This window comes from Chaetodon trifascialis, chromosome 14, assembly GCF_039877785.1.
Source record: "Chaetodon trifascialis isolate fChaTrf1 chromosome 14, fChaTrf1.hap1, whole genome shotgun sequence".
Lineage (NCBI taxonomy): Eukaryota > Metazoa > Chordata > Actinopteri > Chaetodontiformes > Chaetodontidae > Chaetodon > Chaetodon trifascialis.
Genome location: NC_092069.1, coordinates 9,096,034 through 9,168,122, shown reverse-complemented (window position 1 = coordinate 9,168,122; position 72,089 = coordinate 9,096,034). Strand labels below are relative to the sequence as shown.

Here is a 72,089-nt window from a genome sequence, read left to right as displayed (position 1 = left end):
TTGTTCTGTGCATGTGTGCACATACACGGTGCATAATTTAGTGAGGTGTTTACTCCAAATGACAACTAACAAAAGCTGGGAATGAGGTTAGAATGATACTCATCATTCTGGAGTGGAAAAGAGAAATGGAGACAGTAAGAAAACCAGGAAAAGATGGGTGGACAGAAGCATGGTGAAAGGGAGCAAGAGGAGACACTGTTGAGACAGTGCAGAGAAAAAAAAAAAAACTAGAGAGTCATGTACTGTGTAGCGAAGGTCTGTGGGGGTGGGGGGGTCTTGTATTCATGTGGGTGTTGTGTTGGGTGTAGTTGTTTTTTCAGAGATGGCAGTCCATCAGTGTTGTACACTTTGTCCCTTTCATTCCCGCAGTCTTTCCTTACATTCATTAGTGATCCCTGTCCCTGCTCGTGGAGGCTTGTAACAGTGTGGGTGGATATTATAGAATATTCTATGAGAACATTGGCTCTCCGGTCAGAGCTGCTGAAGCTCTAACCAGACTGAAAATATAATGAGAGGAAAAACAACGCTGGAGTGGCTTTTGTGCGGGAGTATCAAAATACCAAACCCAGCTGATCCCTCACAATATTTCTGTTAACGTTAAGATTAGGCAAGTGAACGCAAACGCTGTGACTCAGGTAAGGAGGTGGGTTTAAATAGTTCAATGGTCTTTTCTCAGTCAGTGAGCAGATGATTCGATGAATCCTGCTGGAGAGACCGGTGCTTATATACTGTAGCTGATGATGAGGGTTGATTGAATAATTGAGGTCAGGTGTGCTCAGGATAGGAGAACGCCATGCCAGATCTGTCAGCCACGCCCTGCAGTTAAACACATACACACACAGGACAGACAGGTGAGAGACAGACAGGAATCAGAAGGAGAGGGACACACAGGAGCACACTAGGAAAAAAGGAGGGAGTCTAGAGTTCAACATATTTTGAATAAATGAAATGCACCATAGCTTAGTTCAGTACACTCACAGGTTTTGCTGCTACAGCCCTACTTGGTCTGGGATGACCAGTAGCTTATGGTGGCTAATGTTAGCTAACCTGGGATGAAGAAATTCCTTGAAATGACATATCTGTTTCAATTATGTTAAAAGTGTTATAGAAAAAAATTGTAGAGCAATGCAAATATATCGTGAAAAACAAAACAAAACAGTAACATTAAAACTGGTTAAGAAGCAGTTTAAAAACAAAACAGAGAACACCTTTAAAATAGCAGTTAATATAATAATAATAATTATAATAATAATAATAATAAGAATAAGAATAATATCCGTTAACTGTTCTTGAGGCAATATCTTGAAAATAAAACTTTTACCATGTGCAAACGAGTCACCGGAAGGAGAATGTTTGAAATTTTTTACACTCAGACTTTTCCATACTTTTTCATGCGGCAGTTGTACTGTATTTTCTCAGCTTTAAGAACTGCTGGTCCCTCCTCTCTCTGTCATGCTAGGCAGAAGTGTATTAATACCACCCTCATGCCACGGCTGGCTCCTATTCTGCTCCAGAGCTGGCTGCTATTTGTCATGCAGGGTGAAAGACAGAAAGGAAAATAAAGTATGGAGGAGGATGACAGGTAGGAGGGAGGAAAAAGCAAATAAGGCAAACCCACTGAAACAATTCGTCTGATCTAATTTTACACCAGTGATTGGAGGAAGCACACTAACTCTGCTTTGTTTCATCTTGTTTCTCTTGTATGTGATTTTCTTTCATGCAGGTTTCTCCTTCTCTCTCATCTGCCGTGACGGTGCCTTCAATGACAAAAAGACTCCGAGTCATATTGCATGTGATGTGCATCTGCTCAAGCATGCAGAGACATGCAGTTCTGCATGTAACGTTACACTGCTCATCTTGAACATCTTGAAGAACATATCAGAACAACACTGGGAGATTATTTGATTGTCAGTGTGTTGCAAAAACGACAGGAGAGAGAGAGAGAGAGAGAGAGAGAGAGAGAGAGAGAGAGAGTGAGTGAGTTTCATAAACAAATATTCCATGGGGTTCTGTTTTCCCATCAGCACTTACACATCAAACTGGAATCAGTGTTAAAAAATGCAGGTCAAATGACTAGTGAGTGAAAACTGCTCCCAATATACACACTCTGGGGGAGATTTAGCTAAAAGGGAGTAAGGGAGTGTGTGAAAATTAATTTTGCTGAATGGACAGTAGTCTGACTCTTTCGGAGGGGTGGAGAGCGTTTCTACTGCAGGTGTATGATTCATTTCAGTGAATAGTGAGTAATTGTGACAACAATAGGATGAAAAAATTAAAAAGAGCATTATTATACCGTGAATGTTGAGGCTGAATGTGAATACATTTTAGGCTACACAATCTTAAACTCTCTCAGAAGACCCACTCTCTCTTTTCTGGAGTTTTTATACACACACACCCCCATCAGTTGCTCCATAGGTTTGAGAAAGCAAGCTTGTACTATGTTGGTAAGTGGAGTGACCAGAATAAGAACGCCATGCTGGTCTAACCAATGGTGACAGTTAGAATGCAGTGGTCAACCCAGAGAGTTGTAGCCACAGCAAGCAGAAAGGACTGTATAGATTCACTAAGCAGTACTGCCAACCAGACTAAAATGTGCTCTGAGTCAAATCTGTAAGAGAAGCCAAAATTTTATTCCTTACCAATGTGTTCCTTGTCAGTGCTTGTGAGTATAAACTTTGATCTACGGTAACATGCATACATGTAAGATCATAATTACAGCATATGTGAATTATATTCACATATTATATGTGAGTCATTTTTAATAGACTCCTCAGCAGAAATTTGTTTTTCATAAGTTGTCAGTGCATGCACATAAAGGATTGTTTTGGAAAACTCCAAACTGTATAAGTCAAATATCTGTGCCTTATTTGTTTGTTTGACATATAAAAGATATAACTGTCATATTATTTTCAAAGCTGCTTATTGCTTCTGTTCTGTTACTGCTCTGCGAGATCAGATATGCTGTCATATCACATAAAAGTCATAAATATTTTTGACAGGTGAAAGCAGGCTTTACTTCAGGTAAAAGGTTTCAGTAGGTGTTTAGTGTTTCCATTTGGCAGGAAAAAGCAAGAGAAAAAAAAAAAAAAAAAAAAAAAAAAAAAAAAAAATATATATATATATATATATATATATATATATATATATTATCGTCATGAAGAATTGATTAGAAACAATTGCTGAAAGCTAAATAATCAAGATCTGAATTAATTCATTCATTATGAACAATTCAGGGCTTCAAAGTGTTTTTCCCATGTCTTTTTATAGGCTTTTTTATAAGCTTCTTGTTAATGAATTCCCCATTAGAAAACCTGTGACAGGTGTTGATGATCATGATTCTGAATAAAATTAACTGGGCTTTCTTTGTGGTTACAGAGCCTTTGTTTTGGTTTTTATTTTGATATAATATAACCCGTAAAGTAGTCTATCAAAGAACACTCTCTATATGTGCACACGCATTTGTATGAAAGAGGTGTTCTCTGCGAACTCAGAGCTTTTGGGGTGTTTTGGATTTTGTTATGAAGTAGAACACATTTTAATAAAATGCTTAATGTCTTTTGTTATTTTTAGCTAATGACTCTGTGTTAAGGCACTGAAGCCTTCGTAGTCTTAACTGCCATTGTGTTTTTATAAGATCTCATAAGTCCTTATTGTCATGGTGGGCCCGGGTGGCATGCAGGCACGTTGTAGAGAGGCACAGCTTTGAGGCAGTCCAGCATAAGTTTCTTGATCAAACATCGTAGTTTCAAAATACTGAACAGCTTGTGCCTATCTGGTTGGTGGCTGATTTGACCTGACTCAGAAGTATGTGGCGATCACACTAATCCCAGGTCTGTGAAAGTTAGATGTGACAAAGACTGTAGTCTGAAGAAAGTGGCCATTCCAAAATATAGAGAAAAGAGGGCGAAATAGTCCAAATACTGCAAACATGACAGTGTCAGTTTAGCTGTGGATCCAGCAGTTCAAAGGATTGATCGATGAAGCGATCCATGTACATTGTCATGAGAGACAACTCGACTGTTTAATCCAACGTGGGATAAAGTAACACACTGAACAGTACTTTCCATCACTTTGCTTAACTAGTTTTATCAGTTTGATAGCTTCGTAGGAATCTGAGAGATTTGGAAGAATAGTATCACATCATCTGCGAAGGGGCACTTTTTTTTTGTTGTTGTTGTTGGCCAGGTCATTTGTGTGGCATCTTTGACAGATTGATCCAACGAATATTCCATTGTGATAAGTGGCTGTTGATGATGTGTGAAGTGTCTTCATCCAGGCAGCAGCTGATTCACAAAGCCTCATTTGTTGTTCTGATGTAAGTTGGAGTTTTCGGTGCACTTTTTTCAGCCATCTGAAGAGCAATGCTATTGGTTCTATAGTAAAGGATGCAATGAAAGAGGTTGAAATTTCAGCTACTTGTGGAATTCCTGAGAAAGATAATGCAAATTTCTTTGGAGTTTCTTTTGGATTTTCTCTGCCTCATAACTGGGTTAGCTGATTTTTTGGTCGGCCTGATTACTGAATTATTGTATTATTACTTGATTTGATCAATTCATGTGGGGGATTAATTTACCTTCATTTTCCAGTATATATTCTGAGGTTTTCCAGATGCCTCATGTTCCCATTATTATATGGTTAAATTTAAAGCCTAATAAGACAGATAGTGCATAAAACATCCCTGAATACAAAAGCCAATCAATGAGAAGCTGACTTGGTTGCTGGTAACTGGTTGGTTGTCATATTAGCAAATGTGAAATTGTACTGGCAAAAATAATTTGTACTGCAGCTAGCAAAAAAAAAACCCAAAACAAAACAAAACAAAACAAAACAAAACAAAACAACGCACTCACACAAGAAAGAAATGCACAAACTAAACACCCATTAATGCTCAACCATCCCCTCACCCACACACTTACACACACACGTACACACTCACACACATCACTGTCGTGTGATGAATACAAAATGACATTTCAATTGAGCTTTTCCCTGTTGTGATGTTGTGGTACTTGCATACCAAATTAGCTCTTTCATTCATTTCCCATGACTGTCTCTCTCTTCATCTATCCAAAATGAAGGAATGCAAATAAGGGAGAAAAATAAAGGGAGTAAATGCTAAATGTGGCTGTTAACATGTTATACTATATAAAGAGAGGTTGATGAGGAGGACTGTACCTGCCACTTATCTCTATGCTATATACATATACTGTATACGTGTTGTTCAGTGGCGGCTGGTGAAAAAAATTCTTGGTGGGGCTGGTGTGCCAGCAGATTTCCCTGCCTAATCTAGCATAAGCATTCAAATGAACAGCTGGAAAATGACTACAGTTCCACAATAATAATTTAAATTCACAGTTTCACAGAAAAAGTAACAATTTACAGCTATAATAGACTTTATGCTATCAAATAGATAAAATATTACGTTTTTTTATCTACCTCTTCATTGTGCCTTCCTACAGCAATGCGGTGCCTATCATCTAGCTACATTGCTAAGCTAATCTTTCCAAACACAGCTAGCTTTACGCAGTTTTCCATGTGAACTTTAGATCTCTCATGCTTCTTGATCCGTTTGGAGAGGTGCTTTAAGTCAGTTAGTCGGGTCTTTGTCCAAGTCGAATCACATATGTCACTTCTGAAGAGGATACAGGGGAAACAGAAAAGTGCAAAGGCTGCACCACAACCTGCCAGCCACGTCTTATGGTTGAACCAGCTCCGACAAAAACTCTGTTTTGTACAGTTTATCTTTCTCCTTGGTTTGCTGGGAAATGTCGATTTCAGGCTTGTTGGGTCCCAGCTCCTAGAAGTTTTTCCTCCATCGTCTGTCTCGCAAAAGGGTACATTAATAATGATTTCACCGAATTTGGTGGAAGCTGCTCTTGAACTCCAGTTGTTACCGCCATCGCCACCATCTCTCTTCCTTGTCATTGTGTTGTTTTTTTTTCCCCTGTAGGACAGAGTCTGGGAGTTGCACTATGAAAAAAAACCTATTGCTGGCTCCTCACATAGCTCTAGCAATCCTAAACCTTCACGCATTTTACATAGCACTTGGGGCTACATTTCCAGCAACCCACAGGCGTTAAATTTGGTGACATTGATAGGCCAATTATTCATAATTTTTCCCTAGCAACCATAACCGGATTGGCTATTTAGCTGCAAGTCAGGGGCGTTTTGCCTAGCGCCCCATGAGAAAATGATACGCTGTCTGTCAGTAGAAATTCACTGTTTAAGGAGTGTCAGTTGGTGGAAATGTTGTTTAAATGATTTAAATTGCATGTAAGCACACACACACACAGACACTATTAAGTAAAACTGATATTGATTAAAAAAAAAAAAATGCAAAAGATGTTTTTCCCCTCCACAGCTGGTGGGGCGGAGCCCCAGCGCCCCCTATGGGCCAGCCGCTGCTGGTGTTGTTTGTCCTTGTCATGTCGTTGACCATGTGTGCACATTTGTGAGTATATGCATGTTTGAATTTGTTCAAACAAGAAATTCGTCTTTTAATGCATTTTAGATGCACATGTAAATGTGGACTATTTTGCTTCCTCTCCATTTCCATCCATTTCAACATTTTCTCTCTCCCAAAGTTGGAAAAGACTTCCTTTTGTAACTCTGTGTGTACACGTCTGTATTGGCTATGCAAACTCTGCGTATGTGTGTGTGTTCACTCATGGCCTGCTGGAAATCAGTTCAGGCCTGGTATCAGTTCCCTCACCAATCAGTGCCCGTTCAGAGTAAAATGTCAAACCAGCCAGAGCCCGCCATTTAGAATAAAATGGCAGCCAATCACAGGCTGCATTTTGCATAAAATGGCAGCCAGATAGCTCAGTTGGACCAGAACACTCTGAATGAGAAATCAGAGAAAGACACACTTGTTTGGTTCAATCTGAAATACCACTTTTTTTTTTTTTTTGGTCAAGGTGTCATTCGATCCGTGAACCAGTCCTACTAACCATTATGCATCCAACTATATGTCGTAAATCAAAATAATAAGTTCTCCACTCCATGATGTACTAGCAGAATAGCAATTTGTTATTTACATGTATTTTACTCAGAAGTATTCTCATTAACCTGATGCTGTTTGAGATATGTAGTACATTAATAAATTGTACAAGACAAGGATCTAAATTCTTCATTGACCAGTGATAAAAATTAATTTTTTAAGCATCTCAACATCACTGCTCCGACTGGGGAATTCCACATTGAGAAACTGAGGAATTTATGTCTGGCAGTATCTTTGAAATGGGGCATTTAAGATACCCATTAAAGTCATAACCAGACTCTATTTTACAGCTTAATCTCAGGTTAATGTTGGGGCCAACAAGCACGCAGATTAGATTTATTTATGTCTTGATCCAGAAATGCTGTGCTGTCGTGCTGACATACTGTGAGGATAGTTTCCTGCCCCACAATTATTTGTAATAAGCTTGTAAAAAGGTAGAAAGGTAAAGCAAGGTCATCAAATGGTACCAATTGTAAGCCTGATGTGTCATGGCTCCAAATGCGGATGCACCCATTTTTCTTTGCTGATACTAAAACAGCAACTTAAGAGTATCTCTATTTGATTTCATACCAGAGCTCTCTTTTCCCACACAACAACCTTACAATCTGTGTATCTGTCAATAAAAATAAAATAAATAAATAAAAAAAACAAATCTGTATTCCCCAGAGTGGATGTCATTAGGATCATTTTGAATTAAGGTAACATGAAACCATGGATTGCTACAGCAGTAAAACTCAGTCTGTGGCCATCATTAATGATGAATGCAAATGACTTAACATTGAATTTTACAATGACATTTATAAAGAAAGTGCATGCAAAGCATATAGGTCATTTCTGGCTGATAAGTGATGCACTTGATAAGGTCAGTGTGTTCGTCAATACTGATCCGTGGGATTGGATTGGTCCCTGATTATAGCCTATTTATAGTTTTGTCCTTGACTGCCTACTCGTGGTACTGAGTACTGGTACTAACAGTATGGTACTCAAACACATTATATTCAGATATTCAGTATTCATAAAACCAGATCTCATATCATTAGGTCAAAATATATAATGGGAAATTTTTTATCCCAGATGTAGTTAGAACTACATGTAGAACTACCTTTGTGGTCAACAGTGTTTTAAAGGGTCCGAATCGTATCCGTAATGGCAGTCTGAACCTAAAATTTGCCACCTGGCAATGGGCATGTTTTATTAACATGTAAATGGGATGATGAGCAAAATACCCAACCCTCTTCTAAGTTCTATCTTCACACAAGAACACATATTGGTTTTAAGACTGCAGCAGCCAGTCAGTCTCACCGCTGTCCAGTTGTGTCTAAATCATTTAGCCAGCCAGTCACACCTAAACTGAGCTACTCAATTAGTGGATCAGTCAGCGGCTAAGTCAATCACTCAGCCAAAAAGTCTTGTTTCAGATAGTCAACCAACCACACAGTCAGTCAATTACACATCAAAGCACAAGGTCACCATGTGAAAGTATGTCTGTGTCTGCGAATGCATACTTTAGATAGATAGATAGATAGATAGATAGATAGATAGATAGATAGATAGATAGATAGATAGATAGATAGATAGATTAGTATTTTATGTGTGAGGAAAGACAAACTGATGAGAATGCACTAATGAGTTTTAAAATAAGCAGCCAGGTCTTGCAGGATGGTCCATGCAGTCTCTTTTCTCTTTTACACACATATACACATGCAAACACATATTACATAGTGTATCAAATTCCAATTATAAGTTGTGGCTTTACAGCTATTCAGCATGTAGAGGGCAATGCAGGATGTCCAGTCAGGCAAAATCATGGGTAATTGCATTCACCTGGTGTGCCAGGTGTAAATCGGCCCCTGATTAAATTGCTAGAATGAAATCCAGCAGGGCTCAAGTCCAGAGAAACAGGATTTAAGACCAGCGAGTTCACATTAGTTCAGGAAAGCCAATATATGTGGTCCAAATTGGTCTTTAATTAAAAATGGATTATGATCCAGGCAGTATGAGTCCCCTCTGTTGTGATGGGAATAATATAGTTTGTGTCTGTGGTTATGTTACACTGGCCATCTATGTTGAAGCCTGAACGGAATTTAAAGCACAGACACTGTTTCAGAGGCTTTTCCTCTCTCAAAATGTTCATTGTAGAGGCAAACAGATAATATGTATGTCTGCTCTGTGGTAAAATATATAGGATAAAAGTGTATGACACACAATATAAGTGGGCTAAGACAACTCTTACACATCTTATTAATGAAGAGCAGATCATGTAATCCAATAAGGGTAAAAACAAAGCCAAGATACGCTGTTTCTTTGCCTCAAAGGAGGCAGGATTTATTCTTTAGAATTTCATTTTAAAGAAGAATTTTGACGTTTGTGGTTGAATTCTGATTGATAATAATCAGAAATAATACCTAAATAATTTTAGACCATCTTAGTTTAACCTCTTTGGGCAGTTGAGTTTGTGAATGGTGCTGATTAGTCACTTTGACTGGAAAAAACAATGATTTTGCATGTGTCCGCATTTAACTACAACTTTAAGCTGACTTACAGACACTACGAAGGCAGGCTACAAGAACTCAAGGGTTTGTATGACTGATGAGGAAGAGGAATAGATGACAGCATCATCTGCATAAGAACAATTCACAATTTTCACACACACACACACACACGCACACACACACACACACACACACACACACACACACACACACACACACACACACACACACACAAAGATAAATATGTCTACTGTATATATAGCACAGCATTGAGTTCTAGTGGCAAACCGGTAGACCTTGCCAATAATGCAGTCTGTTAAATGGGATGACTTGATGAATTGTCTCATAAGTATTTTGGTATTTTTTTAATTTATTTGCAATCAGTAATGTACCACTTAGGAAGAGAAGTTTTAGTGTTGTGTTGTTTTCTGACACAGAAGCTCATTTGTGCCAAACGTAGTTAGATGAAGAACATACTTTTGGCGTGGTTAACATGATGGAGAAGCAGCCTCCAAGTTTTTGTGATCCTAGTCTCATTATATTCTGATGTCATCGTTACTTTTTATGTTTTACATGCTTTCCCACTCTACCCTGTATTACCTGCCGCTCTCCCCTCTGTGCCATCTACCTGACCAGAAATCCCATAAAGATAACAAAGAAATGAATGTTGCCCTTTATTCCGTACATCTGAACTGAAGAGGTTACCTGTGCTGCAACACAGCCAAGGTGTTTTTAAACAGAGAGAGATGGTACAAAGTGGAAAAGAGCCACTTTAAAATGCTGTAATACCAGCAAAGTGTGACCTACAAGCTGACATTCAACCAGACTGTACACACACACGCACTGCGAGCTGAAAAGAGCAATGTGAAACTGAAAGGTGGGCCAGTAATTGTTTGACCTTTATGTTGGCAGTTGGGTTGAAATGGTGGACAAAGACGAGCTCACCCTGACTGGGGGAAAGTTAAGCTTGACACTATATGCAGGCTTAGTGGCAACAACCCAAAGTCCCCTGTGTGTGTTTCTGATTTTCTGAGTGTTTGCCTGGATAAAAGTGTCAGAGGAGCTCTAGTGTTTTTCGAAGCTTATAGCTATTTACTTTTCATATATCCTGAGTTCAGTTTACCGGAAGTATTATGCAGAATGGACTTTTTCCACTGTTCTCTGATTTGAATGTGCAATATTTCTGAGTAGATCAGAGACTCAAAAGCAGACACAGACATAGGACACAAAAGTTGAAAAAAAAAAACAACCCACAGTCTTTGGCTGGTAAACCTGGTGGTCATACACAAGAGGTCGGTCTGAAACAAGCAAACAGTCCAGGCAGGGTGCAAGCAAAATATCCAAAAACCAACTGCAGATGAACGGACACATAAGGATGAACAAAGACAATTTGGCATGGGAACAGGGAAATTAGGTGGCTGATGGCTTGACTAATGGCAAAGCCAGGAGCGGGTGAGTAATTGGAAGCAGGTGTGGATGGGGATTGGAGACACTGAGGCCAGGAGCTGAAATGACAAGAGATGTTAGTCTTTCAAAATAAAACAGTCAATTCAATATGCACAGATTAGCCTGTACTGTATGTAAAGCATTTAGTCTCAAGGTCCATTGAATCACTGTTTTCAAGCCCCAGAATGACCTTTCAAGCAAACATAGAAGAGAAGAGCCCAGACAAAATGGAAAATGTAATATCTATTCAATGAGAACTGGGCAAACTCCATGTGCCACAGTCCAAAATGAACTTTCTTAATGGCAGTTATAAGCAATATAAACAATTGCTAAATGGTTTATATATCTGTTTAAACCTTCATAATGTGTTTAAAATAATTCATTGTTTTCTTATGTGCTTCTTATAAATGCCATATATTGGAGTTAAAGTAAAGCGCTACCAGAGAGATTAAAATGTTAGTTCTGGGTAAACTGCTGGAAAGCATGATACATTTAACATATTGAAACAGTGCATGGTCTGTGCACCATGTGCAAGAAAAGACTGCATATTGTATTTTGTGATTCTAGCACTATGTTTGCTGTCTGGTACTGGGATGTTGGCTGGACACAAGTAAGGTAGCCTCAAACAGTAAACTTAAATTAACCACTTGACATGTTTATTACCATCAGCTTCATCATCATCAGCACCGTGACTGCACGTGTTGATCACAGCTAGTGTCAATATTACTGAATCACACCGAATTCCTCTGTGGTAGCCAGGCAGCTAAACAGTCCACTGAAAATGTGTGTGTGGGGGAGTGTGTGGGTGTGAATAACACTGATGTTGACTTGGGGAAAAGCAGCACTTACGCTCACTTAGACACATACACAAATAGCAATAAAGAATGAAAGACACTTCAGATATTAAGGTATTAGAGTGACAATAAACCCGAAGGATAACTTTTTAGTTGTGAGTCTTTCATGCAACAGTGCTTTCATGTGTTATTAACACTTTGGGAGTGTGGAAGAAAGTATTGCATCTGCAAAACAGAAAATGACACATGGCTCAAAGCCAGTTCCCTTGGGTCTGACAAAACTGGCAATCTAACAGTGTTAGCACTTCTATTACTTTCCCACCATCTTGAAAATAAAGTCCTATATCTACTTAAAGTCAGGAACGAGGAAAACTGACCATTGTGCATTTTTCCATTTTTTGTACTCACTTTAAAGCAGTTTATACTGTACCTAAGGGACTGTAAGACAGTCCAAACCACACAGTTTAATTGCTAAATTAAATGAAAATAACCAAAAACTAAGCAAAAGGTAGAAAAGTATGAACTGACTTAATTATCACAAAAAATGGAACTTGACTTTATAATCCTCAACACAGGCATAGCTGATTTCATGTTGTATCTATAGCTAATGAACAGCACAGAGACCATAACTGACTGCATTAAGTGCTTTGGTTGTTTGACTTTAGGAGGATGGACATCTGAAAATCCTCTGTCCTTTCTGTGTATTTCAAATTGTCTTGAGCTGGAATGAAACTTGGCCTAATAGCTGGAAATGATATGCATGTGCTTCCCAAAAAATATAAGCCCAACCGGCCAGATGGTGGCGCTGTAATAAAGGCCCAAAAGTTGAAATTTGGAAAGGCCACGCCTCTCACAACATGAGTCTGATTGACTTGAAATTGGACACTCGAGTCCTGCTTAATTCAGTTCAATATAATGTGCTCTACAAGACAGCCTCTTGGACCGTAAAGTGGATTTTGATTGATGGATTTTCTGCCATTTTGATTTAAGAAAAGAAAGAAAGAAAAACAGTAATGTGCAATGAAATGTGTTGGATTTGTTCTGTATCAACCTCAAAATAGGTATAAAGCATCGGGGACTGAAATACACCTTTCTATAATTAACGAGCGAGTTGGGTGGAAAAACATGGCTGCCACCAACCAAATCACTTGCTAAACAAGCTCATAAATCTTAATTCATACAGGCTGTGTTTAGCCAACCTATAGGGGGCACCACAAATACCTTCTCATTGTCAGGTGAAAGGAAGCAGTTCGCTGTCAATACTTGAAACCACTTGAACTTTATCATTCTGTATATGTGGATCAATGCTCATTCGGCTAAAGGATGGAACAGAAATGCAAACAGCAAGATGCTACCTCAACAAACTGATGAGGGCCTGTTACTATCTGACCATCCCAAAGCTCGAAAGGACTTGTTACAGTTTAATGTTTTCTCCTGTCTTTATCCTCACGACCAAGCTTCCCTATGATGTTATATTGCTGCTATCAGCCACTTGCATTTATTACAGTGTGGTCTCCAAAGATGTGGATGGCTGGTGACATCACAAGTCAAATTAAAGTCAGACCAGGAGCCTAGTATTTGTTAGCATTTTGCGAAAAAAGGCTTTAAATATCTTAACAGCTTTTATATGCATCATCACACAGCATTTGCTTTTTTTAATTACAAAGACAAATTGCATACATGTAATCAGCAGGGCTAATGTATCATCACAATGCTTCTGGGTCTATACATAATGAGTTTATCATGATTGCCTAAGAAGAAAGCAGATTAGTGTAATTCACTTCTTAATTCCAGATTAATGGAGGTTGTGCAAGGATGCTGGGTATGATTGCTCGAACTCCAGAGGCTGAAGACCCGTGGGGAGGTGAGGATGGGATAATCAGACACTATTGTTCTCTCACTACAGTGACACACACACACACACACACACACACACACACACACGCACACACACACACACACACACACACACACACACACACAGTTTAGGTTACTAAGTGTAATCAGTTCAGCTCTGAAGCAAAAGGACCACTCAACTGATTTTTTTCTTAACAAAACTCACCACTTTCATTGTGGTCTTTATTCTTATTTGGGGGATTTTGTCTATTACTCTCATTTATCCCATGCCTGATAGCAAATGAGATAATTGCATGGCATAAGTTTTTAAGAATCACTCAAGTGCGGCCAAAACTAATGAGTTCGTCAGCATCACTATGAGAAAATCTTTTCACTGTGCAGCGAGACAACTCAAAAGACATTTTTTCAGATTTTCATAGTTTCTTGTGCTTCATTTTGTTGTTTCTGGCTTGACTTTGTTTCTATTGTGAACCGTTTCAAGAATGTCCAGAGCTTACCTACCGAATGTGACGACGTGCATGGACTCTTGTTAACTTCATTTCCCATTTTGTAGCAACTTTCCTTATTCCAGCATTCCAGTATGTTTTACTTCCTGTCATTGTTCATTTTGCGTGCCAGTTTCTCTCATCACCTGTTCTCATTTATCCAATCAGTCCTCCCAGTGCTCGCAGCCCTTGCGATCCATGACCTGTCTTCCTCCAGACTTCCAGCCTTTGTTATCTTCATTGCCTGGTGTTCTAGTTTTGATTGTTGTCTGGCAGACCTTCTGTTTGCTTGTTACCTCGAGCTGATTTTTGAACTTTTGGACTCTTTTTCTTTTTCTTTGTGTGTGTGTGTGTGTGTGTGTGTGTGTGTGTGTGTGTGTGTGTGTGTGTGATCCTCGCACCCGAGTCTCTTGAAGTTCTGGTCATTACACCAAATCCTCAGACTGCTCTCCTCTAATGAAGGATCCCCCTGCGCTCATCTTTGCATAAAAGGTAGCATTCCCTGACATCACATTTGATAAACAAGAGGACTTCATAAAAAAAACAAAATAATTTTGGTTATTTAGATATCAGCTATCCAAAACTCAGGAAATGTGGACTGCGTTAAACATTGTCTAAAAGTGATCATGTGACATCAACAGGGCCTGAATTTGTGTTACATTTTTTATATGAACCCATTCTGTGAATTTTGTGTCATCCCTCTATGGAGTCAGCATTTTAAACAAATCTTGTAACAGTGACATTATAAAGTTGACAATGTGAAGACTGCTCTTTCTTCAAAGACGTTGATTGTCACTGTGATGACATGACTATTTCTGGACATAAACCTCTCATAAAGCCCATTGGCAAAGCAGCTAAGCTAAGTGAAGTGAAAAGCCATTTCATACATTAATTATCTTTGTATCATCATATGTAAACAAGACAGGCCATATTCAAAAGTCTTCCTTGTACATGCACCGACCTCACATATCTCTGTGGGACAGATGGATGGGAGTGAGATGACAATTGGGCCGAACTCCCAAAGAGTCAAGAGCTAAGAAAGAAGAATGGAGCTGATTGTGCCATTCACTGGTTTTCAGGCCACATCAGGCACAAAGGCTGCTCAGGGTAAACTGATATTTGGTATCTGTGAAATTATGAGACCCTGCAAAAGAACATTCATGATCTGTTTCTTATCGGTGACAATATGTCATGTGGTGCCTTCTCATAACCTTGACTATCAACAGCCAAAACAATACAGCTGTGTTGCTATGGATACTCGAACAGGAACTGCAACTGCTTTGTTATTCATCGGCTGTTCTGAGAGCTTGTTGGAGGGGTGAGATAGCGTACATGGATTTCTTTTCTTTATTGGGGGGGGGGGCGTGTGCCTGTACTCATACATTTACACCTCATAAACACACACACTGACTCTGAGAGATAAGGTTTAGCACCACTGACAGAGTTGCTGTCATCCTCAATGGAAAACATTATGAAATCTGGAAAAGGGAAAGATATGAAAGGTAATTTGGACAAATTCGGCTCAATCAAAAGCATTGAAAGCTCTGTATACTTCACAGCACATAACATCGTGTGTTTTTAGCATGAATCATATAGTGGCAGTATGTCCTTTGTGTCCTAAACCTAGTAAAGCTGTGTCCTTAGCATTCTGATCATTCACTCAGTTAGTGTCAGATGCATGAGGGAAAAAACAGTGTGAATGCAGGCTAGTTTTAAGTTAGGGATAAGGTTTTTTTCTTACATTTTTACCCTGAGGATTTACCAATGATGGTTTTCATTTATCAAATGTGTGACGATTTCTCAACACTGACTTAAATATCTTTCAATCAGCACTTTAAAAGTATTCATGGTAGTTTAATGGCGTAATAAATGTGAAAATGTGAAACTTGGCCACAGCTGCGTATCACACTTCATGTAATTCTTGCTTGGCGTAGCTTCTTAACATGTAAAGCTGTGTTATTACTTTGATATGTTATCTTCTGGATTGATTTCCAAAATGAATCTCTCCACCTGAGTTCTCTGAGGACTCTCTCTGCCTTTCTAAGATTCATGAAAGCACTTTGAACCTGTGTGCAAGTGTCTTTGTAGATGTGCTTGACTACTAGAGGATACGAATGTGTGCCTTTAAGGACGTGTGTATGTTTGTGTTTGTGTGTGTGTGTGTGTGTGTGTGTGTGTGTGTGTGTGTGTGTGTGTGTGTGTGTGTGTGTATGAGCGTGTGCGTGCCTGTGTGTGTGTGTGTGTGTGTGTGTGTGCATGTGAATCTCCCAGCAGTCAGAGATAGAGCTATCTCAAAACCCAGACTCCCCTGTTACCGTGGGCTGCCGGGCATGTTGAAGTTTTTCCCCAAAAGTTTTTGTGAATCAGTCGAGCATTTGAACAACACACACACACACACACACACACACACACACACACACACACACACACACACACACACACACACACACACACACACACACTACTTCACCATGCTGTCCTCCAGGCACTGAACACTACATTCAAGGTAAACTCTAATTAAGGCTACATTCACACTGCAGGCGTTAACAATCATTTATGTTTTTTGCTGCTTGGTTTAATTTCCATTAAAAAAAGAAGTCATATATGAATGATGTGTTTTCATGTAACATTCTCTTTTCTGTACTACACATAAATACAATAATTTGAATTCCTACTACTATTTTTGCTTAACCATTAATTCACCTGGAAGTCTCATGAAATACAGAGTGTCCTTTACAATAGAGATCTTCCAACATACATGTGTTTCCATCCTGACCTTTATGTGCATTATTTGCAAATATGATTGGAAATGCCAGAGATTCAAAATAAATCAAAATATCCCAAAGTTTGTTTTGTTTTTTTACACTTGACTAAGTACATGAGAAGCAGACTTAAAATAATCACAATGTGCATGTGTGCTGCAGTAGCTCACCTGGCAGAGTGCATGCAGCACTGAGGCCTACGGTCGGGTTGGATTCCAGTCCCCCTCCCCAAGTGTTAAGGTTTTATTATTTTCAGTCATTTCTGAACTGGTTATGGGTTCCATTTTCACCACTTTTCATCTTCAACCATCTGGCAAATAGCTGATTTTGTCCAGAAAAAGAATTGCATGGGCTTTTCAACCATTTGCCAAAACAACAGTGATGGTGCCCTGATGATTGCAGATGACTTGCACAATGATTGCAGGGTAGCTTTTCCTGCACACGTTCAGAGGCATGTTGTTCCATGAACTTCTTTCAGGAATCAGAGTGTCACATATCATTCCATTGATCCTTCAGATTTGGTGCTATTAATCTTTATTCTCTTGTTTTCCTCTGGGGAAGGTCATGTAGCTTTACACATCTACGAAAGCAAAGGTGTAACTACAGTGAGTGGTCTACAGAACCAAGAATCTCCTTGTTGCAAATCAAACAGGATTTGATTTATTTGCCCTGTAGGAATTTTAAGTTCAGACGGCAAAGTAGTACAGTTGTTCCAAGCATCTTAAGTATCACTACCCCCACTTTTGAAATGGTAAACAAACACTGTTCCAGCAGCAAAAGGAAAGTTAACAAATATTCTGTTTGTGACCAAAGGGTGAAGAAATATGAATATTACAAAAACTGATGATTTGGCTTGACAGGAAAGGTCACTGGGCCTCCAAATCAATAAGCTCCTTCATTAGGACAGCCTGAAAATAAAGCAAATTTCATTCCATTTGAGGCTTTTTTTTTTTTCAATCAAACTGTGGCGATCACATAACTTATTGATCTTTGATGAAAGTAGCAAGTATTCTTTAATCATGTGAGTGCTTTTTTTATGTTGTTTTGTCACAAGAGGCAAAATAAATTTCAGTTCAAGAACTGTGTGTAATAAATCCAAACTCTGCTAAAATGACATGTTAACAAAGTTGCTCCGATGTTCGCCTTCAGCTATCCTGAATGGGTTGCTTGCTGGCATTTGTGATTTGGCTCGGATCAGATGCTGTTTTGCCCATCATGCTACCTTCCTGATATCCAGGAAGGTGGCACACAAGGTTCCGGCATCTTAATCCTGAGGGAATAAGATGCTGGAATTACACATACCATTGCAACATGTGTAATATAATAATCAGTGTCTATAGTTGGTCCTAATTTGGACCGAAGTGCTTGTCCTGAACCGTTTACTGCACTGCTCTACCCACTGAGCTTTGCAGAGCCATGACTTAATTAGTCATTTTACACAATGTAATCCATCCATTATCTATACCGCCTATCCCTTTCGGGGTTGCGGGGGGCTGGAGCCTATCCCAGCTACAATGGGCGAGAGGCGGGGTACACCCTGAACCGGTCGCCAGCCGATTGCAGGGCAACATGTAAGGACAAACAACCATTCACACTCACATTCACACCTACGGACAATTTAGAGTCATCAATTAACCTAATGAGCATGTTTTTGGTCTGTGGGAGGAAGCCGGAGTCCCCGGAGAGAACGGGAAGAACATGCAAGCTTCACACAGAAAGGCCCCGCCTGACCCGGGGATCGAACTGGCAACCTTCTTGCTGTGAGGCATGCGCACTACCTGCTGCGCCACCGTGCAGCCCCACAATGTAATCATACTTTAAAATCATTTCCATTAGAAAGACATTCAGAATGTAACAGTCATACCATATCTAAGTCTAATAAATCAAACCCTGAAAGGTGTGATGTGATGGGCCCCTACTAAGCCACTTTTTGGCTGGACTGCAGTATCGGATGTCTGCGACTGACTCACTCACTGATCAAGTTACAAGTCATGTGACTGATAATAGAATGGAGAGATAGTATGATTCAGGTGCATTAAAATGCAAAGAACGAGAGAGTAAATTTAATTAGATCCTGTGCTGCTCTTTCATCTTACTTCTCATCTTGCTCATCCTTTCAACAGAAAGCGATGATGATGGAATAGATAAACAATCTAATGCTGCTGCTAGCACTACTAGCCTAGGACATATCAGCTATTTTACAGTTGTGACTGTTTCAGAAGGGCCCTTTGACAGTGCTCCACTCCCTCAGCTCCCTCTGTGCTGAGGGTCTCGCTCAGCCCCTGAACCTAATCGTATCTATCTAACTATTGTTTGTGACAGCAATAAATTCTCCGTACAAGTAAACTAAAGATGAGATGATTACCTGTGTGCTGTGTGGTGGTGACGTGTAAATAATTGTGTTCATTACTTGTGTTTTTCTGTAGTTTTTCCTGGGACTGTTTTCTGAGGGAAAATGGGACAAGATTAATCTATTCTCAAACGCAGGAATAAAATCCAAAGATTTAGCAGGAAACCTCACGGCAAAGCCATCCAAAACACAGCACAAAGGAGGCGAGTGGTTTTGGAGCTATTCTATTCTGCAACTTATGTTTTGATATAATTAATTTTAGTAATCTAGTTCATGTCCTTTGGCTGAAACACAGAGTGGTCTCTGTCTGTATTTGGACACAACACACATTTCATTTCCTTCTTTTGGCTCCACACTGTTTAATTTGCATTTGAAATGATGAGATGACTTTGAAGTTCAAGTGTAAACTAACAGCTTAGATCATGTTCAGCAAAATTAAAAGTCTTATTAATAGCCATTGCATAAGCACAAAGCCACACTTCATGCTGACAGTCTAGGTAGATAATACGTGCACCTTCTCAAACACTGACTCCGGTAAACCAACAGTTTTGATCATACTGCTATGTAAAGACTAATATTGCAATCAATCCATACAGTTCATCTCCCATATTGCTCATATTATATCTAATCAAAGCCCACTGAGTTATGAATCAGCTGACAATGATGCATCAGTGGGTTGTGGTGGGCACTCTGATACTTGTAGAAAGAAAATGTGAATGGAAGACAAGTGTAAAGTTTAAATATAAAATACCATAAGCTTGTATTTTTGGCACCAGGTGGGAAAAAACCAATTAGCTTTGCAGTAACTCAAAAGAACGATTTTCTCCCACCATTTTCAATTCATTAATCTTTTCAATTAAAGCACGACTGACAACTATCAACTAATCCCCAAGTAACCATCATGATATCAGGAAAAGGCCAGAAAAATTTTAATTGCAGCCAACTCTAAAAGGATTAACAATTAAAACAGTTATCTGGATTATTACACTGTTAGCTTCGAACTGTGATTGCGTGTATGCTTTATCACGTGAATGGTGTCCCAGAAAGAGGAAAATACAGAAAATAGGGCAGACAGATCAATATAACATTCAAAAAACAAACAAAAATGGCTATTAGTCATGCATTTTACATGTCGGGGTCCTAGATTTAGAATTTCTAGATCAACAGCTGCCTCAGTAGACGACATTACAATGCAGCCATGTTCAATGTAAGATCACCTTTGCTCCACATGTGACCTTCAGTTTAATGCAATGTGGACACTCATGGGGGGGTTATAATAGGGTGTATGTGGGAAATCAACACATTAAAGCTGCACTAATATTCTTTTCTATAGTAACAATAGATCAAATCACCATGTGTGATGTGAAAGGGGTCAGTTGTAATGATAAACCCACAGGGAATAACTACAAACTCTGCAGTTGCATTAAACTTCCAGCACTGTGAAGCGTCTTTCTGCTGGTTGTTTTGATAGTTGGGCCTGAAACTTCTATATTTTGGTTCATTCCTACCATTCCCATTAGTTGTCAGCCACAGCAGGCAGCCGTTTCCAGTAAAGCAAAGCTAATAAACCCAGAGTACGTTACCTGCTCAGCTCGCCAAACAGTGAAGGTTAGCAGGGGGTTTGTTCCCCCAGTGATAACATGTCAGTGATGTGTTTACAGCTTGTTCCACTGGGAGTTGGTGGAAAAGAGTGCATACGTCTGAAGTAAATGCTTAGCACTTCATCATAAAATAACTCCTCGAGTGACGTTAACATGACAGATAGATGGTACTGTCTGGGTATTTTTGCTTTCAAGTTCATTTAAATTTACATGGGATATGTATGTAGTCACGCTCTCTGACCATGACAAAGTGCAGCACTGTTTTCCATTTTAAACACAAAATTCCAATACACATCACATTCTTTCACATTCAGGCCAGTTGCTCTTTGTTATTCTCCAATGAGCTCCTGCATCCTGACGGGAACACTGTGCCCCGAATAAAATGTCCACAGTAAAACACACACACAACAACCCACAACGAGAGGTATGACTAAAGTATTGCTGAGGTGGAGCACATACTTTTCCTTCAGAATCCACTTCAATTGCCTTGTCCTTTTTTTTTTTTTTTTTTTTAACAATAAAGTGTCTTTTATTAAGCGATGTGAGCTAATTTGCAGACTGTAAATCAGAAATAACATATTTTGGTTCTAAAAATGATCCATAACAGCTGAGAGAATTAGCAGTGTGTGTGTGTGTTTATACTCTCCACATTGTTTACAGTCAACAGAGGCCCTCCTAAATCAGCCTAACGAGATTTTCTCCCATTGGATACTCTCCTGTTTGATTGGAGATGGAGATAATTATCACAGCCACAGAGAAGAGATGACGAGAATACAGATTGTCGCTGGGAGAGAGGAAGGAGCGAGAAATGATTGCTATCACGAAAAGAAAGAAAATTACCATCTTAAGCAGAACTGATTGGTGTCCTGCTGAACGGAAGTCTCCACGTCAATAACCAAATCACGTGACGCTCTGACTTTAGAGTCAGTGAATGCACATCAACAGAGCAGAGCCTATTCATTCCTTACCATATGGAAATGGCTCCACAACAACAGATGCACAGAAATATGAGACTGTGTAAAATTAGATAGTTCTACTTTTCCCTTGAGTGTAAAGATGCAGGGAGATTTCCCTGCAAAAAACATTCCGCCTTTCAGGCAATTGTGATGTACTCTTTGGCTGTGATTCCCAGTTGGCTGAGTTAGGTTATACCGAGATGTGTTGGGAAAACGATTCAGATTCACCCATAGACTGCAGCGTATGCCCCCAGGATACCACTGTATTTTATCAGAAAGCTTGTCAGTGTTTTTAAAGAAACTCACTGCCAAGTCCCAAATGATGATTTGAAAAACATTTCTGATGATCGAGTACTATTAACTTGTATTAGTGTATTGTAAGAATTGCTGTCTTACTTCTACGTGTTGTGATGTGTAAGTCTGCAAGATGACATTCATTCATACATTCAAAAATGAAATATTTTCCAGTTTTTAAATCTAACTTCATTATTTCAAAATAGTTATTTAGCTTTTCTTGTGTTTGGGTGTGCCATCTTTCAAGTGGAACAGCTTCTGTCTCGGTGAGTTCCTGGGTTTGAAAAACACAGGCGTGCAGTTTGTTGAAAGTCCTCCTGAATTTCTCAGACACTCCAGACATGTAAGGAATGTCAATGTTGTTGCATTTGTTCTTCTTTTCTTCACCACCCACAGTGTTGGTGTTCTTCCTGGATCTTGGGGCTGTCAGGGTATACACAAGCTTTAAGTGTACTCCTCAGATATTTGTGCTCCTTCTCTTGGGACTGGCTACTTGTTGGTATCCTATCAGCTTGGCGGTGCAGCTTTCTGACAAGTCTTAACTTCTGCTCCAGTGTGTGGTGAGTCAAACCTATTCCAATACGGAGGCTCTTGTTCTCTTCAAAGTGTGCGGTGCAGAGTTAATGTGTTCTGTGAAGGCTTGTACTTAGGTTTTGACTTTGACCCATCCTGGCATGGTTGTCTGCTGTGTTTAGTTGCCACAGCCAAGTGCAGTGGCACTTGGTTCAGCCATCTCTGGTTAACCATGACCTGCATAACTGAGAATCTTCACAGGAAATTGTTTGTTATTGGTATGAAATCCCTTCTGTGTCAATGTAATTGAAATAATTAGTCACTTTCAGATAACAACATTGCCACACAGCCTGAGCTGTGTTTAGTGTTCATGACAGATTTTTCACATATTAACACGATAAACTAATAGAGTCATCTTCTAAGCAGCAGCTTGTAAGTGACTGTGCCTCGGGTTTCCACCTTCGGAGTGACAAAACAAGGGACACTTTGCATGGAAAGATTCCTTGTTTTGTTGAATCAACTTTGTTTGCTAGCTACAGTACCTCCAGTACATCCAATAGGCTGAGCTACTTAGCTTTAGGTTAGGTTATTACACATTTCTGTGCTGCAACAAGAACAGACAGGGATACAGTGCAATGTAATATAATGAAAGTGATGAAACTGAGCGATGACTGTAGCCCTACATTCACTTGGGCCATGTCTCAACAGGAAAATTAAAGAAGCATTTCTTTTAAGAACAAAGTACAGATGCATTGGATCAGTTGACAAATGCCTAATTGCGCATTCTTTAATTTTTCTATGGAAAGCATGAGATCCAAAACTTATGAATCCCTCCAATGAGAAAATTTGCCACAATTTTGTATATCACCTTCCATCCAGAGCTTCCATTAGTCCGGTGCATTCAGTCTGCACCGTAAAGACGCGCTCACTGTTCTCGTGGAATTCAAACATCCTCCCAAACCAGTGGGAAAAGTGTCATTGTGCACAGTGATGAAGTAATGTGAGATCTCAGTCTACGATGTCAGTTACTGTCCAATTGCCTTCTTGCCCCTCCCACCCCACCTCTTCCTCTTGGATATGATGCAACCAAAAGCTTTAAGGATGATGGTGAATCGATGGTGAAATGAACAAGCCTCCCGGGGACAGGGATGTAGCCATGAATTTGGGTTCAGACACAAGCTATCACCATGCAGGGCCTGTTAGAGCCCAGTACCTGTCTGAATATTTATGCCTGGCACAAAACCTCCCTGAGGGGGAACTGGCCTGGAAGAGAGGGCCCATACTAGAGGTCATCTGCTTGTATGCAGGTGTGTGTGTGTGTGTGAGAGAGAGAGAACGAGAGAGTGAGAGATATAGCCCTATAAGTCATGCCACATGTTAGCGCTTAATATTGATAAGGTAATGTGAAAGAGAGGAGATGTGGGCTGCATGCTGAAACACACACACAGGTACACAGGTACGCACACACACACACACACAGCTCAGAGTTTTCCTAGCAGAGGAACACCTTTTGTGGCGTTTTGAATGGACATTCCATGAATCTGCATCTGTTTCCTCATCCTAACATTAATCTCAATCTCAAAAAGATCTAAACCCTGAATTAGCTTTGCAAAGGATAAAACACACTCATACAATAACGTAAACACACACACACAGGTCTATGCGTAGGAGCAGAGAACAAGCCTAAGGCTAGCCATGTATCACCGACACACTGCTCAGTGTGACAGCAGATAATACACACATGCACACACACATACACACTGGTCCACTGCTCAACATAATGTAATGCAAGTGTACAGTGACAGACACAGGTACAGCGTAATGTGGCTTTGTGCATTTGGAGCTGAGAGGAGAGGAGATTAGACCGTGGAAAGGCCTGGTGTCCAGACAGAGAGGATGTTAGCTCAAATTTAGGAATATATGAGTATATTTTGTACCAAGATTCTTCATCCCCTGACCTGCCACTCTCCCCCAGGCGGTAACATCCAACCATGTTGACTATTACCCATCCAAACGGCTATAGTGGATCAAACCATTTCCCATAAATCATAACCTTAAAAGAGTGCACAGTGGTGCAGCGTGTGTGTGTGTGTGTGTGTGTGTGTGTGTGTGTGTGTGTGTGTGTGTGTGTGTGTGTGTTGTCCAGTTATTCTGTCCCTAGCCTCCTATTGTCCCAGTCTCTGCCTCATTGCCTTCACAACTGCTATTGATTTATGGCTGCACATTGTTTCCTACAGGCTGAATGGATACTTAAACTACATCCCTGTGTGTGTGTGCTTGTGTGTCTCTGTGTGTGTAGAATGTAGTCCGTCATAGTTATTGATTGTTTGCAAAGAAGCAGATGCAGAAAATCCCAGAAATAAAGAGAAAAACATTGAGAATTTAAAGGCAGCGAGATGAGACAGGTCTCTGCGGCAGACATAGAGAGAGAACTAGAAAGATGGACACAAGTAGAAAGATGTGATCATAACGTTTATCCGCCTCGTGGAGCACGAGGCAACCGACTCTATAGTTTGTTGTCACATTGTTGCTGATGCACTGTGTCTTCAGTGTTTCACAAAACAGTTGAAGTAAAATAAAGTCATGTTTTTATCTAAGTAAATGTTGGTTGTATTTCTGTCAAAAATTACCATAATGCAATACTGATTTCTGCTATTCATTTTCGAAGAGCGTCCACTTTTCAGATTTCTAAATGACATTTTTTTCCTCAGCAGTCTTTTCTTTCTTTCTTTTTTGCCATTCCATTTATTTTTTCATTTCCTTCAAAATATGCTGAGTTGCATACCATTTGTATGTGTCTATTCAGAAAGAATCATTTTAATATTTTAATCAATACAGATGCCCAGACAGATTTATGAGTTTAAATGCAGCAAAAATAAATCCTTGGCATGGTGTTATAGTATTGTGCTGTGATTTATTTTTCTTTAGCAACACAAATCCACATTAGGATTTTCTTAAAGGTGCTTTGATCAATATTTTTGTGCAATATTATAATATAATAATAATTTAATATAATAATTTGTCTTTCATCTCATTGTTTTGGTTTTACAGTTTGTAACTTTGCTGTTTTGATTCAGTCTCACTGCTGCCATCATCTCCAGCTGAAGTAGGCATTTTTTAAGAAGCTCTCATAAACCTCTCTACAAATAGACAACATTACCAATTAGATGGTGAACATAATGGAGCATTTAGCAGCCACAGATACTTCACTCAGGAGGCAGCGGAGACCAAAACAGGGCTGAAAGAAGAGTGAAGTGGGAGACGTATCTGGCTTTTCCTCAGCTTGGCTGACACTGACTAGATAGTGGTTTAGGTCCGTAATATAAGACCAGAGCAAGAAATGGACAGGTATATAAACATGTAACAAAGCAACAGTGTAAAATAAAGATCATCCTCAATTAAAAAATATATATATATTATTGATATTGAATGGGCACAAAATGAGCATAGAAACTGGAAGAGTCCTCTGAGCTGTCTGTTCAGTGACACTGTTTCAACCAGGATCTCACATATCCCACTCCAACCCATCGATCAGCCCTTCTGTTAACAAGCCAATTTGGACCTTTGATTAGCCTGTTAAGGAGCCAGTTAAACCCTAACTGGTCCTCCTCCGGTTTGCCTCGACGAGCGCCTCGACGCCTTTGACTCATCGACTCAGTCTCTTTATGAAAGCAGGCAGAGTTCATTAAAAGTCCAGTTAAGAGTTAATTGAAAAGTGCTGGCATCCAGATACTGTAGCTACTCCATCACGTGTGTGTGTACTTGTGTGTGTGTATGTTGAACCCTGTGTGTAAAGGCATAGAGGAGAAATGGATTGTGTGACAGAATGAGATAACAGAATTGATAATGTGAGTGGGAGAAAATTGTCAATTTGTTATCCTCTGAATCCCTCCCCCTTAATTTGTGTGTTTAGCTGTTGCTGCTAAAATAGCATGAAATTTTACATATTAGCAGTTGTCAAAAAAAGAAAAATGCATCTTCTTGCTGACTCAGTATTAGTGTGACATTCATATCTTATTATACTGTTCTCTAACAACATGTGAAGAAGAAGCAGAAGAAGAAATTCTGCATGTCTGCATACTCATTTCCTGACTGCCGGGAAATGAGAGAATTATGCATGAAAAACCACATTAACGACCAGTAAACCCCCACGACATTCTTTGATTATCCACCATTAACGGCCAGTTTACGGGGAATCTCGCCCGCTCGGAATATCGTCGGAAGGGACCATCTGTCGGCAGGGGGCGCAGTTATTGGCACCTTTGTGAAGGTATGCACGTATTTGACAATCCACCTTCTGAAAACTACACTACCATACAGTAGAACACAAAGAACAGTTGACAGAAACATTTTGAAAAAGTCTTTAATGAAACTGTGGCAAATAATACAACAAATCAACAAGGAACAGCAAACAACCAAATAAAACGAGTGACTACTGGGGACTGGGCCACACAGCTGGTGCCTGGAAAAAAGGGTTCCCTGGTAGAGTCTCTGGGTTGGGCCATACCGCTGGTCCATGGTGCAAAAGAGTCTAAGGCTTCTGGAAATGTTTCTTTGCTGCCTCTGGGTCATACTGACTTGGCGCCTGTCGTTTTGAAGGGGACTCGATGCGCAGCCTCTTGCGGTGTGTCACCACATATTTTGGGTCACTCTCCAGCCGCTCTTGAAGTGTCTGGCAGAGTTGGGAGAGCGCCTGACTGCGGAAAGATGGAGGCTTTACTATCCACCCAGCTTCCCCTTCTGCGGTGTCGTCATCCTCCTCATCGGACATCATGTCAGCAGTGACGCCCTGCCAAAAATCAATTTCCTGCTGGGTGGCTAGGACACTCCGTCTTGCTTCCAGCAGCTGTAAATACAGGTGTTAATATATATTAGTACTGCTAAGAAACAGTAACACATGATAACATATGTGACAATGTTTCTCAAAACAATGCAGCTAATAAATAAAATTCAGCCCATTTTTACATTGTTGTGAAAATAAAGCAGCATTCATGTAACTCTTACCCGCTTCCTTCTCTGTCTGCTGCGAGCCGAAACCTTCAGAGCTGCTGCCTGATCTGAAAGAGCTGGCTGGGCATACCTGAAGCTCCTCCGCACCGTCTCATAGTAGGTCTTACAGGCCGCTGGAAGAAAATATATATTCGTTTGAAATAATTAGGACAGGCTTCACAAAAGTAAAAACGACAACAACAGGAAACAACAGAAAGGGGATTAAAAAAACTTACATAAAAGGACTCCTCTGTCCACACCATCCATGTCTGAACTCCCAGTTAAAGTGGCCATCAGGTGTGACGTCACCGCTTCGTTGTGGGACGAATTCAGTCTGTAAGTAAAAAAGTACACACAGGTCATGCAACGTTTACATTTACTTACATTCTGCAGAATGTATCCTGTGTATTTTATTAACTTACCCCTGCTCAGGTTCATATCGCCTGTCGTTTTCGTCACTGTTGTGCAGACGCCGCACCTTTTCCTTTAAAATACAAAATACATGTTAAATGTAACGTGAACGGTTACCAAGCGTTCGGAACGCAGTGCAATAAGAATAAGAAGGGTTTGGCGGCCTAAAAACTGCACAATGTAGTATTAAACGCTAACGTTACTTACTGCCACCATTGGGTTATGCACCCGTCTCTTCCTCTTCTGGTCTTCTCCACAGCTGCAGTTCGGTCGGGGCTGCTGCTCCTCCAGAGCGAGCAGTCTGGCTTTTATCTCGGCCATTTCTCCCTTTAAGTCGGCCGCCACTTGCGTGATCAGCTGCGTTACCTGCTGAGACCATCCACTGAAGGCGCTCAGCAGTTTCTTCTCTAAGTCATCGTTTGTACTTTCTGGATAGCATTGCTCCGCAGCCAGGCCGTCCACTCGTCGCAGAGGAGTTAGCTTAGCGGTGCTTAGCGGGGCCCCAACCGTAACTTCTCTGATCCAAACTCCATTGATAAAATAGCGTTTTCTATGCTCGTAATAATGCGTCTTAGAGAGTTCCTGGTCACAATGTTCACAGACGCGCCGAGATCGTTCTCTCTTTGGTTTAGGGATATCCATTTTTGATGTAGCTGAGCAGAGATTTGACTGTGGTGGAAGCATCCAAATGCTTATTTACGTCCTAGAAATACCTCGCCAACGTCATTGCATCAGAGGAGGCGTCCAATCACACGCGAGGTCGCGCTCTCGGAATTTCTCGCGAGACCGAAGCATGTAAATTCAGCGGGGTTTACAAACAGTTTGACTTTCAGCTGTGGGTTCGTTCCTGCTAAGCTGTAACTCTGTTCATACAATGGCCGGACGTCGTCTTCAGTTCACCCCACAAGGCAAAATCCAGCTACTTTTAATGTTACATTCAGTGCGACATTCAGACACTCACATTAACACACACATACATACACACTGCATGCTTGCCAAAAAAAGACATATAGAAACCATTAAACTCTATCACAATGAAGAGAGTGCGGTGCTGACCACCTTGTAACACTTTTTGTCTGGTTTTAAAAGTGCTGTTAGAGCTATAGACCTGAGGCTCAGTTTAAATGTTAGCTACATTAGAATTTGATGTATTTTACTGATTGTTTAGAATTATTTACCCGCCTTAATGTTGTGTCAACCTGGATCTTCTAATATCGGAAATACAAAATTTAATGCATCATTAATGTAACGCGTTATAATCTAATGTGAACTGGTATGTCTTTGTATTTTCCCAGATGGAACCGTAGATGACCAGATCACTCAACCTTTGGGAGATTTCATTGCAATTTAAGAGCTACATTCACAGACTGAAAACTCAGAACGATAATTTAATGTCAAATTACATTAATATGTGTACATGTCATGCTTCACAGGGTGACATGATTATAATGTAATCATCATGCCTTTGCTTGTTTACCAGAGGAAACATCAGATGACCAAAGCATTGATTTTTTTCCTTGATTCTAGTGATTCAGAATCTGATGAGGATGAGGAAGCAGACATCTCTTGTTTTGTGTTGAGTACTACATAAATGCTTTGTTATCCAGTTCCTTAAATTGTAGAAGAATCACAAAGAACGTTTTACCCACAAAACTTTTTTAATGAATGAATCGACTGAGTTCATTTTCAAATGGACATGACATAGGGGCTAAATACAGTGATTTGGGTGTGACCCTGCACCATATAGTTACCTATTCATTTTCAAATGGACATCACATAGGGGCTGAGTACAGTGATTTGGATGTAAACCAGCAAAATTTTTTGGCTTTTTCATTGTCAAGTCCACTTGACTTGAATCAAACAGGAAAAAATACATACTACCAAAGGCAGTTACACACTGTATCTTCAACTCTCTTCTCTGTATAGTTTTATTGTGTATTATTCTCCTTTTAAAGTGTAACTATATTGATATTTATTTTAAAATAATGTGTTTTTGTTTTATACTGGCACAGGGTGATTATGTGGCTGAGGAGGATGAAGAGGGAGGAGTCCTTGCCGAAGAACAACCTGAAGGCCATCCTAACTGGCAAGATGGAGAAGGACATGGGAGCAGTCAGTCTTCTGAACAAGTAGACAGTTTGCTAATGAAAGTTCTGACCATGATGATTTTGTCATGGCAAGCAAGCTACAAGATTTCAGACAATGCTACCACAGCACTTCTTTTGCGCATCAAGCAGTTCATGTGGATCATAGGAAATATTCTCTGTGCTGATTCACTCACTGTCTTTGCAAGCAGAATCCCGAAGACTTTATATTCTTTGAGGAAATGGACAGACATTGTCAGAGACAATTTCTTGCAGTATGTGGTTTGTCCAAAATGTATGGCAGTATACATGATGTCTGAAACCTATGAGCTTCAACGGGATGGTACCAAGGTGTGCAAGACCTGCAGCTATGTCCCATTCTACAAGCATCCACAGAAGCGGCCTGTGCTGAGGAAGAAGTGTGGCTCTGCCTTGGTCTTGAAAGCAAAATCTTCACACAGTATGTCTCTCCAGTACGGCCTTATTGTTACAAGAGTGTTGTACAGTCTCTGGCGGCACTTGTAAGAAGACCTGGATTTGAAGGGAGATGCGAAGAGTGGAGAAAGCTATAAATACCAGAGGGTGTGTTCAGTGATGTTTATGATGGACAAGTGTGGCAGGATTATCAATATGTACATGGAGAGCCTTTTTATCAGAGCCAAATAATTTAGCCTTTATGCTAAATGTGGACTGGTTTCAACCGTTTAAAAATGCACCTTACTCAGTCGGTGCCATCTACGTGAAGACCGCTTTAAGTAAGAAAATATGATTCTGTTGGACCAATACCTGGGCCAAAGGAGCCATCACTAAACACAAATGTTTTCTTAGACCCCTTGGTGGTGAGCTTCAACAACTTTGGCATGGCATAGTTTTGGAAGACGGCTCTTTCACAGGACACCAGGTTTACAGAGCTGCTCTACTTTGTCTGTCATCAGATGTCCCAGCAACTCAAAAGTGTGGAGGCTTTGTTGGACATGCAGCATACAGAGGTAACTGAAATGTTTTTGGTCTCTTTGTCAGTGTTTGAAAATTCTATATCTCTTAATGTTATATTTTTGTTAGCACTTTAATATATATAAATATGTGATTGTAAGACACTGATTTTGGTCTATCTTACAGGATGCCACAAGTGTCTGAAAACATTCAGCAATAAACTCTGGATTTGACCGGTCTTCATGGAAGCCACGCACATCGCAGGAACACTTACGTTAAGCTGGACTTGCCAAACGGGCAAAGTCAAAAGCAGAGCAGAAACGATTGGAATATGAGCATGGAGCAAGATTGAATTACTGCCATCAGATTTGTCGTCATAGATCCAATGCACAATCTTCCTCTTGGTACAGCAAGATGTGTATTCTGACTGTGGACAGAATTGGGCATTTTAACAACAAAGAGCTTGGATGAACTTCAGACTAGGGTGGAAAATATCAAAGTACCAAACAAAGTTGGAAGAATTCCCTTACAAATTTCCTCTGGCTTTACAGGTTTTACAGCAGATCAATGGAAAAACTGGACCACCATTTACTCCAGGGGCTTATCAGCAGACGGCATTATGACATGTGGTTTGACTTTGTGCAGGCCTGTATCATACTCTGCTCCAGAGTCATATCCATCCAGAGACTGGAAGAAGCAGAAATTTGTAGAACTGTTTGGTCCACTGCACTGCACCCCTAACATGCATCTACATCTTCATTTAAAGGAGTGTGTTTTGGACAATGGACCAGTGTATTCTTTCTGGTGTTTCTCATTTGAGCAGTTCAATGGAATACTGGGAAAGTCTAATACCAACAATAGGTGAATTGAAGTTCAGATTATGAGGCAATTTCTACAGAGTCAGCATTTTAGCATGCCATGGGCATGTGGGTATGGAGCTGAATTTGTATTTTGGGAGGACAAATGGTCGGAACGTCTTCACGCGATGGCTCTACTGATGAGCTTTATGTAAAGCACAGCATTGTGGTGTCAGTAGAAAGACTTCTCTTGGAAAACTGTACTGTGGTGCCACTCCCTCCTTTCCACCAGATTATTCTGGATGAGCATGATAGACATGCAATGCTGACAATGTATCCTCAGACGTACCCAGAAAGCCGTGTCCTTGAGATTGATTGTTTTGGTATGGGGTGACAAAAGGGTGACACATCTTTATGTAACTTACTCCATAGAAGGATCTCGAGCAGAGAGATTAGCATATGTATATGCTAAGTGGTGTGCAAACACCAACAGTTTTGAAGAGCCCATCACTGACCCTCTGTCTGAACCAAGAGCAGCCATTATTAAGCAGTTCTTGCTTGTTAATGTCCTGTCAAAAGGTGCTGCATTCAAACATGTTGTTGCACAAGTTTCTTGGTTTCAGCCCCACCCAGAGCTACATTTTCATGGCAAGCCAGTAGAAGTTTGCAGGGAACATACAGATGTAGCGGCCTCGAATTTCCCCTAATCTCATGCTGGGGCCCTGGTGGGTCCATGACCGGTCCCTGCTCTGCAGTAGGCGGGTTCGTGACTGTAATGAGATCCCCCGCGATGACGTCATCGGCGCGGGGCCAACTCGTAACGCCCCTAAGCTCCATTTGCGGAAACTACCTGCACTCGCTCGATCAGTCCACCAGGAGGAGCAGTCATTATCATTGGTTACCGTGTCAGCTTTGCTGAGTCTTCTTTGTTGTTCATTAGATCTGCACATAGCCTCCACTGCTGTAAGGAAAAACTGCTTGTCTAGTAGAGCACCCTGTGCAGTTTTTTAAATATAGTTATGCTTAATCATCCACATTATTGTAGTGCTCATTCACAAACTTCTTGGATCTGCTCATCTGCCCATCCTGCCTTTTCCTCCACATCTCTCTCCACCTTTGGAGAGGCATCTCCGCGTGCCCAGTGATTTGTGCCCAGAAAATTAATCATGAATAACAGAAGTTGTGCGTCGCGTTTTTCTAGCATTCTGAACTGCTAAACAGTTAAATGTTTAATACTCTGCCTGATTTCTGAAGGAAGACACAACAAAAGTCACCATGCAGACATTTATTATACAATATTTACACAATAATTATACAAGATTAACATCGGCAAAAGTGAAGGCGTGGGGTCTCCGGGTCCAGCTTGCGGGGGCTTCTCAGTCTATAGAATCCTATTGGCTGCTTGAGTCGGAGCTTACAGTACATTAACCAATCACAGAGGTTTGTTGGGACACAGCCTTTATACAATTGGGACACACTCATCATCTATTACAAATCAACTGTAGAACACAGAGTTCAGTACAGCAGAGATGACGCGTATCAATAAAGAGATGTCGGAGCAGATTCGACTATTGCGAGAAAAGGGAAACTCAACACAGACGATTAAACAACATCCGGCAAGTCTGGGCATTGATGTTACGCTGAGAACCGTGCGCAATCACTTCAAGGAGAAGCAGCCTGGTCGCCCACGCCCGAGGAAACTGCACCCATAAGCATTTTCTTACGCACGTTATGAACTGTTGTTGTCTACATTATAAAATCAAGCATCAACAATGTGAAATGCAGTTCAGTTTTTGATTGTTTGCTTACAGTATCTTATGGTTTTATCTTTGTCCTCCACAGTGATATCATCACTGCCATTGATGAGGTGACAAAGGCGAACGATGAGATGACCTCCCGAGATTTAAAGAGGAAAATTGAGGCAGATTTTGATGTGCAACTGAGCCTGACTACGATACGCTGCGCCCGGAGACAACTTGGGTGGAAATATGGAAAAACCTGCTTCTCTCCAATGATAAAGGACCGCAACAAAGAGGCATGACTGAGGCAGGCACTGCAGTGGCTGGAGTCTGGTGAGACATGGCATGATGTGCTGTTCACGGACGAAACAACTGTTGCTCTGGAACACTATGCCAGGCGCAGTTTTAACAGAAAGGGCCACTTTGTTGCAAAGCCTATGCCCAAACATCCTTTGAAGGTTCACGTCTGGGGGATGATTTCAAGACATGGTGTAGGTCCGTTAGTCATTTTTGATGGAATCATGGACAGACACTATTTTCAGAACAATATCATCGCAGAATTTGCAGCTCCATACATCAGGGGACACTTTGGCGCCAATCACCGCTTCTTCCAGGATAATGACCCGAGGCACACCGCCTCTTCAGCATTCATTGAGTCAATGGGAATCAACTGGGTGAGAACTCCGCCAGAGTCGCCAGATTTGAATCCTATTGGGCTCGTCTGGCACACGCTGAAAGACTATATTCGCAAGGAGGCAAAGCCCGGCACAAAACAGGAGCTCCTCCAAGCCATCCATGTATTTTGGGAAACAAGGTTGGCCCAGGATACCTGCAACAGACTCATTACAGGCCTCAACAAGGTAGTGAGACTGGTGGTGAAGAACCAAGGAGGACATAGTGGAAAATGAAAAAGAAAAAAAAAAAGATAAAGGCATTTAATTGTATGCCGTTTAAATGTGATATGGTTCCATGTTGCACCTGAATAAAATGCACAAAAGAATCTTCACTGTGTGTGTGTGTTGTTTGTTATTTTTTACAGTATGTTAAAGAACACATAGCTACCAAATTTTAAATACATGTTTTAGCAGACAGGATGATAATACTTTCTCAATATTTTTATGATGAATTCATCAGTGCAATTTCTATTATCTGGTTTAAATACATAAAAATAAGTGAATAAATAAAATGCCAGTGAGGAAGATTTTACATTAAGGCGTTGTGCACGCGTGTTTGATATTAATATTGTGCCGCTGCACCTCAAATAAATGTTTTTTTGGGAAACGGAAATGTTCAACATGACCAGGCAGACAGGTTCTTACTACAACATCAACTTTCCCTCCGCAGCCAGCGAGCCTCATCCCCCGCCGGACACCTACATTCAATCATGAATAATCCTAATGGGCCAATCAGACCAATGAAAAAAAACAATGTTGTGGGGCATAAAGGGCCAATGGGTCGATGTAGATGGCCTTGTTTTTATTGGCCAATCAGTTAACACACACACATGAAAACGGCCAATAAACAGTGAAATCAGTATCATGAGTATTTCTCAGATGATGATTTCTGTATCTATCTAATCCATGGCATGCAATATTTCACCCCGATTTTGGAGAAAGTATAAATCCAATTGTTTCATTGTTTCATATTTTGAAGTATTTCCACACAAAGCTGGTGGCAGACAGCATGTTATGCACGTAAATAAATAAATATAAAGGCGACTAAATTGACATTAGACATTGAAAAGTTTGTGATCCTTCTCTAGGCTGTGATATTTTGTTGATTTTTCATAATAAATAGTAATAATAGTAATAGTAATAGTAAAAAATGCATTCTTGATGTGCTTCTGAGTACAAAGAAGATGCACATGATTTAAAACGCTTCACACTTAGACATCAGAAGCAAGCACAGTTTTGCATCACAGAAGTTTACATTTCAGCTGTCGTGGCCAAATCTCTTGTTAACTTATTAAGCTCTTCCGCACAGTGTGACATCTATTTTAATTATTAGAGAGCTGCTCTAATGGCCACTGATAGACAGTCCATCCTATTCTATAAACTGTTGGTGGTTTGTGAACTTCACTGCATTTGTGCATTGGAAGCGATTAACTCCCGGCACATTTCAGAGCTGAGTAAACCTGTAGTTTCACTGACACATCGCGCATCATCACCACGGGCGTCATGATGTTCTCCTGACTGTCACTGTCACTCTGTCAGGCATGTGTAGTGTCGAGCCTGCCGCGTTGTTGGCTGAAAAGTCATTATTTGCATTACAGTGTATCCTTTGTTCTAACTCAATGGATGGTCGCCAGCCAAACAGGCTCCCAGCCCCCACTGTCCCACAGACTAGCTATGGCCAGTAAAATAGGTGGAGGGCTGAGGGGAGCGCGTACCTCCAGCAATTAAAAATCAATTTGTGCCACAGATATTAATATTGTGTCGCTGGCTACTTTATAGACTTCACTAAATGTTTCCATTACACTTAATTACATTTATGGATAAGCCAACTTTCCCACCTCCCTCATGCATCAAAATGTATATTATCAGTCCGACCAGGAAATCTTGCGATCGCAAAAATTAGCGCATATTCAACCAATACTAATATGACTGTCTACTGGCCGCTTCCTGGTCTATTTTTGCCGAGAGCCGCGCGCCTGTTGCGGAAAACATAGGCGAGCCCTGGACTCTCCAGATGACGTGCTCTGCTCCTGCAGCTCTGTCTCTGTTCCAGCGCATGTAAAGTAAAATTAGGTCATCATTTTTGTTGATAATTATCAAAAGCAAACTCTGTGTAAACAGATGGAGCCTGTTTATTCTTGGAGTCACCGGCTGTTTTGTAAAGCTACTTCACTTTTATGACTCAGGAATGATTTTGTAACTTTTTGTTTTTTTCAAAGTTATGTTTTGGGCTTTTTGGCCTTTAGTGTATAGGACAACTGAGGAGCAGCCATAAAAGTGGTTCAGGAGAGGGAAGATGACATGCAGCAAAGGGCTGAAAGCCAAATCTCCGCCACATGATTTCGTAACTTTGAGCTGATGCTTCTCATTCTCAAGTTAAAACTTTTTTTTTTTTTAAGATGAGAACTGAATCTTTTCGACTGGTTCTGTAATGTGAAGTATGCTTATTATCATATAGGAAGTGAATATACACAACTTTTTTACATGAGTTTGTTTTTTTTGATCGCAACAATCACAAAAAAAATTCATACAGTATATTGTAAGAGAAAAACTTAGGAATTTTCTGTTTGCAAATCGAAAATATGCATTAATGCAACAGGCTGATGGAAACACACATTTAAGACTTTTTCAAGACTTTGTGCGAGAAATATTTTTCTAAGTTGATCTAAATAATCAACGTAAAACTGTGACTGCCTAACTACAAATAAGCCTCCTAAAGCAGATGAATGTAGTGGAGTAAAAATCTTTGCCCCTGAGATGTGTTCCTGTGAGGGACACGCCATCTTAGCAGTTAAGCCATCAGCAGTTAAGCCACACTAGAGAAGGGTCACTGTAGTCCTGCCACTCTGCATGCTGGCTGAAATTTAGGAAACTGAGTTTGAGGTCTTCTGTGACAGAGAAACAAACTATAACCACCAACTCTTTTTTTCATATATTTTTACTTTTAAAGGATGTTGACACTAGCCTAAAGACTGCACAGCATGACTGAAATTAATTTTTTTTTACTAAGCTATCCATTTAAGCTTTCCTTCAAGTCAGTTTTTTTTTTAGTTTCTATAAAACAAATTTAAAAAGAAAGAACAATTTGTTCATGTAACAAATTTTTGTTGCGTAGAAAGAAAAACATGCTGTGATTTTGCTAGCTATTTTGATTTTCTATTTTTGTACCTGCATATTTTATAAAACATGTAAACTTCTTTAAACTGTTTGACATCATCGAAAATTTAAAAAAAAAAAGTTAAAAAAGTTACTTTGGTGTGTTCCCTTTTTATTCCTACTTAAAGAATCATCAGAGGACTTACCCTGCTGGAATTTTGCAAGCTAACCACACAACCATTTTTCATCTGGTGTTGTGGTGTCCAAGAACTGTAGATGCTTTAATTTTCACAATTTGATTTAGCAATTTAAGTGGCAAATGAAAGGCTTTTGAGAGTCAGGACACTTATCTGGACTTGTTGGTTTCTTTGTAGATAAAAGAGCTTGGTCTGTACCAGCTCTATATGTAAAGTGTCCTGAGACAACTTCTGTTGTGATTTGGCGCTATACAAATAAAATTGAATTGAATTGAAAATTATCCTGTATGTAACCTATACAATTATTTAAATACACTTTTAAATCCTCATGAAAAAAAAAAAAATCTTTGTCTGTATTCTGTAGGCATAGAACACACACACACACACACACACACACACACACACACACACACACACACACACACACACACACACACACACACACATACAAAATCACAATTTGCACTTGTATAGCTTGCAGCATTTACATTTGCATTTTAACACCTCACAGTCACAGGGCTGAGAGGGAACTTCCACGGCAATATACAGTGACGATGATTGACGGAAATGGTACTTTTCATGCAGTGTTAGATGTTAAAAGGATGCTAAGTATAGCATTTTGACTTAAATTAATTATGATTAGATTCATTTTTAAACACTAGTGTGATTACTTTCCATCACCAAAAAGGTCTCCGCCAGCCTCATTACTGCATTTTTACAGCGTTCAGCCTAATTTGTTGTGAATCGGCTGCACTGATTCGTAGATTTTAGCAAAGCTGAAAAGAAAACTTCTAAGGTTAGGTAAATATTTCTCTGTGACGAAAAATAAGGACATGCATTTACAATTTTGAGAAACACTTGTATTTGTTGTTTGAAATAGGGTTTTATGCCAAATGAGATATTTATTTGTGGTAAATATAACAATGCACTTTATATACTTATACACTACAAATGCCACACAAATCATCTTGAAGTGCTTTTAAAAGAGGAAACCACTGATCCAGCATTGTCTGGCTCACAATGGACAGTTTCAACAAATAACTTAAAGTCAATGCAACAGAATCAAAGGTATTGTCTTTATTTATCTTCCTTAACCAAGGTGCAACTCGGCTGGCAACAGTGCAGTATGACACTCAGGTGTGTTGTGGTTGCACCGCTCAACACAGATTCTATAAAAAGCTTTGAATAAGTTTTACCCCTTTATACTCCCCTACACATATAAACAGACCCTGATGTGCCTAAAACTAACTTTTTCGATAAACTGGAGAAATATGCACAGACGATTCCATTAAGAACCAATGAAGTTCTCTTTTTTCACCTGTGTGTCTTTGGAGGAAACAGCCATAAGGAAGAATGTGTGTGTGTTGGAAATTTGGACTGAAACACAAATGATCACATACATACAGCTGTACAATGGGAAACTGCAATCCATGCGTGAGAACTGTATCCATGGCGACTTATCAAGGATGCAGTGATGTCTTGGCAGAAACAGTTGTAGTCTGGTGTTTTTGGCTGTTAAGTTGCTGCAGGTAAATGCACTTGATTATATATTATAATGAATATGATGACGGCAGCTCAGCAGACAACAACAGGGGTTTGAGAAACACTTACTTGTTGTACACGACAATGACTAATTAGAGCAATGACATACACTCACACAGAGGCATCAGAGGAAGATAGGATTGAACAGCTGGAAGGAAACAACTGGGAAGGATGCTTCCCAAATCCAAAAATGAACTAAAATCTAGAACATAAAGCTGTTCTAACCAACAGTTTTTATAGAAATAGCAGGAGGGAGTGATGAACCCACAGAGAATTATCTCCACACCTGAGATTTATAACGTCTTTCAACTTATTGTTTTGGTGGTACAGCCCATGACTTGATTGTGATTCAGTCTCTCATCCTCCTTGTTTCTATCTGCAGTATGCAGCTGCTTTCAGTACAGCAGCTCAAAATACCCACTGTAGACTACTGCCCTGCATTATATGACAGACGGACAAAGACAGCAACAAGCTGGTGAACACTGTGGAGTGGGTGGAAAGCAATGGTTGTAATGCTCTGTGTCTGCTGGAGGTGTAAAGGAGCATTTATTTGCAAGCACTTTCACCATATTAACTCTATGAGGTGTTAATAAGTCACTGGCAAACAGCTTGATACATACATACTAGTCTATCAGGCATGGAGTAACATAAGCATTTAGAGTTGTTTTTTTTTTTTTGCTTTGGTCTTCATCAACTGCATATAAATATATGTGCCTCATAGCTGCTAAATGCTCCACTGTGTTCCACTGCTAGTCGTTAACTTTGGCCCTTTTTGGAGCTGAGCAGGTATCCCACTGTGGGTTAATCAGTGCTTTTATGCTGAAAACAGCTGAGTGCTCCATTGATAAATGAGGCTGATGAGTGTAGAGGTCTGGTCTGGAAGCTATTATGTAATTGTTAATGTATAAAAAAGGTGTGATTTGCAGTGTAAACACAAAAAAACTTATTCATCTTTGTTCCCTTTATCAGGGGTAAGTAGCAAAACTGTAAGTTTGCCTCGAAAGTCATTTTCTTGTTTCTCCTTTTCCCTCAAGTTTCATTTCTTGTTCTACAGAAGCTCCATTTCTTCCTGACTGTTCCCCTTGGGCAGCGTCTGTATCATTCTCTACATGAAGCTTCGACTCAAATCTCTCGATGCAGTCACGTCCTTTGTAGCGGCCTCCATTTCCTTTTGGGAGCATGTGAAATTTTACAACATAATTTCGTCTTCCCCTTGAAATTATGAATGAAGCTGTAGGTCTGGAAACGCTCGTGTCATTGAAACGTCTCAAGTGAGCACATTGGTATGTGCACCAGAGAAAAAAAAAGTTTGGCTTGGTGAGAGGAAAATAAATCTGCAACGCCTCAGGGTAATGAAAAAAGTTTTTATTCATGATAGAATGCAAAGTCTGTTGAGCCATGGTGCCGACATGCTCACTACTCCTTCCTCCATTTATCTATATCAAACTTCCATTTTTCAACTCTCTTAATTTGAGTGAAATTGGTAGGTGGCACGGTGGTATGGTGATAACACTGTTGCCTCACAGCTAGAAGGTCCCAGGTTCGATTCCCGCTGTGAGTGCCGGGGGTGTGTCCTTCACCATGCCTTTGGTGCCTGCTGTTCGAGGAAAGGGGCCTTTCTGTGTGGAGTTTGCATGTTCTCCCCATGTTCACCTGGGGTTTCCTCCTTAAAATAACCCCCACTAAAAACATGCAGGAAGATCATCGCCTGACCAATGGTGACAGAGGAAGCTGGGTCCCTGAGCCCACCACTCCTGGTCTGCTGCGGAGGAAGGACGGAACAAGGATGGGTTAAAAGCGGAGAAGAATTTCACAAGAAGCACGGCGTGTGCTGTTTCCCTCCCTAACTATGCATGTTGTGTGTTAATGTGACTAATAAAGGTTGTATTCTTCTTCTTCTTCTATATCCACCTCTTATAAGTACTAAATGCGTCTGATCTTGCTGCAGAAAAGATCGATTTTTGCATTAGCACTCGCCTCTTGTGTTCATAGCCTTGAGGAATGTCAGACCATCCCCTGTCACAACTCCACGCTCCTGAAAAAGAAAAGACGCTCCCTGATAGATTGCTTAAAGTGAGATGAAAATGAGGAGAAATGTTGAGGTTTGAGTGCCTGCCTCTTTCAACCATTGTCTTTTCATCAAACAGCTGAAGAGTAGCACAGTACAAAGGGACTTTCCTGCTTACCCCTGCACCTTTTGAAATGGCTCCGATTTGCTCTGTCATATATGCACTTGTAGTTGTACTTGTGGTTTTATACAGACAAGACTGTTACCCATTGATTTCCTGCTTCTCTTTGACAGCTTTTCTCTGGAGTTGGATTTGAGTGCTCCGGTCTCATGTTCCAGCCTAGATGGCATTGAGATGTGGTGTGTGGATGGATGTTTGTTAATTTATGTGCCATGTAGGGTGTTTTCCTATGTGGCTGTATGTTTTGGTTTGAGTTTCTACATCTGTGTGTGTCCATGCGATCTGATAAAATACATCAGCTTTCAATTATTCAGTCTCCAGACACATGGGCATACAATTTGGGAGAAAGCAGAAAAGAGACAGAGAAAGGGAGTTTGGACAAATATCCTCGTGCCAATGTAAAATTGTAAATGTGTGAGCGCTCCGTGTCCGCCGAGTTCTCTATTATGTTATTGCTACAATAGAGTCGCTCCAAGTTCAGCCTTCTGATGACAGCCGTGATCTTGTGAATTTTAGTTCAGGGTTTTTCTTTCTTTTTCACAGATTATGAACAAAAGTGAATAAGGGAGGAAGCGAGATTGCCATGGTAACCGTCTGAATAACTTAGGCCCTTTGTGCCATATCAATGTCACACAGGCCTGTCAGCAAATATTATCAGGACACATGCACATCAAAGGCAGAGCAAACACAATTTTTCTTGTTTTTTTTTCTTCGAGATTTTGCAGCGTGAATTAAAAACAGATTCAAACAGCGATTTTATGTGTAAACATTATTTTCCAAAGTATCCACTGAATCAGAAGAGACGGTGTCAGGGTGTCGTGTTTAGATTTGGCCATTTTTTCCACCATTCTTCAATGCAGAAGAATGCAATTTTCTCAAGATGAAACGAATTGGATGGGATCATCTGTCTAAGGGTGTGTTCAAGTTGTTCAAGTTCTTAAACAGATTAGCAGCAAGGTTCAAGCCAGTGCTTCAGGTGGGTGTCTGCAGCTGGTCCAGTGTATGGCTTTGTGCTCAGTGTCGTTCTCCTTCTTGCTGGGAAAGAAATTGTTCACTTGCTCCACTTGCATCCTTGATTTGCCCAAACTATTGTTCCTTCTGTCCTTATACATAAATTGATTATCTAAAAAGTGCTTACACCGTTTAGTGAAAAGCATTTTTATTCTTCTTTTTTTTTTTTTTTAATTTTCACAGCACAAATGCTAGTGCTTGAGTCGACAAAGAGCAGACATGCAGTACAATAGCTTGGTGTCAAAGTTGACCAACAACACATATCTGTCTGCCTCTTTATTGTGCCTGCCTCACTGTGGCATTTTTCGCTTGATAAATGAGCTACTTTAATTACAACGTAAGCAAATTAAATGTGTAGGATGTGTTTCTGCTGTGAGTATCGGCCTCCAGCAGCTGTATGTTCAGGAGGGATTTGCCTGGAAGCTGATGGATGTCACTAAATGAACTAAACCTTCCCTCATGTGAAATTACATGAGCTTTAGCTCCAATAAAGGTTTGTGATGCCAACAGCTCAAGTAGCTGCTACACAGACAAACCACTGTTATTAGCTCCACCTTCTCAGCAAAGTGGTGTTTTGGTGAATTTGGGAATCTGCCAAGAGTGTTTGGGTCTGTAATTTTGTGCTCCTGCTGTTAAAGTAGGGGCCAAAATCTTGGATGTCTTGGAGTGTCTCAGTGACATTTAAGTGACCCCCTATCTTTGCTAGACTGACTCACAGCTGGGCTTGAGTAAAAGCCAAGAATGTACCCTTTAAATTGATAATGGACTAAAACATTTATAAATGTGCTGAAAGTGAGCACAAATGGAAAAAAGTCCAGTTTATTGTGTTTGCTCGGTCACTTCATGAGCTGCTTCCAGTGACAAAGCCGCCACTCAGAAATGATTCTTGTACCAATACATGAACTACAGACAACTACACTCTTCCAACATGTCAAGTAGACCTGGTGGTGCTGAAATTGTTGAAGATGTTTCATAATAAGGTCTTCTTTTAAAAGTGAATGTCTTAAGAGGATTTACTTCTGTTCAATTGTTCAATGAAGCAACTGAACTTGTGAAATGTTGCGAAGAACAAAATACAAAGCAAATGCCTTTTTATCAGCAGGGATTAAGTGATACACTTCCTGAGTGTCAGAAAAAAGTCTTAAAGAATGGATTAGGCAAGCTATTACTGTAATTTGCTGACAGCTATTTTTGACCAAACTGCATCAGTTATTTTGCATAAAGAGATGCAGTATGTATGAATGCCATCAACGCATAAAACCCCAAATCAGTTTTACCCTCCAGGATGATGAAACTGAACCATTCTTCTGTTTCCAAAAAGGTTTTCTGTTTCTATTTACCACGTAATTGCCTCACTGACACTTCCACTATGCAACCTGCAAACTTTCTTTCTGGATGATTAAAGAGTTTTTTTCTATGTACCATTTCCATATAGCCTCTCTCATTCAAGACAGATCCAAAAGTACTTCATGCTGTCCATCCCCATTATCCAATGAGCAGTGCTTGCCAGCAGTCTTTGAACTGGAGAACAATGTGAGAGCAGACGTGCTGTAAAACAGACAGCAGCTACTCCCCCCCCGTCCATCTCTAATCTGTTTGTTCTCTCGTTTCTTTGTCGGCGTGTCTAAACCTGTGCCCTTTGTAGTTGGATAACAATACACAGGCAAATATATCTTAGCGTGGTGGACATGCTTTCTGTCATCTCCAGCTCTCTTAATAAGCTGTTTAGACTGCTGTTTTTTGTGTATGGTAGTCTTTGACAGGGTACAGCCTTTGTAGTCAGATAATGTGAGCTCTTATAACACGTCGGCCTTCCAACAACATAAAAACGTTAAGTTGTTCTGATCATGAAAGGCTTTCCAATGTTATTCAGTTTGAGAAGGCTTTTATTAATAATCACACCCAGAGATTACACATTCTCACTGCTGGCAGATGAAAAAAATCAACTTCACAAGGAGGAAGACAAACTGGCATGTTTTCCCCACTGACCCCCCTCATTTGCTCTTGTGTTTCCACACCAGCTTTGAAAAGGAATGGAAAGGGCCTGGGACCCTGGAAGATGCACAGCACGCTATTAAAGATAGTGGCAAATTCTTGCCAAAACCAAAATAAACTGACAAATTATGGGTTCGAATTTTAGTTGTCGAGAACAAAGTGTATCTTAGCTGATTTGTCCGTAACCACAGACTTTAATTATGTTCGTACTCGCGGACTGGGAAAGAAGCTTCAAAGCAGAAGCAGCAGAAAATTAATCGTCAGAAATCAGAATGATTACTAAAATAGGTGCTTTAAAATACTGAAATTTATATGTCCATTTTAATGCTGAAGATGCATGCAATAAGAACATAATTGCAATATTTTAAAATGACCTATTTGGTCATTTAAGACTAAAGATATGTCTTTGTAACAGATGTTTAAATTAGGCTGTGATTGTTGGAAAGATGTCTGTGGTAACTTGACATGATTGGTATTGCTAGTGGTTACATCATTTAATTGCCCCTTGGATTGTATAACTTTACCCTATAGAGAGCCAAAGTCATGATGTCACGTGCAGGCTGGCCTCGGTCCCACTGGCTTCTGTAACTCAATGCAACCTCTCATTGAGGATTTCTTTCATCTGTCTTAAGACAAGTCACTATCACTGCAGCAGTTGCTATAAGAAACTGAAACCTTTGTGATTTAAAGAAATGTAAAGATTTACTCTTTGTGCACAGAGAAAATGACTCTTCCAATGAAAAAATGCCATGCCTGTTACGAGTGTGTAATCAAGGCCAGAACCCAAAATTGCAGAGACACAAATCAGGAATTTATTAGAAAACAAAGTACAACCAAAAAATCACCACAAGGGGAAAACTCAAAGTCAACAAACAAACAGAAAAAACTCCAAAAGGGAGTAACAAGACTTACAGATGCTTGTAACAAAAAACACACCCAAAACAAAACTGGTGGAGGTTTCACTTCTAAGGAAAACTCAAAGTATTCAAACCAACAGAAAAACTCCAAAAAGGGAGTGACAAGACTTAAATACTCTTGAAACAGAAATCACGCTCTTAACAAAACTGGCGGATAGCACAAATACTTTCTAATGCGCACTAATGAGGCAACAGACAAGAGTAAGGCTCAAGGACGAGAGGCACAAGTGTACAAGGCTGGACTGAGGCACAGGAATGAGTGTGAGTGGAGCATAAGAAGCCGGCTAATTGCCGATGAGCTGCAGGTGCGTCTCGTGTGCCTCGCCCCCGAGCCGACGGCCCCGCCTCTCCGCACCGAGCCAGCTGAAGCAAAGGGGAAAAAAGGGGTAAATGTAAATAAAGTGCCAGAACAAAACCCAAGACCATGACAATGCCAATGATACAACTTTCTTTCCCACAGCTGTAAAAGTTTGGTCAGCTCTGACCAGATTGGATCATATATTAACATCTCCATAACTGCTATCAATAAACATGTTGTGTTTGTTCCCTCGCTTACTTTGTAATCCTTTGGACATCTGGACCCCACATCTTTAGTCTCTGCAGTTATTTTGCAACAAGGTACAGTTATTATCCAAAGATGTACCCTCCCGCTTTCAGGGGATGGTGCACCCAGATGATAGTGAGACCTTGACATCGTCCCTGAGGGTTGAGGGTTCATCTCCACCGATTGGACAGAAGCCCTTGTCTCTCCTGCTTCTGATGCTGCTGCACAGACTCAGCAGCTACCAGGTCACAGACAAGCAAGCACCCTGGTACATGTCTTTTCTGCTAAGTCATTGCCCTTGTTTCTGTAACTTACACGCAGTCACTTTATGTGTCCAATTCCTTTTTTCTTCTTTCTACCTGCATTCCTCCTTAGTTTGCGACACTCTTGTCTGATCACCGAGTCAAAGATTTATTACGCTGACTATAAAAGTATATTGCTTGATGAATCATTGAAGTGCTTTTACGTAATAATTCTGCTGATGTTTTATTTATAACGCTAGTTTCCCTCACAGTTCCCTGTTGCTGATTGGCTGAAATAGTGCCGAAATAGTGTCGGTCTGAGCCACTTTTTTTGTTCCAACAACACTTTCTCCATAAATTTTCCTTCTTTAGTTTCAAATCCAAAATTCTTCCTCACATCACTTCTGACATGGTTATCTGCATTGCATTAACTTACTAATAGACCAAGAGGGCATGTAATGGGTCAGACTGACTTAAAATCTGGAGTGTGTGTGTGTGTGTGTGTGTGTGTGTGTGTGTGTGTGTGTGAGAGAGAGAGAGAGAGAGAGAGAGAGAGAGAGAGAGAGAGAGAGTGAGAGAGAGTTTGTGTGATCTGATCCTTCCTCTTTCCTCCATGTCCCAAGTCTCCAGGTCTAGAGTTACATAAAGCCTTTGGGATGGTTTTTAGCTCACGCAAACACATTTTGTATCTCAGTTTGCAACCATCCAAATGGATATGTGTTCGCAGTGAATGAAGCACACCACTGACATGATGGTTGGCAACAGCTAAGTGGTAACTATGCTAACCTCAGATTATATGATGTCAAGTTATGCAGTTGTGTGATATGGTGGAAATTAGATATACATATTTAATGCCAACTTTGCCAGCTTCTAAGTATTCAAGACTTTTAGTCCCAGGAACTACTTTTTAAAGAACTGAGGGGTTCCTTTAGCCTGTTGTTGTCTGCATTTTCACTGCACTCTTAAGACCTGCCAAGATGTAGGCTAGTAAGTCTGCTGAAATATATATAAAAAAGGTTGTTTTTATACATCATTTTTGCGTGCATCCATCCAACAACCTATTGTCTGGCCATCTGTCATATGCAGTCTTCTATAATTCCATGTTGATGGGCCAAAGCAAGATGGGTAAAATAATGCTCCTGGGATTCAATTTTGACACTGGTCCCTGCAGTGGAAACGTACTGTGTTCTTCCAAAGGTTCCTGGTCCCCGGGGAAAGCTCCAGCGGTGGAAGAGCGGTTTATGTCTCTGCGATGACTTTAACTTGTCTTTCATCAAGGCTCCCGTGACCTAACACAATGTTTGACAGGCTTGTATTATCAAAAAAAATGCATTTCATACCTCGAAATCATTCAGACTGATGTATGTTCTGTAATAAGATTTCTGTCGCATCGCTGGTTAAGCGTGGTGCAGAATGTATGAATCTGTAATGTGATGCTCACATGTCAGCTGTCAGTCATCAGTCCAATGTGTAGGCGTAGGAAGCTGTGCCTTTGACATGGAGATGTTTTGAGGAGCTTGATGAACTGACAGATGAGTAACAAACAAAGAGGCGGGCTGTATTTGTAATATGAAAACAACTTTCAAAGCAGTTTGATACAAGAACTATTGAAGGAGAAAACGTAACAGCAGAGAAACAAACGTCATGTAAAACATGTCTTTATAGATGCAGAGCATTCTGTTCACATGCACACATTCCCAACATGGGGAACATGCTACACTTTAACTCTTTTTAGTCCAACTTAACGGCGAGGCTGCTCATAAACAAGGAATCTACTTAACATGATTGCACAAATAAACATTCAGTTAATTAATTGCATAATATGATTTCTTCATGATGGTTTAGCCTTCATTTAATGAACACTGGATCAATTTTAATGGCGACATAACTTGACCATATGATTTATTTTGGTGCGAAGGCTCAGTCCATGTAGAGTTACATACAGAAACATGAGAGTGGGAGAAAGAAATCCCATTTACATTGTGGTGACCCCATTAGCCTCCACTTATAACATGAACCATGACAATTCATTCTAAAGTTAATATCATTCACTTAATGCTATCAGCATTCTTATTCAAGAACTGAAGAGCATGACCAACAGCCTGAACATTTAATCATTTGAATACGATGTAGAAAACTACAGATGATGTCATCGCCTGTTGCTGCAGTTTCTAACAGTATTTAGCGAATGATAGCTGATATGTATAAAGCCATTATTATTATGTTACATTCACAGCATTTAAATGATGCTTTTATCTGCAGCTGCTTGCCCTGAGTGCAGCTTAAACAGTAGTTACAGCTGCATTTCTGCATTTCTACAATATTTCAAACAGCTAAGTGGGGTTTTACCGTGACCATGGAATAATCATGTTCGAACAAAGCGCGAGGAAAAAGTAATTGAATCCTTGGTTAACGAAAGACACTGAGATTGTCTGTTTATAGTGAGCAAGTTGAATAAACAGAGGCCACATTAGTTTGCCAAACCACGCAGTTAGTCCTTTTTAAGTCTTTTCTCCTTTTAATCCAAATACTCTTTGAAAACATTTCTCATCAAGCAAAGCAGAAGTCTCACCTTCATGTCACCTGTCAAAGGAAGATTTCCTCTGCTGCATCTTCTTCAGCTCCCTGTGGTCTGCAAAGGCACCCACTGGTACTGGGCACCTGGCGATAAAAGCCACAGGAGTGGCCACACTCAAAAGCTAACTTCAACAAGTGACACAAAGGCGAAACGTATGCTCTGATCTATTTTTCATTTTTACAAGAGAAAAGACTTCAAGGATGAAGACCAAGTGGTGAAAAGGCACAGGTCTGTGTGGTGGGTCTGACAGGAAATACTAATATCACTCCAGCTCTGTTTCTCCTTCAGTGTCTATCTTGCTCTTTAAATCTGTCTTGAACTTTCAGCCTGCATATAGTGTTTATGTACTTTCCCATCATCACGGACTGTAGCTGTAACTAATTACTTTGATTCCTTTTCCTTCCATTCCTGGTCTGTTTGTATCTCCTCTACTTACTCATTATTGCATCTCAACTTGTTGTGTGTGTGTGTGTGTGTGTGTGTGTGTGTGTGTGTGTGTGTGTGCGTGCGTGCGTGTGCGTGTGTGCGTGTGCGTGCGTGCGTGCGTGCGTGCGTGCGTGCGTGCGTGCGTGTGTGTGTGTGTGTGTTACGACCATATCATTACTCACTTTGTGGAGACATTAATCTGTTTACACAGTCACATTGTCGGAACTTGCTTTCCTGGAATCATTAAATTCCAGGGTGAAGGTTAGGTTAAGGTTTGGGGTTAGGCAAGTACAGGTTATGATTATGGTTGGGATAAGTTTCCAGGAAATGAATGTAAGTCTATGTAATGTCCCCAAAAGTGATGAAAACCTGACCCGCGCGCGTGTGTGTGTGTGTGTCTGTGTCTGTGTGTGTGTCTGTGTGTGTGTCTGTGTGTGTGTCTGTGTGTCTGTGTAAATGCCAGCAGCATCATTCAGGCTGAAGGCCAGACTTTTACACTGACCTTTATACCCTCATCAACCCCTCTGTCTAAGTACACACACACTCTGTCACTCTCACACACACAACACACAGCCTGCCTGTGTGACAGCTGGAAAGCCTCTGTTAAACGGAACTGTTTTCACCTCCACTTAACCTGGAGGTAAATATCACACGCTCCACTTCCAGTGCTTCCAGCACTCCTTTGTTCTCTCTTTTTGTGATTTCAGTCCAATTCAGTTTAATGCAACTCTGTTCAATTCGGACGACAATATGATTGCAAATCACTGAAATATCAATTATTGTGATGGAATTCTCTCTAACTACAGAATGTTGACAACAACAAAGAAGGAAAAACAAAAGCTAAAAATGCATCTTGTCTTGATTTAATTGATTTTTTTTTTTCTTTTTAATGAGGTGCCAACATGGTTATGGTGATGGCCCTCATCCAAGTTTCAGGTTTCTATGGGTCAGCTTTCATGCTGAAATTGATAGTATCAAATGTTCTAGAAATTTATGGTGAAAAATGCACTCAACAAAAAGGTGATGGTTATGGGTTCAAATGAAAATGGACAGCATGTTGATATTAATTAAGATCGAGACTCAGTAAATGGGCAGCACGGTGGCGCAGCAGGTGGTGCGCGTGCCAAGAAGGTTGGCGGTTCGATCTCCGGGCGGGGGCCTTTCTGTGCGAAATTTGCATGTTCTTCCCGTGCATGCATGGGTTCCCTCCAGGTACTCCGGCTTCCTCCCACAGACCAAAAACATGCTCATTAGGTTAATTGGTGAGTCTAAATTGCCCCTAGGTAACCCTAGGCAACCCTGAAAAGGATAGGCGGTATAGAAAATGGATGGATGGATGGATGGATGGATGGATGGATGGATGGATGGATGGATGGATGGATGGATGGATAGATGGTGTGACTCAGTAAACTACACACAGCTCTTCAGTTAATGAACAAAAGTTACTTACTGTAAATAAAAAACAAAATCAAGGGCACCAGAGGAAAAGTCCAAATGTATGTTCATATTTTATGGAAATACAAGCTTGTCAAGATATGTCAGTCTGGATCAAGCTGGTGGACTCACCGACAGATAGACCAAAATGGCCATTCCTGGAGCCATGCTGCTAGCAGGATTAAAACAGACCAGAAAATGCTAATTGATTAAAACTGTACCATATGTTTGTTGTGTTGTGTGTATCTCTTATACAGAATATTTCAGGGATGCATTTGAGGTACCGATATCTTCAGAGAGGACAGGATTCCCATCTGAGACAAGTTTACTTTTTTTTCGATCTTTCAATGAGCTCACCTTTGTGATCACGTATTTTTATTAGGTCTTTTTATAGCCCATGAATAAATGAATGAAACAAATGAATAAATATAAGCAACAAAATAGCAGTAAAAGCTATCTCATAAATCACTAACTTACAGTTCAATTCTAGAAATGATTAAATATGAATTGGCCTCAGATTTAGAGCTGAATTTGGCCTTGAAATGCATATTTCATGACATCATCAACAAATATTTGGAGAACTATTGACATGAAACTGAGTAGTTACATCTGCACTGCTGTCTCTCAACAACTTTAATTTCCAGTTATTCTTTTCAACCTCCAGCTTCTCCTGTTCTGCCTTTAGTTTGGTGTTTTCAGTCTCCACAAGAAGGAACTCTTTCAGCAAGGACTCACAGCAGCATCAATGCCGTCCATTGCCGTAAAAATATCAATGATACTGCTGTGCTGCAGTATAGATCCATTGGCAAAGCACCTTCCTCTGTTTGCAGGTTTTTAAGAGCTGATGAATCCTCTTTGGCTTTTGATAAAAGATCTTTCCATTTACACTTAACCCCCTAAACTTTCCGCAGTCCGTCATTGGTTTCGATCCTTTTACATGTTCACATGGACGTACATCATCAGAACTGGTGCAACCTCACTGCTCACAATGTGTACAGTTGAAGAGGTCAGGAGGAAATGAAAAGATCTTTTATCAAAACCAAAAAGGATTCATCAGCTCTTAAGAACCTGCCAACGGGGGCAGGTGCTTCACCTGACGTGATGGCTGTGTGCAAAATGTTCAAATCACAGTCGGACTTGGCTACAACTGATGTAAGAGTGGCTTTTATTCACACAGCTCCTGGTGTTTTGTCTAGCGCCACCTGCAGATCGAACTTGTCACTTTTTCCTTTGAAATGTGAAATCTGTGAAAACACAGTAGATGAATTGCCTTGAAATTTGGTTTACACATTCATGTTCCCCTCAGGATGCCTTCTCCATCTCCTCAATTGTCCTCTAGCACCATCCTCAGGTCAATGCTTTAATTTGTCCAATACTGACCAATAACTGCACAACTAATGATTCCTATCGGCCTCAGTAGTAGGTCTACTTTGTGCTTAATGCTAAATAGCAAATGCTAGCATTCTAATGTGCTAACCTACAACATTTTAAACATGGACCACTACCTGCTTATCTTAAGCATGTTAGCACTATCATTATGAGCGTGTTAGCTTGCTAGCGTTAGCATTTAGCTCAAAGCACTGCTGTAAAGCCTCACAGAGCTGTTATCATGGTTGTGGCTTCTTAATCTTTATGTTACTTTCTGTTTTCTCTCTCTGGAATACTGCCACAATGTTGTGGCTTTGTTTTGCTTTTGTTTCCTGTCAATTCAGAGCCACAGCTGATCCTTCACAACTTCTTTATTTCTGGTCCTTGACAACAATCCTTTTTTCTGAACAAGAGTGAATGACCGAGAGTCCCTAATCCCTGACCTCACCCTCACTGCTGAGGCTGCTAGACAGGAAAAAAGGATTGAAAGTTGTGTATTTTGTTGGTTTGTGAAGAGCCACCACTCTCTGAACTTCAGTCACAGATGCTTTTTACTTGTGATTGCAATTGTTTTGATCTGTTTTTCATTCCATCTTATGACCTGTGACTCTGTGGTAGGCTACATATGAAAATGACAGACTGTATGGATAGTCACTCCATTCACTTTTGGTATATTTTCTTTTTTGTCTTAATGTTTTACAACTTGATTGAATATTAAATTGTTGCTTCTGACTGAACATAAATTGTGCAAATAATTAAGATTTGAAATTTCCCATCAACTCAACTCATTAACTTTGATTTCTCCCAGCATCTGTTCTATTACTGTCTGCCTCTTTTGGTAAGTAATTTTCACCTCATAAAGCTAATCTATTTGTCATTTTCAGAGTGAGACAGATGGAGAGAGAAATAAAGGGAGACACTAAAAAGTGAGGAAAAATGTGACAAATTTTTAAAAAATATTGAAAGAGCCCAGTCATCATATTGTCTGCTGTGTTAACAGTCTTGTTTTCATTATCTCTTCACTGGCTTTGTGTCAAAGGCAGTTGAGGACACTGATAATTGTTCCTACTCATTCATTAAGAACCGTCATTCTCTGCTCATCACTGTTTTCATCACCCTGTCTTAATATTTACAAATCAGAGGCTTCATTAAAGTACTTTCAGTTTCACAAGACAGGTGCTTCCAGCTATCTTTGTACTATTTTAGTCTTCCTTGGTTTCATTGGAATCCATTTTCCTCCACCATCTTTAAATCAGTTTGAACATGTGATTGAGGCTTTAACTTTGCAGAACCATAAAATTCACCAGTGGAAGTTGCCTCAGTGCATGCTTTATGATTTATGATATTAATTAGAAACAGCTACATCTGACTAAAAAGTTAAGTTACTATGAAAAATGCACCATCATCTGAACGATGAACACAAATTATGCTCAAACATTAAAAGTCTCTTAAAGCAACGTTATGGAACTACTTTCCCTTAACAGTTGAAGCCGAAGTGCCCGGAGAGAACCCACGCATGCATGGGAAGAACATGCAAACTTCACACAGAAAGGCCCTACCCAACCCGAGGATCGAACCGGCGACCTTCTTGCTGTGATGTACGTGCACTACCTGCTGCACCACCGTGCCGCCTGTGATAATTATGTTGATGCTATTTTTACAGTAAATAAGCAAACATCTACCAGCTTGTATGTATGTTGTGTCATGATGTTAAGAGTAATAAAGTACCTGGTGATGACAAAAATATTTAAAATGCAAAACAATTAATAACTGTAACAGGTGCTAAAAGTAGGCTAGCTATAAACCAAAGCGGCAGTGTATAGCAAAACTCCACATAGTAAGAATTGTATCCACAGGCTGACAGGCAAACAAGTGCTGTGTCTGGTACAGTACATGAATGAATCCCAAATGCTCTCTTTGCTCTTCTTTGCCATCAGCGTGCAGGGCTGCAGTTCAGCAGGGATGGGAAGCAAAGAGAGCAGCAAGTGTGTACAAGAGCTGGCATCAGCAGTGGCCAAGAGTACAGGTTAATTGTACTGAACGGTCTCAACGGGAAGCGTTTGCAGCTACAGTAAGCCCTGAGGAGAAAATATGTATCAGTCAGTCACCACCTGCACTGCATGAAGCTAAACCTTTTGTCACACAGTACTCAAGTGAGTTGTAACACAACATGAAGTTGTACATACGTTTCCATTTACATGACTGGCAGATAGTTTGGTAACATATAAAAGCTGAGTTGTTCATTTTTGGCGAGCACTACATGGTGAAGCCACATTATCTGCCGTGTTATCTTTCTGAAACACTGAGATTATGTATATACATACACATGAGTTACTTTCGTTGATCTGTGGCTGCAGCAAACAGTACGGCTGCTAGAGCCATTCTTTATTGTATTGGATTGAGCAAGGGTGTTTTTTTTGCTGATGAATTCAACTTTTGCTGGCTGTGTCTACCATCAGCAGCTGAACATCAGGAGTGATTTGTGTGCAGTTTAATGACATAAAAGACTTCTGAATTTACACTGTAATCATAGGCAGTGCAGCTTTAAAGCATAACTTTCTAAATGTATAAACCTTTTTTTGACTTTCTCTCACCACATGTTCATTATGCTGGAAGTTGATGCCTTATGACACGTAAGAAAACAGAAAAAACATGTCATTTCAAGCATTTGAACAATTGACTGACATTGCTTTTTTCTGCAAGGATGGTTTTGCCGAAGCACATCTGTTTTAAATAAAACAGTTGCTTTGAGAGTGAGGACAGATATCAGTGAAAAGAACTAAATGAAAATGATGAAACTCGTTGGCCGTAGCTCAGTTGGCAGAGGTGATATCATCTGCATCACAGCAGCACTTTGGTGCATGCCACCCCTCTTTCTCTTCCTCTAATATACACCAGCTTGCTGCAAGTTTCATGTGCTGCTTTGCAAGAAGGGCAAAACATCTGGTTCAATCTGTCAGGAAATTGTTACACTGGAAATCAAACAGCGAGTTTAGGGTCTGGACTCTCAGCACTATAAAAGCTCAGAGTAAATCTCACTGAAGCAGTGACCTGGACAACAATTGAGCAGTAGCTACTTTAACTTAGCTTGCCAGCACAACTGTTGACAAGGGGCTAACAAAGGGGCATGTAAAGTGTGCAATTAAGGCCATGGGCGATGATGGTGATGATGGCTTTCATGTGTGACAGAAGCTAAATCCCCCAAATAGCTGAATTTCACAGTATCTTGAAAAGATGATAAGGAACAGATTGTGTCTAAACTGCATCACCCATTCTGCTATCATCTTCTCTTCTGCTGTGTTTACGGGGATGCACTGCATCATCATCATCATTAGCATCATCTTAATTAACTCCACTGCATCAGTGGGGTTTTTTGGGGCCCTGAGACACCTAGTGGGTCCTTGATGAAAAACGCAATGAAATGAATAGCTTATTTTAATCAGCTTGGATTCACGAGAAATGATCACACTTACAGGCATCAGCATTTTAATCAGCTGTTCCACCCTCGCTGCTATTATCTAGACAGTTTACAAAATAAGAATAATAATGAATCCAATAAAAAAAGCTCATGAGGACAGAAATGGGACAATGCTTTGTTAAATGAGGAGTCTCATTTGTGTCAACAGTATTTTTGGCTCGATGACAGGAAAATGTTTGAGAAGCTCTGCAGAAAGGCACCCAAATTGAATTCGGTCATTTTAATTGTTAAATCACAGCCCCTTCACTTGCCTGTAAGAGTTCTAATTAAAAATAAATCAAAAACCCTGTTTATCTGTTTATTCTCTCTGTTGTGCTCCACTTGTCTCTCCTGCTCTCTGCTTCACTTCATCCCTGACCTGTTTTATGAAAAAGCAATAAAGGAGCACTTAGTGTACTCTCTTTTTTTCTCTCTCTCACACGCAAACACAGAGAAATGCTGCTCTAAGCTGCCTTTCTGGGTTTGTTGTACATCAAAAATCCTCCAAACATTGATTGATGATATTGAAATGGAAAGTTTCTTCAGGGTTTCTGAGAAAAATATAACAAATAGATGATACACACACAAACACTCAGACTTCAGTAAGTCATCAAGCAAGTTAGAGCGTACAATTTACAGCTATCCTCTTCATCTTTCTGCACAGCTCTGCCTTCCTGTTTAATATTTAATGGGTCAGGCCATTGTTTTCCTCCTTTCCCTTTTTTTTTTATTCTATTACTGCTTTACAGTGATTCCTTTCAGCCTTTTTATCCTCTCACAGAGTTAGGATCCTTGAGAGATTGCTGGATCTTGTTTGTGTGAATGCGTGTGCATGTGTGCATGTGTGCATGCATAAAGGGTTTATTTTTGGCTTTAGTGGCTATATCAGGGCTTCTCTGGGGCAAACTCCATACTAGTTACACACCCATTTTTCTCTAATCAGTGTTGTGGAATGTGTGGCTTAGAATATGACATTTCCATGCCGACATTTTCAGTGTTGGTTATATATGTGACATGAAGAGCAAATCAAGAAGTTGACCAATAATGCTGCAACACTTATGCCAAGATGATGCATTCATTCTTAAACTGACTTCTTTCCAAACCAGACAGGACCTATCACCATTACATTCATTTTTCTTTTGTTTTCCTGTGGCTATCAGTAATATTAATCCTGTTAACTTCCATAGCTATCATAGAAACCTTGCTTTAGATAGCTTCATTGATCAAAATGCTTTTGATGAAAACATTTTGTGAGTGTCCTAGTGGCTTCACTAACATGATGAAAGCACTTTCTTTCTCACAGAATCATTCAAAGAGGAATCTTTGAGCATGCACTGTTAATTAGTGGAATACTATATAATTTCTGCTGCTTTTAATGTTGGCTAGTGCATAACACCAAGGAAGCAATAACTTAAAAAGACTAATACTAAACACTAGTGAGGCTGTTCTTAGGTACAATGCTGCTAACTTTAGCATGCTAGAATTTTCCTAATGTTTATTACATATTTTTGTAGGACTTTTATGGTGGCTGTCAATCTTCTCATCACAAGACCTTTAAACTTTTTCAACTTTTCTGAGACTTATCTAACTCCTGAGTGCAAGTGGTTAGACCTTCACATTAGATACGTTGGTCGTGTCCTTTTAGGTCGTATTATTGCAAAGAATAAAATGTCTACTGCTCTGTCTCGTGGCACAAATCCGTCTGTGTTTGTCAGATTGCTGCAGAAAGCATTTATTGTGACACTGCAACAGCACTGTGGCAGTTGTGGCTTTCTATTGCATTGATCCAGAACGTGTGAATGAGCACTTTGTCCATATTTCTCATAAATACACATTGTATCTCTCCTTAGTGTCTCACAAACATTTCCTGTGCTATTCTCAAATCAGTTCCAGTTATGTTGTCGCAAGGAAGAATTCATTTCACACAATATTTCACACAGTCAAATTTGTAGTTTTGTGTCCCAAAACTATGAGACTGTGATGTAACAAAAGCAGCACACATGAATTCCTCACGTCTGCTCTGTGGGCCTCTAGAGCCACAGCTTTAAAAGCTGGCTTGAAATCAGCTGACCTGAGATGATGCCACAAAACACCCCTCATCAAGTCCTATTTTTAACGCACTGGCTCCCGCAAAGCAGGGATCAGTGGACTCCAAGGATGATGATGCTGAGCTTTCTCAAGGAGTGAAGGCCATGCCGGCTGCTACAGATAACTATGAGGCAGCTGTGAAGTTTCTCACCTTATACACCAGTGGCACAGCGCCACAGCTCAGCCTTCATATGTGGTCACTAGGTTTAACTATTTGGAAACCAGGTTTAAGGTGTGAATCTGTGGTTTGGTCATAAAAAGCTTCAACACATTATACATAACATGGTGTAACCCTCATGGAGAAGTCACAACTTTGACAATATACTGTATGTGTGATGATTAATCTCCAGTGCAATGATTCTGGAATTGTTTACCATTATTCACTTTGGCTACGCTGAATGCACACTTTGAGTGGTTGTCAGACTAGAAAAGCTCTACATAAATACAGTCCATTTACCATTTGGCCATAACACTAGCACTTCTATGCATTGAAAACCTCAGCTGAGGATGAGGAGAACATGAAGGCACATACCACCAGGGAAAAGAGGGGAACATGAAATGCCAGTTTTGCAAAAGGTCTTTCATTTGAATATGGTATTAGCAGTAGCGTTATGCTAGGTACTTCATGTTGTATTCTGATTGGTTAGATTTGTAGGTCATAACAATGATCACACTGGTAAAAATTGGGCCAAAATTTCTAACACTGGCAGTATTTCTACGCAGCCTCTCTTTGGTTACCAAGGATTTGAAGTGGCCATCAGTGGATCGCTGTTTTGACGAACAAAGACTTCAGCACTTTTCTCTAATTTCTGTCATTATTCAGTCAGTTTTTGTCTGGGAGAGCCCAAAATGGTTAGTTACTGTGCCCAGTTTGTATGTTTTGTCTGTCCTCTCTGGCAGTACCTTTTGCCTGTTTAATGTTTGCTTCAACAAAAATCTATTTAAGCTTTTGAAGGCTGAACTCATGCATGTAATTTGTCCTTTGTGCTTGGGCCCTTTTCAACAGCATTATGATATGAAAAAGTTTAGATTTAATTCTGGGCATTTCAACCCACTTAAAACCTCCCCCCATTCCTGTAAAATTAGCCTAAAATGCCTATCCAAGATGTACCCAAAGTAAATTGAAAGGTGTTCTTGAACCATTGGGAGTACATGCATAGTACTGAATTGTAACACTGAAGTTTAATCCCCAGCAGTCAGAATTACTGTAAGTGTTACTGGCACTAAGTAGTTTGAACACACTGAAGTTTGAACACACTGAAGTAGAAGGGTTTTTTCAGCTTGAATATTGTTTTTGAAAATAAATGCCATTAGATGACTTTATTTGGGCTTTATTAGCTGGAAAACACAACGGGACCACAGCATGAAGTTTGTTTATGGTATGGCTTGGTGTTTTCCAAATAAAGGCTATTTATTATATTTATCTACATAAAAATCTACATTTATATTCAGGCATACATATTTAGGCTCTGTATATTCATATTTTGGGTATAAATATTTATATATAATCATATTTAGGCTTATGTTGAAATATTTACTATATTTCTAATTTCAAACCCTGTGTAATATCCCTGTTTGCACTACATTCCTTGATTTAGCTGTGAATTATCCACTGAAGCAGCAGATCCTTGTTTTTGGAGTTTCATTGGTTATATGAAGCACCAGTCATCTGCACAACTGGTTGCAACTGGCTCAATCTATACATAAAAGAAGACAATTAAGCCCTTCCTTTCAACAGCAGACTGTGATTGGCTATTGTCAGAGAGATGACATGGAAGATGGGAATTGGTAAAGTGAGGTGTCAATCAAAAGGTCGGAGTTCGGCTGCCATCTTGAAATCAACATGTAGCCTGTGTGTGCATGCTTACTCAAGTTATAAAGGAGTGGAAGATTACCACATTTGCTGGCTAATTGGAATTAATGAATTTTTATTGTTCTGTTCTAGTCTAAATGTTAAACTGGATTGGATCATCTGGACCTTTGCCAATGGAAAAAGTCCATTTTTGTCAGAGAGTTATCTACTGGTAGATAACTATGAGACTTAATTGGTGAGTTCCTTCACTCTTATAACTGTTTGTTATTGTTCCACCACTCCCAGCATCAATGCTGTGATTGTGGCTGAGGCTGCACACACAAGTGGATTAAAGAGCTTGTGCTCGCTGGGTGCCAAAGCTAACATTGTTTTACATGTATGCATATAAGGTTGGCACTGCATTTAGCCAATTTTAATTCTTAAGTAACTGCTATGCAAGCTGAATAAACTGCTTCTGTAACCTAAAAATAGGTCACATCCTTTGTATTGTATCTGGGGCTGTTGAACAAGGGCTCCCATAAGGCCTACCTCCTCCTCTCCACCCTTCTCTCTGTTCTTTTATCTCCTCCTTTCACCGTCTCATACCTGCATTACACACTGTATTTTTCCTTCCCTCCCTCTCCTTTGTCCATTTCTTCTCTCTTTTGTGCTGACTCCAACGCTGCTCCCATGGTGCCTTACCTGAGTCTCCCTACATTCCCTCTGTAATATAAAAGCAGACATCGGCTATTGTGATGTTGCTCCCTGTTGGCCTTCTACTTCCCACCCTAATTATCACCTTAGATCCTGTCCTACAATTCCCTCCTTTCTTCCCATCTACCCTCCCTCCTTATCTTATCTTTTCACTCCATGTAACTCCCTCTTACCTCCTCTGGTGATCCCATCCCTCCTTCTCTTTCTCTGTAACACACACATACACTTAATAGACACACAAACACACAGAGAGGATAAAGAGAAGAGAAAGGATTGATTGTTTTGCCACACTTCTGGGGTCCTCAGGATCTGTTTTGGTTGTGTATGAGGACTTTGTGTAAAATACATTTGTGTATTCCTAACTATGAAATTGTAATGTCTTTTTCTAAACTGAAATGCAGAGGTATCCTAAATAAGCCTGATGTCCTTTCATCTCCCAAATAACCCTGAGATATTATGTCAAGGACGTGGCGGACACCCAGACACAAAAAGAAGAATGATTGTATTGTATAAAAGTATTTTTCTGTTTGTTTGTTTTTAAGGCAAATTGAGAATTTAGTTTAAGGCGATCTTTACCTGTTGTGGCATCAACAGGATATGAGGTTGTGTAAATATTACACTGGAGGAAACCAAATCCTCTGTGGGTGGAGCTGAGGAGGGAATTATTGGGGATATAAGCTGTCTAATCCTTTTAAATATGTCTCTTGTCACATCTGTGTCTGTCTGTCTGTCTGAAGCTATTCTAGCTTCTGTGCTATTCTATAGCATTTGTTAATGATTGCCATGAGGGCAGGTATCTCCATTTGCTGAGCCTGTCGTCTTTTCCTTCTCCATTTCAAACTGTCTTGCGGTCTGTTGAGATGATTTTTTCCTGTGTGTTTGTGTCCATGGAGTAGGTGCTCAGGTAGAGACACTCTGACACAAAGGTTGAACAGAACATACAGGACGTTGTCACAAACCTCAGCGTACACAACACACACAAACACACACTCAGACGGGGCATTTTGTAGAACGTTTTGTATGACTCGCTAGTTTCTTTTTTCTTCATCTGTTCCTCCCCGTTTCTCTCCCTCTTGCCTCCATATGTCCTCACCCACCTTTCCTACAGCACCACTGCCTCTCTGTAATTGGCTGTAATTGTCAAATCCTGGCAGTGAAGTAAGTGGGTGTGTGAGAGTGTGCACAACAGGTGTCACTGTTCAAACTATAGAGACCCAATTACTGTTGGTGGGATTCACCGTGGCTGTACAGAATTGCATGTATGGAGACATCATTAATGTTATACAGTATGTTTTATATCAAATTCTATTGTCGCAGGTTCTGGAGTACATTGTAATTTCATGTAAGTTCAAAGAGTAATGACATGTCATCATGGCAGTTACAGGAGAAGGTTGGTGCCTTTTTCAAATGTCTTTACAGGCTTTGTGAACCATAGCAGCTGAGTCAGACACATCCAAGGCCCTCCGAGACAAAAATGGGAAACTGAACAAAAATAAAGTCTAAAGTCTTCAAGCTGTCATGCCGCTGTGACAGCCAAAAAGTTGTCTTATAACTGAGGACTTTGATCCTGGTATCACTTTAAAAAAATAATTGACAGCATAAGATTAAAGCAAATGTGACACTTAAAAGATTAGTCAACGCTGTTTAGCAGAATCATGCCCTTAAACATTGTTTTATCGCTCTTAAACACTCATTTGCTAATATGATCACTCCGCGAGGCTTAATGAATCGCAGGTGTCATCATTGACTCTCTGCAGTATTCATGCTTCACATGTACCTCTGCTTCAGTTCGGGATTTCTGAGAATAACTTCTGACAACCAGGGAGTGTGACTGGAATCTTTGTGGAGACAGTGACAACTGCTCTGATGTGAGAAAAGGAGGAAAGAAAAAAAAAAGCCCCCTTGCCAAAGGAAAAAATAAAAGAAAAAATGAATTTAGGTCAATGAGGCAACACACGTGGACACTTTAGACTTTTTGATACCAGCTCTTGTTGAAACGTCAGCCTTGTTGAGAGGCTAACACCAAAATATGGCCCTGCAAATGAACTTGCTTCACAAAAGCCAATATTATCCATAAGTTGTGCACTTTTTATAATACGCCAATCTATTATTCCAAATACATAAACTGATTGTATATTTGACAATAGAGTTGATCTGTTTATAATTTTTTAGAACTAACAGAATAGATTATGGTCAGACTGGAAATGACACAGGCGTGTTTTCATCTGCCAGCTTGAAATCTTTTTGTTATTTGGTGTTGGTTCCATTTTCAGCTGAAAGGCTGGCAGTGAATAGATTCGGCAGTTTGGGTACTAACGAGCATGATCGGCAGGTGTTGGACAGGTCTCAGCAAACTGCTGGCATTGACTTTAACTTGATACTGACTGTGGGTTTGGTTGTGGGATTTATTTTTAAGTGGCTCAAATGAGCAGTTAGCAATTCAAAACTCACTGTGATAAAGCAAACCACTTCAGAGGAGTCAGACAGGGAGAATAAAAAAGAGCAGCTATCGTAATTAAAGCACCTCTGTCCAATTCACTGAGAGGGTTTGATTCATTTGTATTTTCCTGCTCCAGAACTGGCCAGATGACCTCAATTTTGCCAGTACTGCAGGTGACTTCCACTTTCTTACTACAGATGATTATTCTTACACACTATACCACCCACCATATATCCTCTGGGTAATGCAACTCTTTTTAGCCAACTGCTAATTAGCAAATGTTAGCTTGCTAACATGCTAAAATGGTGAACATAATCAACATGCCTTCTAAACATCAATATACTTGCTTTGCATTGATTTTGTGAGTATTTCAGCATTATTGACGGAATGTCTCTAATACCATTTTAGTTGAAAATGCTTTGTGTGTTTAATGTCACACATATAGCTTGTTTTCAGTGTGAATAACATGATATTCACATTGGCTAGTTGAAGGTTTTATTGCCCAAACGTTCACTCAGTTCTCAGAAACTGTAGAGGCTTGTGTGATCCTTCAAAATATCATCAAACAGAAGAAAACACTGAACCAGATTAGCCCTCAAAGACTTGCATGAATGAGTCTGAACTATTTTCTGAGTCGGATACAAGCTTGTGGGCTGCACGGTGGCGCAGCAGGTAGTGCGCGTGCCTCACAGCACGAAGGTTGCCGGTTCGATCCCCGGGTCAGGCGGGGCCTTTCTGTGTGAAGTTTGCATGTTCTTCCCGTGCATGCGTGGGTTCTCTCCGGGTACTCCGGCTTCCTCCCACAGACTAAAAACATGCTCATTAGGTTAATTGATGACTCTAAATTGTCCGTAGGTGTGAGTGTGAGTGTGAATGGTTGTTTGTCCTTGCATGTGGCCCTGCAATCGGCTGGCGACCGGTTCAGGGTGTACCCCGCCTCTCGCCCATTGTAGCTGGGACAGGCTCCAGCCCCCCGCAACCCCGAAAGGGATAGGCGGTATAGATAATGGATGGATGGATGGATGGATACAAGCTTGTTTCCACTGATGATGACATAAAGTTGTGCATGTCCAACCATGAATGAAAAGTTGCTGATGAGGGTTGAGAGAGAGCTTAGAAAGCAGTGTCTGCTCCTTCTGCCTAAAGTAAAACTACTGAAACACTGAATCAGAGTAGGGATTAAAGATTTCTACAAGAGTCTGGATTAGTTATTGAGTCTGACAATGAGATAAACCAGTTGTGCACTTCCAGCCACAAAAGAGACGTTGCAGATGAGGGTTGAGATAACAGCATTCATGAAGAGGAACCTATCACCTTCCTGAAAGAAAAGGACTTTTACGTCTCCACCCCTCCCAGGGAGGCCAACCTCTGCCTGATCTCTAGATTTGCTGGTGAGGAAACGCTTGTTCTGTGGAACACCTCTGACCTTGTGAGTGAGAACTCCACAGTACCTTAATGCTTGAGGGAACAGCTATCTTTTGTCAACAGGGCAAATATGACTCATTCAGAGTCCAGCCTGTATCAAGTGGAGTGTTGGGCAGAGGACAGCATGACATTTTATGAATTCAAACAACACTCTTGCTGTGTGCAGTATAATAAGTGAGGAAAATGTTGTCATGACAAGCTTTGGAGAAAAGTACAAAGTGGAGAGAATGATAAAACTGCATTGAAAGGGGAAAGCTGACAATGGAGGTCACTCTGACATTCCGAAGAATGTTTTGACTGCAGCTTCAAAAGGTGAGGTGAACGAAACATCCACGATGAATAGTGCGGCTGGTAACTTGTGAATGGCCACTGACCCGTTTGTTCTTATATCCATCTTGACAGTAAAAGACTCTGCTTCCTTCAAATGTCTCGTGATGGACAAACTGCAATGTGTTAGCAGTCACTCTGAAACAGTTACCCCCAAACAGCATGTCTATCATTCAACAGAAGAGACAACTGTGCTGCACTGTCCTCTCAACAATTTCAGTGATGACAGGCTACCATGTTGGATTGCGTACCACTTGAAAGCCCACTTCGATGATCAAAACTCTGACAGCTTCAGTTACTTAACTGAGCCAGCAGTGAACAAAAATTACTCACTGGTCTTGTCATCATCAGTGTTCAATCATGTCTGCAACAGCACGGCTAGATTTGACATGTGTCACATGCTGGTGTGCCCCACATTTGGCCCACCTAGCATGGAGGTGATGTCACTCAGATGTGACCGGAGTTTGGATGAGAGATTCATAATGCAGTGGTTCATGAACGTAGAGCTGGTAAAAGGTACAATCAGTGCGATTCATAAAAATATGCCTCAGTTTCACAAAGGTGAACCTTTCGCCACAACATAGAAGCCATGGTCATTTCTAATGTCTTGCTGGTGATAGAGGGTAGTGTTAGTGCACAGTTATTGTTTCTGATTTGCACTGTTGTTGTCTGCATTGAAGACCATTATAATCTACAAAACCCCCGTTTAGTCTATGCAGTGAGGGTCTGATGGTGATGCTCTAAGCCGTTGAAGTGAAGATTTGTCTTCTGAAGTACGCTTGTTCTGTTCCAATTTGTAGATACCAGATATTCAGTTGTACAGATATTTCTCTGAGGTTCAAGTGTTTTGAAGTCAGAGATAATTTCACTGGTAGAGATTTTTTCCTGAAGTGTGTTTTCCACCTTATTTTCCCCCTTTTACTCTTTGCTTAGATTTTTTTTTTAATTGCCTGTATCCTTTCTTTTCATGGGAATTTATCAAACATTACATCTGAATTACCATACACATCAGTTTCATACATTTCCCCCCAAAAAGCTCCCTGCTAGTTAACCAAAAATTGGCAAGCCTGCTGCAAAATGCCATTTCAGTGTTTTTCAAGTGGTTTTCAAAAACTGTTGCTTTGTCACTGGCTTGGAAAATGTTGCATCAGTAAGTCCAATAGACTGAAATCATTAGAAAATATATCTAGTGTATCACCATAACAGTGCTATTGTATAATATTGCATAATACAAAGTTAAATAACCAGCTAGTCATCTCAAATGTGAACAACCAGCACTTCATGGCACATTTCACAGATATGCTGTAAGCACTGAAGTCTGAATGTCTGAAGCTGAACTCTTCCTATTGTAATCCAAGTCTGTAACATTTATTTTGATCAAATTCAGTCTTTACCCTCATGCTGAAGACTTTCAGAGAATGTGGAAATTTTACTAGATAAAGAAGTCGCTGTGCACTGAAGGGGGCACTTTTGTTGAACTGGAATCCATCATCTGCTCTAGCTTTCCGTGCTGTCCGTCTGCAAACCATACATAATTTGCAGTGTTCAGTGTTCTCGATGTTGATGAGCATCTGAGACTCTCCTTACACAGTTTTGGTCAACTGGGTCCAACACAGCAGTGACTCATGTACCAGGAGCAAAATACATTCAAAGTATAATTGGGAAAGGTGTCATGTCATTAAAACATTGCTACAGGCCAATATGCAAGGATTTGTCACTAGAACCACAACACAGATGCTTTCAGTGAATCAGAGGTGCCTGGAACCAGCAGCTTTCACCACAATCCTTATCAATGTAACCTTTTGGGAAGGAACAAAAGTATGAACTGGTTGGAAAACAGCATGCATGTCAAAACATCTCAAACTGCGATCTTCACCGCTTTCTTCCCGATTGTCCTACAAATTGGTGGCAAAAAGGGTTAGATACATGCGCCCTGTTGTTCAAGTGACTTGATATGATGGGTGCGCAGCATTTATGCTTTAATCTTATGTTTTATAACACGGTTTGATCACCCAGGCATTTTGATAGCAGCAGAGAGAAAAGTCAGTAAGAGGAATCTTTTCCCCAGAAGAGTGGCTTAATTGATGAATTACATCAAAAATGTAATTTAAGTTCCACCTAAACTCTAAACGCAATGTCAGAGAGAGAAGTCTCTGTTTGAATGCTGCGATAACGAATAATTACTGCAAAATGAGCTGAGCTCCTGCTGCGCTGCACTGTCTTCTGCTGATCAGTCCCTCTAAAGATGAAGAAGAATGGGAGAAACTGGGAAATTGCAAAGGAGGAGATGAAGAAACAACTACAGAGAGGGGTGATTCACAACAAACTGAGCTGAAAAGAGATTGATCGTAGAAGAAAGATATGGAGAAGAGCAAAAGCAGGGAGGAAAGGGAGTCATAGTAATTATAGTCATCTCCTCCCCTCAGCTCTTTGGTAAATGAATGAGCATCAATTAGCCACAATGGCTTCCAGTTGCCTCAGTGTTGAAGTGCTAATTAATTTCATCTTTGTATTCTTGCTGCTCTCCTGCCCCTCCTCTATTGTCCCTCTTTTGTTATTCTTTCTTTCTCTCATTATCACTTCTGGGGAATTTTTGAAGAGCATGTACAAAGAGGCCATGTCCTGCCTCAATGACATTTTTCCTCTGTGTCCTGTTTGTGTTTTTGTGGGTTTTATAAAAGCCCTAGAGGTGTCACTCTAGGGATAGCTTTGTTAGTACAGAGCTTTGTTTTCCCCTCAGGATAATTTTCTAAATATGTTTGGTGATCCTAGGGCTCTTCATCAAGCACAGTCATCATGTCAAATTTTTAATTTATCCATAAAATTTCATTTGCAAGTGTGTAAAACTAATGATATTCCCATGCGCCTCATCTGGACTTTGTTTTTAGAGCTAAAAAGCTCTATATGAATAAATTTAGATAAATGCCAGCTGTGTGTGCTCACAGTGTGCCAGGCTATAACATTCTCATCATAGCTACAAATCAGTAGAAAAAATGTATGACTTTTTTTTTTTTTTTCTTTGAGCCATTCGCTAACCATACTAACAGAAACTCCTTTCACAAAATCCTCAAATGGTTCAGATATCTCGATGATATCTTTCGCATTTTCCAAGGGACTAGCTCTGAGTGGAATGATTTTGTTCATCGCCTCAACAGTGCAAATCCTGACCTTAAGTCCTCACTTGAACATGATCATAAGCATGTCTCTTTTGTAGATATGTGGATTGAATTATGCGATGGCAGCCATCACTGCCTTATTTCAAATAGAAACAGATAGGAATGCATCCCTCCCAGCTAGCAGTGCTCATCCCAGAGCTCTGAAATATCATTTACCCAACAGTCAGTTGTCGGTTCAGATGCCTTTGTCACTCTAGTGAGGAATTCATTGATAAAGCAGGTCCAAACAGACTCTTCGAGCACATCTAAATGGTGGGAATTATCCATGTGGCCACTGATCCCAGTGTCACAACACATGGAAACCTCTGGTTTTTAGACATGCAGGATCAAGTAAAAGTTTTTTTGTTGAGGGTTTTGTCACATATACAGCACAGAAAATGTTATTTATTTGTCAAAATGTCCATGTGATAAGCTTTATATAGGTAAAACTACACACATGCTGAAACAAAGGATACATGTGCACGATCCCTCCATCAGACGCAATGATGTGAACTATCCTGCTGCCCATCATTTCATGTAATTTTCACACCCCATCTCCTCCCTATGATTCCCGGGGTTTGAACACGCTGAATTACCAAGAAGATTGACAATTTAAATGCACTTCAGCCCACAGGCCTCGATGAGGATTCTGATATGAGTGTTAATATAGCTGTACACTTTTAGTCTTGTTGAAATAGCTACATATTCTAGATTCAAATATACACACATTAACACTGAGTCATATTTAAGTATTTTTTGGCACATCTGCTAAGTTGAGTTAGAGCTGATAAAGTTTTCAAGTAAATACCTTCAGTTTAAATAAACTATAACGTCAATTCCCTGTAGTACTTTTACAGTCAGTCATCACTTACAGGTCATATTTTTTAAGGTTCTGTAAAAGAAGAAAAAAGAACTGTATATTTAAAACATTATGTCGATCGATGTCTTTTTCCGAAGCATATGGCTGCTTATGATGAATTACTCAAAGGCAGCTGAAAGCAGACCCCATTCTTCACAGCATGACTTGCAAAATAGAAAACCACTGTATGCTTCATCCAAAGGCTGGCTCATATTGATTTACACTGAGTGATTTAAAAAAAAAAAGTTTAGAGATAAAAATAAACTCATAGTATGTGCTAGCAGTAATTGAATTATCATAATGTCTTTAATTGACACTGTAGGATGCCGAATCCCTTCCGCGCCCCATAGCTACAGTAATGAAGCAGCTGATTAGTCATTATTTGTATGCTTAATGCTAATGTCTTGGCTAATTCAGAACACACAAGCACAGATAATGTTGTTATTTTTGACAACAGCTTTGAGCATGTAGACTATTTGAAATCAATAAACTATTGGGATGGGAATCTTGTTTATGATAAAATTGCAGGGCCTCAGTGATATCTTAATGGCAGGTGTCAGTCCTATAACAGAAATGCCATCAGAGAGAGTGGGCTTTAGATTTACTATGACCATAATCATTCTTTATATTGAGAATCAATAACATTAGCGGATCCCTGCTGTGAAATGAAGTCTATGTCTGTGTATTTATTTCATGCCAGTTTAACATAAAGATGCTGAGTGTTTCATAAGCGCCATTGCCTTCGTTCCCCTGTCTGTCTTTCATGTCTGATGATGATCTCTGCCTTGCTTTATTAGCGTGCTGCAGCCACTTTTTAGATTTAGCAGTCCAACATCCTCAGATCTGATTGCAGACCTCCTCTGCTGTGCCCACTGCTGCTTTGCTTCCTGCCTGTTTCTCTGGAACATCAGACCGTATGAGGCCACTGATTGATCCTGTGGTTTTCTAAAAAATGCTCAAGCTGACAACTTCAATGCTGTAGCTAATCCTGATTATTTCACTGTGAGGCACTGATCACACCAGGTGGGCCTGCACGTTTCTTCAGTGGACTCTAAAGTCTCAGGAGGAAATGTCTTTTAGGCCTGACTGAAAAGTACATCTACGACATTGGTGTACTTTGTGAAACTGTGAGCATGAAATTGTGCCTTTTGTTTGTGCTCATGCAGCTATGCCTGAATGTGCGCGTCCGTTTTCTGTGTGTTAGTCACAACCATGACACACCGCCTGATGCGAGGACACATATCCTGTTTCTGTGTGCGTGTTCAGCTACACTCCACTTCCATATCGATTGCTGCAGTTCATTAATTAGAATAATGACTGTGCAGAGTACATAAAGGAACACACATGCATGCTGTAAAGTCATGGTTTCCTAGCAACTTAACTCAAGAGGTGAAGTCATACTTAAAAGAAATTTGTGACAACATTCATCTCTCCCAGTTAATTACTGACCCTACCAGGCCAAACTTAAAGGACCCCTCTAAGTCTTCTCTTCTGGACATAATTTTAACAAACAGAAAAGAAAAAATTACTGACTCAGGAGTTTTTGAACTTGGCATTAGTGACCACTGTCCAGTAGCCTGCATCAGGAATGCCAGAATAAGAAAACAATGTCCTCGTATGGTATCCAGAAGAAACTTCAAACATTTTGATGAAGTAATGTTCCTGAATGATCTTCTGACAAGTGATATTCATGACACTGCCAAAATGTCAAATGTTGATCAAGCTCTAGACCACTTCTGTAAATCATTCAACTTAATAGTTAATAAGCATGCACCCTTTAAAAAATATAGAATACAGAATAGGTCAAGCCCCTGGTTTTCATCAGAAATTTCCTCTCTGATTAAGGAGAGAAATAAAGCCTGGACCATGGCGTACTGGGGACTCTGGTCACTTACTTTCTTTTAGACAGCTGAGAAATAAATGTACTTCTGCAATAAGAAAGGCTAAATCTGATTATTATTTAAAACTAATTCCTAAATCTTATTCTAATCCTGCAAATTTCTGGAAGGCAGTAAAATCTTTTAACTGTAAGTCTTCTGTCTCATTCCCTCCTCTCACCACAGCACAGGGGTATTCTATATCAGACCAAAGGGAGATTTGTGTTGCTTTTAATGATCATTTTGCATCTGCTGGTAAATTGTTCGCCAACTTTTATACAGGACCACCACTCTCTACTATTGATCCCACCGCCCATATTACGCCAACTCAACGGGTTTGATGACTTGGCTTTTGAATGGTTTCAGAGCTACCTTAGCGACAGACAGCAGTGTGTGTGTATTGGGGATAGTAAATCTGAATTTGTGCAGTTAGCAAAAGGTGTCCCACAAGGCTCCATCCTGGGGCCTCTTTTGTTCTGGCTTTATATCAATGATATTACCTCAGTTTTCACTGGGAGTAATATTCATTTATATGCAGATGACACCATATTGTACTGCATTGCAAACGATGCACACTCCACCTTAAATTCCCTCCAAAAATGTTTTTCTGATTTTCAAGTTGCACTCAATCATAAACTGGTTCTCTATGCAGACAAAACAAAATGTATGTTGTTCTCCAGATCACAAAATATAACTCCTGACAGCTTCACCATCTCTACCAGGAATGGTGCAAATATTGAAAGGGTGACAGAGTTGAAGTACCTTGGTATTTGGATTGATGAAAAGTTAACCTTTAAGTGTCATGTTTCCAAGCTTGTGTCTTCGTTGAGAATGAAAATTGGTTTCTTTTATAGAAACAGACCCTCCTTTCCGCTGCATTGTAGAAAGATGCTTGTTGAGGCAACTTTTTTATCGGTTTTAGATTATGGTGATATTTCATACATGCATGCCTCTGCTGCCACTCTGAAGCCCTTGGACTCTGTTTATCACTCTGCCTTGAGATTCATCACTGGAAATACTTATGACACCCATCACTGTGACCTGTATACTAAGGTTGGGTGGCCCTCTCTCAGTGTGAGAAGGGAAAGACACCGGGTTTTATTTATTTATAGAGCTCTTATGGGTCTTTTACCTTCTTACATTAGTTCTATGCTCTCTTTTAATGTGGGTTCTTATCATACTCGGTCCAGTGATTGGATCATGCTGCAGGTGCCAGCTGTTTTTACTGAACTTGGAAAATCCAGTTTTTCATATTGCGCACCTGCAACATGGAACAACATGCAGAGCCATTTAAAGCTTTCCTCATTTTTATCCATAGGGCAATTTAAATCCTTAATTGATTCATACTATGCTTCTAGGTGCTCCTGTTTTACTTGATTAATGGTTTGCATTTTTACTATTTTTACTCATCATTGTTGCTTTTATTTATCTTATGTATTTTAAATGGGTCCTTCTTCTATGGCTTTTATTGCTATTTCCTCTTACTCATTTTTATGTAAGTTTTATGTCATTGGCTTTTTCCATGTCTAAGTGCTTTTGTTTTTATTGTTTTACTCGGCTACATTGTAATGAGGTCTCTACCTCAATGTATTTTCCGAGTTAAAATAAAGGTTGAATGAATGAATAAATGAATGAATGAATGAATGAATGAATGAATGAATACAGTCTAATATTATGTTTGCATTAACTAGGTAAAGCTGGTAAATATTCCTCTTCCACTCAAAAATGTGTTTGGCCTATTCTTACTTTGATGTTAAGGCTTCATGGAGCAAAATGATGAATGGGCAACGTTTGTTTCCACATGCACCTGCTGAAGGAGGAAAGCGTCTTCATGTTCATATTGAATCTGAGTTTAAGACAGATACATGTGATGTGGACTGTTCAGTGAAGTGCTAGTTAAACTTTTGAAATGAACACTTCTTACATATTGATAGATTCTGGGTTTTCACTGAGGGAGGAGGAGAGGATGTGCTCTTGAGAAGATGAAATGAGTTAAATGAATGTTTTTTTATGGAAAAAACACATCAGACATAAATTACCATCCCAAGCAAGATCTTTTTAAGTGTCTCAAAACTTGTTTGGAGGAGATCTTTAAAATATTAATCGAACAAATGAAAACATTTTATTTCCAAACACTGGGCCACGTTGTTACATATGTGCACCAAAATATTTCAGAAGACAGGTTCTCAGCAATGTTAGCATTCTCCACTTCTTGACAGTGAAATAAAGTGTTTGCAAT

General features: G+C 40.1%; 1 protein-coding gene across 1 annotated transcript; it reads right to left on the bottom strand.

Annotated features, from left to right (window-relative positions):
* Positions 1–26,903: 26,903 nt before the first annotated feature.
* LOC139342685 (uncharacterized protein C14orf93-like) lies at positions 26,904–28,644 on the bottom strand. The gene is made up of 5 exons (XM_070979913.1): positions 28,158–28,644; positions 27,962–28,023; positions 27,776–27,873; positions 27,555–27,673; positions 26,904–27,396 (listed from the first exon to the last, which is right to left on the bottom strand). Exons 1-5 carry the CDS (start codon positions 28,632–28,634, stop codon positions 27,082–27,084), a joined length of 1,071 nt encoding a protein of 356 aa, XP_070836014.1. The 5' UTR covers positions 28,635–28,644; the 3' UTR covers positions 26,904–27,081.
* Positions 28,645–72,089: the final 43,445 nt, after the last annotated feature.

What these genes read in the sequence shown, in the direction of transcription:
- LOC139342685 (XM_070979913.1), bottom strand. Translation starts at nt 28,634, where the DNA reads ATGCTTCCACCACAGTCAAATCTCTGCTCAGCTACATCAAAAATGGAT. An exon ending in TGCATAACCCAATGGTGGCA is followed by an intron (nt 28,024 to 28,157) that starts GTAAGTAACGTT and finishes TGTATTTTAAAG; the next exon opens with GAAAAGGTGCGGCGTCTGCA. An exon ending in GCAGACAGAGAAGGAAGCGG is followed by an intron (nt 27,397 to 27,554) that starts GTAAGAGTTACA and finishes CTGTATTTACAG; the next exon opens with CTGCTGGAAGCAAGACGGAG.